Source organism: Acomys minous (assembly GCF_964271855.1).
Source record: "Acomys minous genome assembly, chromosome: 1".
Classification (NCBI taxonomy): domain Eukaryota; kingdom Metazoa; phylum Chordata; class Mammalia; order Rodentia; family Muridae; genus Acomys; species Acomys minous.
Window position 1 is genome coordinate 115,252,195 of NC_140483.1, and position 72,089 is coordinate 115,324,283.

A 72,089-nucleotide genomic window follows, 5' to 3' on the forward strand; every position below is an offset into this window, starting at 1 on the left:
TGAGGAAATTAGAGTTAGGGTATGGGAGGAGCAGCAGGGAGGAAAAAAAAGGAAAGGAGAGGTGATGTGATTATATGTTTATTAAAAATGTGTGTGTGTGTGTGTGTGTGTGTGTGTGTGTGTGTGTGTGTGTGTGTATTAAAGAGCTCAGAGCTCTTTGTAGGATGGGACCTGCACAGAAAAGGAGGCAATTGAATAGTTTTCCAAATTAAAACAGTATCAGATCCTGCAGGTGTTTATGGCCCCTCCCTTAGAGATTCCAGCATTTTACAATAATATTGCTACACTATCCCTAAGTCTGACCTCCCATCTTAATTGCTCAGAAACAGAAATGAAAAGTCTGTGGAATAAACTCCATTTATGGTTTATTTACTTTTCAAGCATGTTTGTTGTTACCCAAGCTTTCTACTTTCTTGTCCCTGTAGGAAAGGAGGTTTCTTTCCTTGAACCAACCCACTTCCTCTTGCTCCTCTGGCCTCCTCCATCTTATTCCACCATTGTTTCTTATTTTCTGTGCACATTCTCTTTTTCTCACTTTGTTGTTTTAGCTCAGCAGATATTTACAGACTCTTCTGTGCCAGACACCAGTGGTCACTGGGAGCACACAGGAGAGCCACAAGCAGTCCTGTTCTTGGTGACCAGGTGGCCATGTCAAGAAAGGGTGGAAAGATTTCAAACATGCAGAAAAGATAAGTTTTCACTGTGGCTCCTGCACACTCTTGTCCTCAGAGCACTCAGTCATATCCAGATTGGCCAAGCAATGGCTACACATTCAGAAAAAAATCCCTTCCTTCTCATAGCACTCTCTCTCTCTGACACCCATTCCCTAAATTACCTGTACTCCCAAAGGCCTTTGTGCTTTGATCCTGTAGGTTGGTCCCCCAGCTTCCCTACCCATTGCTTCCTCAGTGTCTTCTCCTCCATGGGATTCTGGATGAAGCACTATGTTAATAGAACTTGATTATTTGGGAGCTAGAATAGGTAACAGAGAAGGCCTCAACTACTTACTACTTACTAATTTACACAAAACAGATTTTTTTCCATACCATGATGTATCACTGAGGTAGAGCCTCAAAGAGTGATAATCCAAGAGAATAAAACGAGCTAAGCAGAAAGCTTACCAGCACCCATTATGAACATATAAGACTTTTTTGGTGAATAACAGATTTCAAACGGATGTCAAATATTAAACTACTCCATTCCAGCAATGGTTCATTGCTCTTTCTTGTCCCTGACCTGTTTCCAATGCTGGGGATTGAACCTAGAGCCTCAAGTATGCTAAAGCTTGCTAGATAAGCAGTCTACCATTATCCTATGTATCCCCACAGTATTCACGTATGTGTACTATGTATCTTCTCTCTTTAAAACATCAGAAGCACTGTCTCTTCACACTGCTCAGCAGTCCTTGAATTTGAGATCTTTTAAAAAATGTTTGTTAAAGTAATTTATTCAGATTACATCTCAATTGTTATCCCCTCACTTGTATCTTCTCATTCCCCCTCCCTCCCTCTTTCATCCTATTCCCCTCCTCTAGGTCTGTAACAGAAGGTGACCTCATCCTCCACTATAAGATCACAGCCTAAGAAATTAAACCCCACCAAACCAAATAACCCAATTAAGAAATGGGGCTCAGAACTAAACAGAGAATTCTCAACAGAGGAATATCAAATGGATGAGAAATACTTAAAGAACTGCTCAACTTTCTTAGCCATCAGAGAAATGCAAATCAAATGACCATGGGATTCCATCTTACACCCATCAGAATGGCCAAGAATAAAAACTCAAGTGACAGCACATGCTGGTGAGGATATGGAGAAATGGGAACACTCCTTCACTGCTGGTGGGAGTATAAACTTGTACAACCACTTTGGAAATCAATCTGGTGCTTTCTCAGAATACTGGGAATAGGGCTACCTCAAGACCCAGTTATTCCACTCCTTAGAATATACCCAAAAGATGCTCCATCGCACAAAAAGACATATGCTCAACCATGTTCATAGCCGCCTTATTCATAATAGCCATAACCTGGAAACAACCTAAATGTCCCTCAGTAGAAGAATGGATAAAGAACCTGTGGTACATTTACACTATGGAATACTACTCAGCTATTAAAAACAAGGAAATCCTGAAATTTGTGGGCAAATGGATGGAACTAGAAATGACCATACTGAGTGAGTTAGCCCAGACTCAGAAAGAATCATATGGTATATACTCACTTATAATTGGACACTGGCCAACAGGGATGTTCCCTGAAAGTCTTCACTTACCAGGAGATTGGGATAGATGCAGGGACCTCCTATTGGGACTCTAGGTGAGAGAAGTATGGGAGAATACAGAAATAGAAGGATCCAGAGAGTCCTAGAAACCTACAAGAAGAACATCATGATGGTTGGATCTGGACCCAGGGGGTTCTACTCAAGCCACTGCACCAACCAAAGACAATACATACAGTAGATATTGAACTCCTCCTCAGATCTAGTCAAGGGACAGGACATACTCCACAGTCATGTTGAGAGTAGGGACTGACTCTGACATGAACTCTGGTGCCCCACAGTTGACCATTTGCCCTTGGTGCGGAGGCCTGGTAGCACTCAAAGAATAGGAAGGCTACCAACTTGGGATTTGATAGGCTGTGACCATATGGTGCGGGAGGGGGTCCTCTTCTGTTACAGACCTAAGGCATTGGAACAGGGTGACAGGGAGGGAGGAAGGAATGGGAAGAGACAGCAAGGGGATAAAAATTGAGATGTAATCTGAATAAATCAATAAAAAAGAAAATAAGATCACAGCCTATCAGGTCTCTTCCTGGTAGTCTGCTTACTCTTCCTCTGAGTGTCACCAGGTCTCCCCACCAAGGGGGAGTGGTCAAATAGGGGGCCCCAGAGTTCATGTCTGAGTCAGTCCCTGGTCTCCACACAATTGTGGAGAATGTGCTGTCCATTGGCTACATCTGGATAGGGGTTCTAGGTTTACTGCATGCATTGTCCTTGGTTGGTACAGTAATTTGAGCTCACCTGCCTAGGTCCAGATCTGCCAGTCTTAATGCTTTTCTTGTAGGTTTCTAGGACCCTCTGAATCCTTCTATTTCCCCATTCTTCCTCTCTCACTTCTCTCATCTAGATTCCCAATAGGAAGTCCCAGTATCTATACTAATATCTGGCTAAGTAAAGACTTTCAGGGGACATCTATGTTGGGCTAGTGTCCAATGATAAGTGAATATATATATCATGTGCATCTTTTTGGATCTGGGTTAACTCATGCAGGATGATCATTTCTAGTTTGCCTGCAAATTTCAGGATTTCCTTGTTTTTAATAGCTGAGTAGTATTCCATAGTGGAAATGTACCACAGGTTCTTTATCCAATCTTCGACTGAGGGACATTTAGGTTGTTTCCAGGTTGTGGCTATTATGAATAAAGCTGCTATGAACACGGTTGAACATATGTGCGGTAGAGCATCTTTTGGGTATATTCTAAGGAATGGAATAACTGGGTATTGAGGTAGCCCTATTCCTAGTATTCTGAGAAAGCACCAGATTGATTTCCAAAGTGGTTGTACAAGTTTATACTCCCACCAGCAATGATGGAATGTTCCCCTTTCTCCACATCCTCACAAGCATGTGCTGTCACTTGAGTTTTTGATTTAGCCATTCTGATGGGTGTAAGATGGAATCTCAGAGTCGTTTTGATTTGCATTTCTCTGGTGACTAAGGATGTTGAGCATTTCTTTAGTGTTTCTCAGCCATTCAATATTCCTGTTTAGTTCTGAGGCCCATTTCTTAATTGGGTTATTTGGTTTGGTCGTGTTTCATTTCTTGAGGTCTTTATACATTTTGATTATTAGTCCTTTGTTAGATGTAGGGTTGGAGAAGATCTTTTCCAAGTATGTAGGTTATTGCTTTGTTCTGTTGACAAAGTTGGCAAGTGTCTCCTACCTTAAAGAAGTTTCTCAGCCTCATTAGGTCGCATTTGTTAATTGTTGACCTTAGAGCCTAGGCTGTTGGTGTTTTGTTCAGGAAGTTGTGTCCTGTGCCAAAGAGTTCCATGCTTTCTCACTTTTTCTTCTAACTAATCTCTGGTTTTATGTTGAGGTCTTTAATCCACTTGGACTTGAATTTTGTGCATGGTGATAAAATTTTGCCTCACATGTTTTAAGCAGCTAGGATTACAGGCCTGTTCCACTGGATCAGACTCCGTTACATACTACTTGCCGTGTTTGGAGGTATTCGTCTCTCAAATGTTCATGTAATAAGAACTTCATTTTCAATGTGGTTTTGTGCCACGTGACACATGCAAGAGGTGGAGCCTAATAAATCATTGATTGTGTTGCTCTTGTCCTCAGGATTAAGAAAGTTCTATAACCTTGTCAGGGCTCTAGAGAATGAGTCATAAAAACCTTCCTATTTTACAGTATGACTTCTTGGCTCTAACACACTCCCACAAATATCATCCACCATAAAGTCTTCACCACAGCCAAACAAAATCAGTGATATGCCCTTGGACCTGCAGAATGCTAACATAAATAAATAAATCAAGTTCCAAACTCAAACATTTCATTAAAGTAACAACAGCAACAACAAGAAACAAAAACTATCAAGTGCAATGTATTTCTGTAAGTTTTTTGTCTCTTTGAGGTGGTGGTGGTGGTGAGGGATGTGCTTATCTGTGGGGAAGCAGACTGACTCAACTTTCTCAGATGCCCCAATGAAAGGACAAAGAGCACTTTGGTTGTGTCCTTGCACAGAGAACAGACTGGGCATGGCCAGCCTAATCTTGGAGCTAGTGCTTTGGAGGAGTCAGGGTTGTGGCTTCTGGGGACCAGACATTTGCCTCTGGGCTGTGCTTTTCAGTCCTAAGGCAGCTGGGTCTGAGCTATCCTGTGTTATTTGTGAACCAACACTGTCTGACTTAGCTCTCTGACCTTGGCCATTTTGCTCTTGCCAAAAGTATATATGATGCTGTACTTAATGAACTTGTTTGGCATAAGTCCCAGGCTTATGAAAGACCTCCTGGACCCAGCTATAGCCTCTGTCTTCTTTCTCATGGTCGGTTCTCCTGCTCAGCACCTCAGCATTTGGAACCCTTACTCCTGCCTTTTATGTTTCAAAATCTGGCAAAATTCATCTAAAAGTTTTTTGTTGTTGTTCTTTTCTTTGCTACCCTTTCTCAAACTTTGCTTTTTGTGTATATAATAACAGCAGAGAATCCCAGTTTCCAAGCAGATATTGTCAGAGACAAGTTGTCAGCAAGTGTCTGGGCAAAGGTAGGATGGAAGCCTCTATTTAGGTCTTGGAAATGGATGCCAAAGAGTGAACAATACTGTAGATTCTTCTAATGCCACAGAACTATACATTTTTAAAAAGTAGAGGTAAAATGATAGCAGAGAAACACACAACATACTAAGTTTTTCAGACATGACCAATTTATTTGAAGAATCCAAATTTAACTTGTCAAAGTATATTCAAGGGCAGGGTTTGGGATAATTATGTCACTGGAAGCAATCACATTTTATACAGTTAATTGACCATGGGGTAGTATCTAGAGGAAAGGCAAAACTTAAAAAACAAAACAAAAAACAACTTAGTGTGTGTAGGGTGATACAAATATCAGCAAAGGAAACAACTAGTTTATACTACTGAGACATGAAGCATGCTAATACTAGTAGTGACCCTTTATTCCAATTCAACACCTAATTTGTGCAAGACACTAGGTATTGGGGATATGGCAAAAACACAAACACACAAATCAGACACACTCCATCTCCTTATCAAGAGCACTAACAGTATTTATAAAAGTGGTGTGGTGAGGTATAAAGCACTCTTCTAAGGCCATGGATGGAGACATTTCTTCTGGATGATGCTCAGTGGACACTGGGCTCCACTGCAACTGGTGGAGTGGGTTGGCAGGTCAGAGCCTGCTAAAAAAATGTGGCATCTCTATAAAAGGAAATGGCTACTTCCTCCATGGCCATATATATACATGAAAAGAAAGAATTATTCAAAGGTAAAAATATCTTAATTTCTCTCACTGTTGACCCATTTTAAGTAATGGATTAACAGGAAGATCAAAATAACATTTAAAAGATCAGGAAAAGGACACAGTTCTGGTGACACAGGGATAAGCTGCTCAAGTCAGTACTGTCAATATGAACAAGTCCTAGCAATGGACAGTCCATCACTACAGACACCCTGTTAGACTACGAAGGCTAGTTCTTGCCACTGCCAGTACAGGCCAGGAAGAGTCCCTCTCCAAATCGCTACACGTAATGAAGGCTGAAGGCCATATTTGGGAACATGAGATTTTTTTCAGGATAAGTATCTCTTTCCTAGCTTGAAAAAAAAAATATGGAGAACAAGTTTCTCCAGAATGACAAATGTACCTTAAAATAATTTTAATTAAGTATATTGACAAGATATCACACCCCTGCTTTTGCACTTTATGAACAAACATCACATAATACTTTAGGGAATGACCACAAACATAATATATAATCAGTTGTTTTAGTATTATTCGTCATCCTTAACTTCAGAATTTGTCTCCTATTATCTCAAAGGCAAACATCTCATTTCTTTCATTAAATTAATTTACCGCCCAACTCAAAAAATAATAAACACTGTCAACATTGTCAGAATACATATATATACCTGCCAGGTTTTGTTAAGATAAAAAAGAGCAATTTACACATATGAGCACCTCACAGGACCATGCCATTGCTGAATTTCACTACTGTGAAGCAGCTGTCAAAACTGTGGCTGATCAAGATTGGGATCCTTTCCTTATCAGGAACGGTTATGTCACAACAATAGACCACCGAAATGTTACCACCCACAGCTATTTTTCAGCCAGAATTACTCCAGAAGACTAAAGAAATATCAAGTTGTCTGAAATAATTTATTTAAAAGTAAAATTTGTAAAACGCAATCTATTCTGGTCTTACATTTAATTAAAAACCAAATGATGAAACATCATTTCAGACTTATATACACCATGATCCAGTTCTTAGAAAAATGTACTTCAACTATAAATGCTACATTATGCAAAAATAACTCATCAGTTTTATTTAATGTTAATGACTTTCACCCAACTCTGATATAAAAAACATTAAAAGAACTTAAAATTTAATAGGAAAGAGCTATTTTCCCCACTTACTTAAAAAAATTGTTTTGTCTTATTAACATACAATGCCCTATTTAAGGCACAACTTTTTTTTTCTTAAGGAAAAAAACCCAGAGATAGTTTTTAAATTTTTTTTTTTTTTGCACACAATTTAAAAGCAGTCACATCTTAATCCAGACCCCAAATGAAGAACTACTATCTCTACACAGCAATGATCTCCACAGCCACCATAGGTAATTGTTGCCAGAATAATCCTAACAGTTCCTGCTTTAACCTTCCAGTTATCCCAGGACAGCCACCTCCAACTATTACTGAGAAAGCTAAGATGCTTGGCAGGCCGCCGCACTTGCCCCTTCACAGCCAGGGTACCATCACATTTCTTGAACTCAGCATCTGAGAGCGGGGAAGGGCAGGAACTAGGATGCTAGGCTCTCATCCTCACTCATCTCTCTCCCGAGCTTCTGCATCTTCCATCTCTTCCTAAGCTTGGCCCTCGCTGTTTCCTCTGACACAGTCTGGGGGACAGTCCAAAGGAGCCCCAGGAAATGAAGAATCCCCACAACTGCCACAGAAACATAAATCTAGATGCTCTTGTCAGTTCTTTATATGTCACTAGTACCTCATTTGAGTGTTTCAGTTTAAAAAAAAAAACAACAAAAACATAAAATTGGAGAAAGGAGAAAAATCATGAAGGAAATGACTGTCTTGTAGTGGAGGTAGAATATGACTGAAGTGGAGGTGGGTGATGTAAGAACAAAAACCAACAGAAAAAGCAGGTTTCTTCAAATGGGCTTACATAACAGCATGAAAAGTTTTTGGTTTCCAAGGTAATCTTTGCTTTTCATGAAGCCTTAAAAATAATGGTTAACTAAGTCTCTTTCAGGATTGATCACTGTGAACACTGTGAACAACAGTCTCAACTCTACTTGTACAATGGCCAATATGAAGAGGATGAGTTAAGAGAAGAATTTGGCATTAAGCAGGGGCAAGGTGGCATCCTAGCTAAGAAAGAGCTGGAAAGGAGAAAAGAGGCAGGGACAGCTAAGGGACTGATGGGTGGCTGAGCAGCAAACAGCTGAGGTTACCAATGAGACTGTGGATGTCTCTGCTTCTACTAAGGGGAAAACAGGTGAGCTTCTAAATATAAACTTGCTAATTTTGTATGTTTTGGAAATAAAACAATTTAACGTTAATTCTGAGAGATATCACAATACTCCATAGGTAGTACGTTCTGGCCCAATAATACCTCATGTAAATAAATACCATTTTCTTTGTAATATACATTGGTTCTCAGACAAAACTTTAAAAAAAAAAAAAGAACTGTCTATAAATGTACATAAAATCATTAGTAACTAGACAACATGAACAAATTACAAAAATACTTTCATCTCTCAGCCATCATCTTAACTTTTGAGCACAATACACAGCATTCTTCATATCCTTAGTTATATGTATTAATGAACACAAAAAAAGCAATCATACTTGTTAGTATGAACTAATTTTGCTTCTACTGAATGATAAAGTTTGCACATTAAAACATCCAATTAAATCCCATTTCCTGCATTGAAATATTACAATGGCCACAAATGCCCCTATCACAGGACTCTGCTTCTGCGATCACTCCAGAGAAAGCAGGATTTCCTTTCTCATGTCATATTATCTAGTGGTTAAGATTAGGTGTCTGAAATTGTTTTAAAAACTCACAAGTCCTATTAAATAAACACCAAGTTTCTAACTACCAAAAACTTGGAATTTTCACTGCATGAAGGCCAATCTAGTGTACTTGTTACCAGCTGCTAAGTGTGGGGGAAAGAACGTGTGGTTCAGCCCACTGCTAAGGAGTGATGGGCTTTGGGCCCCTGCAGCCTATCAGGCTAGAATGCCCATTCTTTGTTCAGCTTTACCTCTCAAATAGGAAAATAAATAGAAATTTTCTTTAGGCTTACATTTTTAAGAAAAGGACATACGAGAAATTCTTCACTAAAGTTTTAAGGGCATCAAAGCCGTATGAAAAACCACGGTTGATTATTTATATCAGTCTTCTCGATCACACGAAGAAAAAAATCACTCCAACAAATACAGTCCAGAAAACAAACTTAGTTATAGCAATACAACTAATACAGCTCAGAAAGCACGTTCTTAAGTTATAGCAACATGACAAATGCCACTGTATCTTTTTCTAACCACACTCTTCCAACTAAGTGAAAAAAAAAATTATCAATGAGGAAACTATAAAATTGTGTCAAAGGTCATTCCTTTGAAAATTTAGTTATGTTAAGTAAGTCTATTAATAGCTAAAAAAGAACCGTGTCCATTCTTGATAATAAAAGAACATCTACAGATAAACCTGGCAAGGTTTAAAATTTTTACTAAAACAAAATTACTAAAACTAGTCAATCCATATGTCAAGTAATTTTAAATTATTACAGAATCATTTATTCTTATAGTGTCTTACATCGCAGTTTATCTCTAAAGAGGAAATATAGCAAATCATGGTGCTAATATTGAAACCTAAAACCACTTTACAAGTAAAAACTAAACCCTGGTCAGTAGAGAAAGGGTGAATAATGGCACCTTTTATGGCAAAAAGAAAATCAACAGCAACATCCCAGAAATGTTGAAACCATAGATACACTTTCCTTATCAAAACAAAACACACATTCACAGAACATTCTAATTCTAATGGAGTCTATCATTTGTCTATATTTTCTACCAGCTGGTGAATCTGTTAGTAAAATTTCAAAGACAATAATCTAAGCCTTTCCTACTAAATCCATAGAAATGGTGGATGAGCAGAGCTTGTTCTGTTCATATGGACTTGTATATTAATGAATGAGACTTCTTGTGCTTTCCATCTGAGGAGTAAAAATTACTAATGACTTTATTGTAAATAAGACACAATCTCAAATTTACACAAACCAAAGCCTTCCTCAAACCCAATCTGTATGTATCAACAGTGCAGAATCATCATTTGTTGAGTGAAAATGGTGACTCGTAACAGTGTAGACTCAGCTCTAGATTTTAATTCACAAATATATATATACACACACACATATATATATGCGCCTTGTGTATGACAACTGTATGAAAATAGTCTCAAAAATAAAGACAATACTTGAGAAATGAAGCAACCTAATTTCCCTGATTTTGCATCCTATTACAGGGAAAGTAAGTCTCTGGTGCTTCATAAGTACTTCCAAAGGTCCAGGATGGCCTTAACCATGCACCTTCTCCACCAGTCCGCCAAAGCTTCCAACAGTTCAGGCCGAACAACTCACATCCGGAATAGCTGCACCCTGTGCTCAGGAATGCTAATGTCCTGACTTTTCTATATCTGGAAGTTTTCTTACAAGAGCTTGGTGGTTCATTTTGATGCTAGCAAGGAGTCCCCCTTCAATGCCATCAGACCCAGTATAACTGATCTCTTCACCACTCAGAGTGGTCATATGCCCCCCAAGGGCTTTTAAGATGGCATTGCCAGCACATATATCCCACTTTTTGATGTACGTCACATGAATATATAGATCTGCTTTTTCTTGACTCATATCAGGAACATCCAAGAGTGCTAAAACTTTATAACCTAAAAGACAAAGAGAATTTAGGTCATTACTCAAATGACTTAATACAAAGTGTGTAAACTTCTCAAGTACACAGTTAAAGGTAACAGGATGAGGTCTTCATGAGTGTTCCACACTGCTTTTGCCGAAATCTAAAATTATCTCCCAACATAATCATGTTTACAAGTAACAAACGCAATATTAGGCTGGATATAACAAGAGTACAGTCAAAATAAATTTAGCAATGAAGCTAGTCTCACCTATTTTAAAAGAGTACTACCCTACTTAATTAATGAGGCAGCACCTGCATATGAGGAGGAGAAGCAGGAAGAAGAGGAAGAATAAAAGGAAGACAAGGACTATGGTGATGATGCGGAAAGGACTATACCACATCCAGAATCTAGTTCTTCTGATCCCTCCCGCCTGTTCTGCAACTACTTCTACCTTAGCATTGCTGAAGAGATTACAACACAAATGTTTCACGTTTTGATTTATGTATCTGAATTTAAAATTTTTTTCTGACATGATAATCACTCATCAAATGGCCCCTTCAAGCCAAATCTAGATTATGTTCTGCTCTTGTAGACATCTCACAGTAATTATTAAATACTTCAGTAGGTGGTTTAATCAAATAATATGCCAAAAACTACATGAGGCTCCCAATATCGGAATATGTACTACTCTCCCTGTTTAGAACTCCGGTAGGTTCTGATTTATATCAAGTAGTAAAAGAGCAGAGGATACATGGTAAACTGGTGACTACAACAAGACTTCCTTCATCATCCCAGATATACAAGTTGAAGAGGTCAGCGGTCCAGGGATTCACCATTCTAGCAATCCTTAGGATGATACCTGGCAGCTTTTTGCCACAGCTCAATTCTTCCTCACAGGTTCACCATAAACACACAGGACAGTTATTCTGAAATCAAGTCATATAAAAAGCAACCCTGCTGGTGTACACTAGTGGCAAAATGCTTTTGTGTTAATTTAGGGGGAGGCATCATAAGACTTGATTTCTGACATAGGTAACGGTAATCCAATTCCACTCATTGGAGTCTGAGAGCCTGTCTTAAAGTACATTGCCTCCTTATTTTGTGCCCATGCATGGGACAGTTTGGTCTCCTGAGAAATCTTGTCCATGCTGGGAACAAACTATGGAACCACAAGATGGGGAGAAGCAGAAGGAACATACCAGCACCACCAGCTGGGATGATTGAAGTCTGGTTTCCAAATGTCTGAAGAGCAACCTGTTTGACCATCCCTGCATGCGAGCGAGATACCATGATCTTCGGGGTCTTCTCATTGTAGGAAGAACGGGCTTTCACATTTGAACCACCGTCTACCATTGCCCAAGCTGAAAAGCAAATAAGATGGCCATTAACAGCATTGAAGCTTTACAGCTCGACAACAGATTACAATCTTCTGAACTACGCAACTGAAAAAGTAATTTTCTACAGATTTAACCATTTTCATCAAAGCATTTCCTTTTTGTGTGTACAAAAGTAACTTTTTTTTTTTATAACAGGCATGCATTGCAACAAAGCTTCTAAGTGTTCTGTGTCCTTCACAATTAGAATGGCTATCAAATATTTGGTATAAGAATTCTGGTACTCTCCCCATTACCAGATGAGCCTCTACTGTTGAGTTAAATCTTGTAACTCAATTTCTAGGTATACCTAACCCATTTTCCTCCCTCCCTTCAAAAATTTCACACCTGCACAACACTTAAGAAATATCTTACACACTGAGGTCAACATCAAAGTTAGATTTATGGAGGATAATCTGTTACGAGAACACACTGTTCAGATAATTCAAGTTTCAAAATTGTTCGTCTTCTATTCCTACTTCGAATACATTCACAGTTTCATTTACTTGTAATAATACTCATTCCAAGTGGCTTTGAAGACACAAAAGAGTTAGAGAAGGGAGTTAGGTTTATAGTCTATCTTATCATGGAGCATGTCTTGACATACTTGTGAAATCGGAAAGTTGGCTGAAGAACTGCTTCTATGAACCTGGCTCATGGGCACATCTATAGGGCATTTTCTTGTCTGCTGCTGAATGTAGGAGGGTCCAGCCGATGGGCAGTACCAGCACTAGGCTCACAGGCCTGGGCTGTGTAAGAAAGGTAGCCGAGTGGCTGGCGAGATAGACGGCTCAGCATTTCAGAGGACTTGCTGCTCTCCCAGGACCTAAGTTCTGTTCACAGCATCCATGTCAGGTATCCCACAACCGCCTGTAACTCCACCCTAAGGATCTGATCCTCTTTTCTAGCCTTGTGTGAACCCTTACTCCTACACTCGTATGTCTGTGAGTGGCACAAAGACACATTTAGATACATAAATAAAAGTTTAAGAAAGGAAGCGAATGTGGGAGCCTGAGAGCAAGCCAGGAAACAGAATTCCTCTGTGGATTATACTTCAAGCTCCTTCCTTGGTTGTCCTTGATAATGGACTATAATTTCCAATATGAAATCAACCTTTTCCTTTCTACAGTAGTTCTGGTCATAGTGTTTATCACAACAGAAAGCAAAGTAGAACAGAACATAAAAATAAAGAGCCAAGTGTATGGTGGGTCACACCTATAATCCCAGCATTTGAGAGGCTGAAGCAGGAGAGTTACTAAGAGTTCAAGGCCACTGTGGGATACATAGTGAATTCCAAAGCCACTCTGGCATATAGTATGAGATCCTATCTCAAAAAGAATGAATCAAAGAAAGACAGACAAAAAGAAAGTATGGAGGAAGGTAGGGGTGGTGGTGAAAGCAGCTTAAAAGGGGGGGGCGGCGTCTAGAGATAACTTGAAATATATATTTGGGTTTAATTCTTCCTCGCTATGGTGCAAACGATGCAGGAAAGCAAACTTAATCAGAAGTAAACCAGCTGGACTGCTATTCTAACATCCATTCACTATGGAGTGCCATGGTTATCAATGAATGTAGTTTATTCCTGACAACAGGGGAAAATAGGAAAGTCTGGATCTCTGAATCACCACAGATGATGGCTGCCTCCTTCTAAAGCTATACAACCACAAGAAAAGTAAATATAAAGCCCTTTCATCTGCACTACAGATTAAGTAGGAAACAGAGGACAGGAACAAATTGAAATAAACGAGAAGGCAGGAAATAGTAGAAACTGCCTGATACAGTTTCAACATGTTTATGAAAGTGCTAAGAGATTGGAGCACTCTCTTTGATGGGAAAACCCAGCTAATAGGAGCCAAGGTTCTTTCTTGACCTGAAATTAGTCAATAAAACACTTCAAGGAAAAGGCTTAGAAAAGAAATGGACCCCAAGGAGGTAACAGGAAGAAGCCATCTCTGTCATTTGGAAAGCCAACTAGAGCCATAACCTTCTAGGAACAAGGCCAAACAGGACAAAAAGGGAAAAAAAAAAACAAAAACAAAAAAAAAAACAAAACTAAAGCAAGTGCCTAATATGAAGCCCCGCAACCCCATAGGAGATAAAGCCCCCTAAGGAGGAGCAGCCAGTGGCTGTCACCTCTCTGAGAAGACTGGTGTCCTATGGGAGAAGTGGCCTGGCCTCCAAAGCCAGGAAGGACAAGGGGCTAAGAAGTGCTAGGAGCTGTTCCCCCACAAGAACAGAGTGCCACAACGTAACAGATGGAAGAAGTTGTTACCTATCATAGGAACACAGGGCAGCAATGTAGCAGCTGGAAGAAACCCACCCTAAAAAATCCACTTGATAGGAGCTTGTTTTAAGTAAGTAGCTATGAGTCCACTTCAGGAATGGGGATGATAGAATACTTGTAACTTTTAAAGTACACTGGAGAAAAAAAGCTCATGAGTACTTATCATAATTTTGAGTTTGTAATATTTTAAAAAAAAGTTTCAAAAGGTGGAGAAGAAAGTCTTCAAATTCTCTAAATTCTTTTCTAATTAAGGTTTGCTACCTGTTCAGTTTTACTAAGAAATGAACTTCCAATACTCTAGCTCTAGGGGTCAGTATTGTATAGCAGATTAGCAGCTACTAATTCAGAATTTAAAAAGGCACTTGATGGTAAATATGCAATACATTAATTTGTAGCACTTACTTGTACATTTTTAAAGTTTTAAATTATGAGCATATCTGTACACATGAGCACAGGTGCTAGGAGGCCAGACCGGAGTACAGGTTCTCTGGAGCAGGAGTTTCAGGTGTCACCTAATAAGGGCACTGGGAACTGACTGGGCCTCTGCAAGAAGAGCAAGCAAGCGCTCCTAACCAGAAAGCCATCTCTCCAGCTAGAATACACATATTTAAATTAGATTTAGATGAAAGGGAAGGAACAGCTACAAAGTGTGTTTATGTTATGATAGATAAAGAAAAGCCTAGTTGGGACCAGGCAGCATCCCCTACCTGCAATCTCCTAATACCTGGTACATGGGACCTAAGGCAAAAGGACAATGGCTCCTTCTCCTCAGTCTGCAGTAGTCAGGGCTGCATTTAGCTACACAGAATGTAAATCTGGCTATTGTGGCTCAGCAAGTAAGGCCAAAAACTAGGTATGTTTTAGTGATGCCAAAACCTAATGCCTGTTTTTGTTTTTTTGAGTTTTTTCTACTTTATAAAGTATATTGATATATACTTATATAGCCCCACAATAACTCTGAAAGGAACATACAATGGGAATTATAGTGACTCATTTTTAAAACTAAACAAGCATATGAAGGCTAAGGAAAGAACTTGAAATCTTCCTGTTCTTTAAAAATGGTTTGTTTGAAAGCTCAAGATAGGCTCTCTCCTTTACAGTAATTCTGTCTATATAAGAAGATGCGCAAAGAAGATAAATGAATGGTGTGTCCCAGCTAGTCTCTGTACTAGGCAAAAACAACTTGCAGTCCTAGTCATTAAATCTTGGTTTCATCTTATTACATGAGGCACAGGTTCCCAGAGCTTCTTATTCCAACAAACAAACAAAGAACAAAACAAGAAAACCGTAGAGCCACAGTAAGTTAATAGGTGAAATGGGAATTGATGCTGGATTCCCATTCCCTGGGCCTTGCTTTTTACATATGATAAAGAAAGAGTTAGGAGCCTGAATTCAGAATCAGCCCCAACTACACAGTAACATCCTGTTAAACAAACAGAAAATCCAAAACAGATCCAAAACACAATTAAAGTAGAAAATAAGAGACCAATAGTTTGCTACATATAATTCTGACATATTTTTAATAGCTACAAGTTTCTACTAGGTATATTTACACATTCTTTCATTAAAATACAATGAAAAAAATATGTTTCTACGAACTTCAAGATCAATAAATTAATTACAAACAAGTGGTAAGAATTCTGATTAACTCTATTCCAGTGGCCACCCACAGTAATTCCCACCAGGAGTTCTACTGTAGTCAAGTACAGCTAACCTCTGAGAACCATGCTTTACCCTGGTGCTCGTCAATACTAAACACTAATACTGAAAATACTGCTACTGAAAAGTGCTGAGCAACCAAACCTTCCACCTAGGAATGGATGGCAACACATATATAATTTTGTAAGTTTTGATTCTTCACACTGTTTTCTGACTGGCATGCACTTTTGCGTCTGTATAATGGGTAAGTGGTACAATACGGTTTTATCCTCTGGGCATAACATGTGCACTCATTCCCCTGGGGGAGCAGACGTACCTTTAACCTAAAGTTATGGTAACAAAATGCGAATTATAAGACAGTGAGGGCTAGGCATACTGTACTCGAAGAATCCCTGCTAGAAGGGGAAGGCCACAGGACTTCCATCTGGGAGTCCCGCCAGCCCTTACTTCCCATCAGTCCCCCAGGAGCACTTGCTCTTGGGTGGTAATAGAATATGTAGAGGCTAGGTTAACCAATAGGATTCCATGACAGTCTCTGTGAGGTTGTCACCTAACAGCTGGTTTTTGAGTCACCACAACTTCTAAGTAACTTTACAATAAAGCACCCCAGATCTAGGGTTCGTCAAGCTAGGCGTAGCTGAAATCCTTGTTTGGTCTGTCAACTGCTCTCTTAACCTGGAGAACAATGTTTGTACTTCTTCCTCCAAGAGAAGTTAACAGCAGATATGTCAGCTGCTCACAAAACAAAAGGATTCTTTGCTGCTGATGTACAATCACCTTTTGGGAAGCAAGTTGTTCCTAAAATAAGACTTCTGCCATCATACTGGTTACTGTTTGTTGTTGTTGTTTTTCTTTCTTGTCAATTTAACACAAGCTAGGGTCATCCTGGAAGAGGGAATCTCATAAAGAAAATAACTCCCAGATTTGCAAGTCAGCCAGGCATAATCTGTTCGATGTGGGAGAGCCCAAAACTGTGGGCAGTGGCACCCCTGAGCAAGTGGTTCCAGGAGGTATAAGAAGGCAGGCTGCCCAAGGCATGGAGGGCAACCAGTAAGCAGCACTCCTCCTCTGCTGCAGTTCCAGGCTCTATTTGCTGCCATCTTCCCTTGATGAAAAAGAACTATACTTAGAGAGAGTGAAATAAACCCTTTCCTCTCCAAGTTGCTTTTAGTCATGTCTTTTTAATCATGGCAATAGAAACCTAATACAGCTTCTTTATTCTAGGTAAGTGCAAACCAGGTCCTACAATAAAAGACCACCACTTTTCCACAGTTCTGAATGCAACCGTCTAAAACTACAGCTCTGGCATCAACAGGCTGCTAGGGGCCCTGAGGAAGAGCCAGTGTCCTGCCTTTTGCAGACTGCTGGCCAAGTCTGAACTGAGTCCAGGCTCTATTGCAATCTCTGCCCTCTCCATACTGCCTTAGGCCACTTGTGTGCTCCTGGTCTTCAGTAACAGCTACTCTATAATCTCCTCTGGACACTTAGTTTCCTGGATTAGAAAAGAATATAGAACAAATTGTGTCGCACCCCTCAAAAGGCACAAGGAAGGAAACTAACTACTCCTTCACAACAGCAATAACTTGTGGTGTCATGGTGAGCATGAGACTGTTACTCATACCTTAGAAGACCGGAAGACCCCAAGGCAGCCTTGCTGAGTAAGCGTAGTATAATACCTTCCCTGCATCTACTGACATTAGCAGGGCTACCAGCAAAGTCCATAGGCTAACTAAATAAGAGTCACCCATTGATAGAGTCAGCCATGCCTTCTCACAACATAGCCAGCACTGACCTGATCTACTGTATTTTGTAGGAAACTAACACACATGAATGTATGAAGAATGGAGGAGCAAGGGCACTAAGGCGACTCTCCATCCTTGATGTGTGTCACTCTTCTTTACCACACACTGAGCTCTGTATAATACCACAGACTTGGCTAGACCAACTGTACAGCTTTACTTCAGAATCCAGTATAAGAGTCCTAGGCCTCAACTCCACAACAACAACCTGAAAGAACCACAAGACAGCTCGCTGGTGAATGTCTCTACCTAATAGTATTCCAACAGATTTTTTAGGAAGCTGTATTTTGTCACATACTATCAGCATCAACCATAAAATCCTCATGGTAGTCAGTGAAGTAGTGTAAAAGGATGGGAGCGGGGCCCACTTCACTTTGTAAAACCCTAGAACAATGGCTGAGTACTGCAGACAAACAGCTCAGTACTGCTGCCTCTCAAAGGTGCTCACATATGTCATACCTGTATATTCAGAAAACGGCTTATGAATAACTCCGAGCACAGGTTTGCCATTCACAGCTACACACACCATGGTGGTGACATACTTTCGAAGATCCTCTAGGAGACAACACAAAGGCACGGCTGTTAAAGTGTTTAATTTTAGGACACAATAGGATGTTTCCCTCCTTAGAATTCCGATGTGTGAAACCCCTGTCAAAAGCTAAGCCACCCCAGGAGAAGGACAGGAGCTGCTCAGTAGTCATAAGACTTAGCTGTGTGGGTTATTCACCCAGCCCATCATTTCAGTGCATCCATCTCTCTGGGCAAATTCATGTCAACTAAGCTTAGTTTCCCAGTCTGTACAGTGCAGGTAACAATTATCCATCTTTTGATATAAATTAATTTTTAATTTTATAATCAAATTTAAAAATCAAATGAGAAGTTTAAATCGTCCTGTACAAAGAGAGATATGCACATAAGTTATTATGTATTCAGGCCAGTTACTTACAGAATTATTTTTGCAAATAAGCTCAATATTCTGTGTTTCTACTTTTACTCAAATAGTTTTGTTAAGTATATATCTGTGTCTTCTCTTTCTTCTCAATAGTAACAGTCTATTGAGCATGTATTACAGTTCAAGTTCAGTATACTGGATGCCAAGATGAAAAAGTAGAAACTATCATATTATGGGGTCTTGCCATATAGTGGGACAAATTAACTAACTTTAACATATACCAGGGAAAGGGAAAGCAGGAATTAAATACTTCTTGGAAGTATGAGGTAGGACCACAGAGATGAGGCCTGAGCTGGGCAAGAATAGCATGACTGTGTGTTTTTGGGGGTTGGTGGCAATAATCTTGTTTTGCTACTTTTCTCTTTCTGGTTCTATAAAATCTACAACTTTAAATTCCTAAGTCAAACCAAATGTGTACATAATAAAACTTGGAATTCCCAATATCCAAAGTAAATATTGTATTCTGGCTAGTACTGTTTCTTAGCCCTGGGTGTCTGACAGCATGCTGGAGCCACTGTCATATCCAGTGAGCTTCCGATGCTGAATATGCTAATGTTAGTAGAGAAATAAGCTATGGTATGTGAAACAAGAGTGAGAATCACCCATATGATACTTTAATAACCTAGCCTGCTTGTCTGGAAATCTAACTGGGTTTGTAAAAATCTAACTGGAAAAGGTCCTAGGTGTAACCATATACACAAACCTTGTTGTACACGCTGTCTGCCTTGGTCTACATTCTCTAATATAAAGTGACAATCTCACATTTGAGCCTCACCTGTGTATTCCTGTGTAGCATCAAGTGGATCAATCCAGACAGTCACACTTTCTGCTGGAACCTCCCTAGGAGCAGTTATTTCCTTTAGGATGTCCTCAGGGATCTTATGATTCCATACAATGACTTCCTTGTCAGACGCATCCACATGTTCCTCAGTATTTATCTGCAGTGGAAATAGTTGGTAGTTACAAAGAAGAAAATGACTATTATTTACTAAAATCCCAAAAATGCATCTCAGAGAACTCACATAATTTTTATTAATGAAAGCCTTAAAATATAAGAAGTTAAATAATTTTTTAAAGATTTATTTATTTATTATTTATTGTATATGAGCGTTTTTATCTGTAGAAGGGGGCATCAGATCACACTACAGATGGTCGTGAACCACCATGTGGTTGCTGGGAATTGAACTCGGGACCTCCGGAAGAGCAGGCGGTGCTCTAAACCACTGAGCCATCTCTCTAGCCCCAAGTTAAATAAATTATATAAAAAAAGCATTTTTAAAAACATTTCAGTGACATCTTATCTTCAAATACTTTCTAATCTAAATTCAAGTTTATTGTTTTGGTAATGAAGACACAAGGAAAGACAAGGTTCCAATATATTTATCAAAGTGAGTTACTCAAGGCTAAATGAAGAGTCAAAGTCCTGAGGGTCTGAAGCTGGGGCCCAAGTCTACAGCCCCATGCTGGAGAAGCTGATGCGGTGTGGGCTGTGTCTCAGGCCACCTTAGGCTAACTCATTAAAAAATGAGACTCATTTTTTAAAAACAAAGCTAAAAAAAAAATCAAAAGTATGAAAATAGATATATTCTAGAATATCAGACACAGCAACTACACTTAGAAGCAAATAGAACATCAGCAATGTAGTTATACACAGGATGTACCTTAAAAGCAGAGAATTTGAGTGATAAGGCATAAAATGGCTGAGGAAATTGGTGGTATAAAATATACCTTTAAGCAAAGAGAGAAAGAAATCCTGAAGATTCTTAAATGGATAATCTAGTACATTACAACATCTAAATAAAGTTGAAATAAGAAATCAAAAGCACCTAATTACCTTTTAACTATATATCAAAGATGCATCAGAGGGTAAGAAAGTGACTTGCCCCAACTAGATAAGACTCCTAGAAGAGGGAGGGAATACCAACTCAAAGTTTACCCTGCCTACAAGATGTGCAGGGAGAAAGGCGGAGCAGGTAGAACAGAGATTGAGAAAATGTCCAACCATTGCCAGACCCAGTCCATGGGAGGGAGGCAACCCCTGTCACTATTAATGATACTCTGCTATGCTTGTAGACAAGAGCCTAGCAGAGCTGTCCTCTGAGAGCCTCCACCCAGCAGTGCTTTGAAACAGATGCTGAGACTCATGGCCAAAAACAGGGATACAGAGGGATTCCTGTAGAAAAGTGTGTGTGTGTGGGGGGGGGGGGAGAGAAGAACCTGGAGGTGACAGGAGCTCCACTAGAATACCAACAGTGGAAACTAACCGGGACCCAGAGGGCTTGCTGAGACTGAAGCACCAGTCTTGATCCATGCATGGACTGGACATAGGCCTCCAACACAGATGTAGCTGATACGTAGCACAGACTTCATGTGAGTCCTCTAATAATGAGAGCAGGGGCTGTCTCTGACATGGGACTCTGTTGCCAGCTTTTGGATAACTTCCCCCTGGCAGGACTGACCCACCAGGCCACAGGGGAAGAGGACACCCTCAGTCCTGGTGTGACTTGATGAGTTGGGGCAGATGGGAAGGGGGAGCTCCCCTATTCTGAGAAATAGGGGAGGGGGAAAGGGGGAGAAGGAGGGAGGGTGGGATTGGGAGGAGAGGAGGAATGGGGCTACAACTAGGATGTAAAGTAAGTAAACAAGACAAAGAAAAAAATTAAAAATAAATCTGATTTACAATAAATACATAAAATTGTGGAGTGAGGAAAGAATACAGACAAATGTATTTTTAATTCATGTATTTTTGCCTGTCTGTGCTACCACATGTGCCTGGTGCCCCAGAGGCCAGAAGATAGTATAGAACCTCCTTGCCGTGGATGTATAGATGGTTTGTGAGTTACCTAGTGGATGCTGGGAACCAAACCTGGGTCCTCTCTAAGAACAGCAAGTACTCCTAACTGCTGAGCCACCTCTACAGCCTTCAACAAACGTACTTTTAGAACTAGCACTTCCCATAAACTATCATATATTTGGATACATGCAGTGCTCTGTATAATAAGAGTTCTGTTAAGATGTGTTTACATAGACATTTTCCACCTTGGCACCCCTGATTACTCTGAGTGAATAAATGTGTTGTGAAGCTATGTACCCTGCACACTGCAGGCTGTTTTCCAGCAGCCCTGGCTAGATGGCTATAAAACCTTAAGTGTATCCCTCAAGTTTTGAAAACCAAAAATGTCTCCAGCTGTAACAAATAATAGACCTCTATCTTGTTCTATGGAGAATGACTGCTTTAAATCGTGAGCTTACTGCTATGATCACGGTCAAAGCCTACTGATAGGGAGCCCGTAGGCCAACAAGAGCGCTCACTGGTGGCTTTGAAACTGGTGTTATCAAATTATCTTTTAAATATTTATGTTTTTGTGGGTATCTTCATGTATTATCTGTACCACATGTGGGCCCATTGAGGCTAGAAGAGGGAATTCAACTTCCTGGAACTTGAGTTAGAGAGTTATAAGCAGGCATGTGGATGCTGGGACCTGAGTCTGGGTCCTTTGCCATAGGATCGATTGTTCTTAACCACTGAAACATCTCACTAAACCCTAAACATTTTTATTTATATAGATTTATGATGCTCTAACCTTGGTCAGAGAGGCTTTTGTTTGTTTGTTTTTCTTTTTGTTTTTTAAGGCAGGGTTTCTCTGTGTAGCCTTGGCTGTCCTGGAGAGGCTTTTTACTGAGTGCAGCAGATAGTGGGTAATTCAGGGACACATTGTTGTTCAAAGCACAGAGAAAAAATGACAGTGAGTGCTCAGCTATAGATGAGAGTGTCACGTAGCAGCCCTGTCCCCACCAAGGCTCCAGGAACATCTAGACAGAGGGGGTATAAAGAATGCAAGACCTGGAGGCAGACAGGACACAGTGAAACACTGTCCTCTACATGTGACTTGCTGTTGCAGCACTGGCTACTGACACAAGAGCAAGCCAGTTAAAAATCCAGCATGGAGAAGACAGGGGCACCCAGAAGCCCCACTCCTAGCTGAGAAGCTAATTGCAGTTGGTGGCTCCTGGGGTAATGGGTAAGGACAACTATCTTCTCTACAGTAGAGTGGCCAATGTCTATGCCCCAGTAGATGAGCCCAGGCATTCCATGTGCATATGGACAGTACTGTTTTTGTTTTAACTTAGTAGGTTAAAATAAATAATTATAAAAGAACACAAAGTTAGAAGAGCAATGTGATGGAAGGAGTTGGACTGGGGTAGTGAGGAGAGGATATAATTGAGATACAATGTATACATATATGAAATATTCAGAGAATAAAAATTATAAAAATAGTGAGCCTGTTAATGCCTATTTTATATACTCTGTCATTTGTACTAGTCAAAGAATGTTTTAGAATTTTGTTTATTTAAAGAAATTAGGATCTGCACTTTAAAGGTTAGGCTAATGGGGCTGAAGAGATGGCCCAGTTGGTAAAGTGCTTGATGCAATGTGGATCCCCAGCACCCATGCTGGGTAGGAGACAGGGTATCCCTGGGGCTTTGTGAAAGAAGGAAGGCTTTAGGAACCACAGTAGCCTAAGAGTTTATTGAGTTTTGGTCCACAAAGATAAAGAGAGATAGGCTGGTAGTTGCCTGGGGCAGGGAGAAAAATAAAAGGACTATTATAAGGACAAAGAAAACATTATGAAACTGAGTAATGGTGACAGTTCCACAAATTAGCAAACCTGCCAAAATGACTGAATTATATACCTGAATTGGACGAATTTTATGATATACAGACTATGCTGCAGTAAAGTTAGCTATAAATAAACAAAAACCAGGTGAGCCAGCGAAACCTGAAAGGTGGCGTTTGACTTAAGACCTAAAAGGGAGCAGAGCAGGCGCTTGGGAAGCAAGCATGGCTGGGGTGAAAGGCACTAGAATAACGGAAGCCATAATGGGTGCAACACCAAGTCACTGCATTCCCTTATAAGAGGAACAGTGCAGGGAAGATACACCAAGTCACTGCATTCCCTTATAAGAGGAACAGTGCAGGGAAGATACACCAAGTCACTGCATTCCCTTATAAGAGGAACAGTGCAGGGAAGATACACCAAGTCACTGCATTCCCTTATAAGAGGAACAGTGCAGGGAAGATACACCAAGTCACTGCATTCCCTTATAAGAGGAACAGTGCAGGGAAGACACAACAGCTAGAATGGAAGAACAAACCAAGATACGTAGCTGACTAACAAGCAATGAGACAACTCAAAAAACCTGAAGAAAAATCATCAATTGCATTTTGGTATATTAGCAACAAATATTTAATTTCCTTTGCTTCATACTCACTCCTTCTAAAGATCTTTGCTGAAGGATCCCAGCTCTACCTGAGTAGAGGTCTCTGAAGAAAACCCTTAGGCTACCTAAGGCTGTTTCCTTCCACTGACACTGACACAGTTGTCCTTGAGTCTTGAAGATTCTACCTCCCAAGTTTAAGTCACCATGTCTCTCACGAAAATACTTGGTTAAGTTACTATGACTATTCCCTCACTTGATTCCTGTAATAGCCTTTAGATTTTCTCATGTTCTATATTATATTCACTCACTTATTCAAACAATTTGTTGTACTCTAAGTTATTCTGGCTACTGAAATAGAATAATGAATAAAACACACAAAAATCACTACCGCTACACAGCTTCCCTTCTTCTTTTTATTTTTTTAAAATTTATTCTTCTCTCATGCATTACGTCCCAACCGAAAACAGTTTCCATTTTCTCTACTTCTTCCAGTCCCCTCCTCCCCATCCCAGATCCACTGCTCCTCCAGTTCCCTTCACAAAAGAGCAGGCCTTCCAGGAAAATCAACCAAACATGGCATAACAAGATGCAGTAAGACTAGGAAAAGCAATACGGTATGAGGTGAAGGGTCACAAGAGCAGACCAGTCAGAGACTGTCCCTGTTAGGAGTCCTACAAGAACAGCAAGCTACACAACCCTAACATATACGCAGAGATTTAGCTCAGAGACATATAGGCTCCCTGACTGTTGCTTCTGTATCTGTGAGCCCCTATGAACCCTGGTTAGTTGATTCTGTGGGCTGTGTTCTTGTGGTGCCCTTCACCCCTCCAACTCCTACAATCCTTTCCTCTCCTCTTCTGTCGGGTGTTTGGCTGTGGGTCTGGGTTTGCTCTCATGAACTGTTGGATAAAGCCTCCCTGATTGATGACGCATGTCCTTGGATTTAAACCAGGAACTAAGTATAGCAAAATCACAAAAAGCCTCTGACTTCCTAGAGACATCAGTTCTCACCAATTACTACCACTCCTTCTTACCCCAGTCTGGCTACTCTCAAAGAAGTCATTTATGATAGGAATGGAAAACCTATGATTTGAGAGGGTGATATAAAAAGTTTTTAGAAACCAGAAAATTGCAAACTGACCACAGGCTACGCCTAGTCTTACAGTTTCCACCCATTCTTGGTAACTACTTACCTGACATAGTTGTTTACTAGCCTTAAGTTAGTAAGCAGAGATTTCTTTTGACTAGCTCGTCTTCTATGTAAGTCTGTCTAGTGCTCACAAAAAACAGTTGTCATTTCCTTCCTGGGCATATGAAAGCTCACAGTTCCCATCTCCCTTGCAGTAAGAAAAACATTAGCTATTCTAGCCAATGAAATGTAGACAAAAATGTGACACATCTTACTTCTTGGCTGACAAAAAGAAGATTAGTTTTCCTTTTTCTCTGCCATGTTGATACGGCAGAACCACACATTAACAACACATACCGGGTCAGAGTCACACTATGAGGAAGTTACCCTGGACTGTATTACCATAGAACCGCCTACCCAGTCCCAATGAATGCATTTACTCTTTCATATCTTATATTCTAAGCAGTTTAAGAGGCAGAATAAATTCTTACATGTATGATTCTATTTAGTTTAATTCTCTTCCTCTAGACCTCAACATGGAAGAGCAATCTGGAAAAAACTGTCAGTGGCTTGGGAGATAGGAGTAATATAGGAGGCATGGGAAATAACACAGTGAAGTGGAAGACGGAAACCTGAAGATACAAAAATCTTAACAAAGAATTAATACAGTTTTACATACCTGTCACACACTATAATGGGTAACAGGGTGCCCAGATTTTTGTGATATATATGAGGCAGCTATAGATAGTAGAGATGATAGTTTGTGCAAATAATGAGGGATCAGCAATCATATATATTGAATACAAAGGTTGTTAAGTTTAGAACATTGTACACACATATATGTATATATAACACATATATACATATATACAGGTATTCAGGCTAGTCTTGTAACTTGGACTCCAGAAAGGGGAAACAAACTATTCTTTATCAGTAGTATGAAAGCTCAGGGCCCCAAACACAATTGATGCTATTAGTTATGATAGTTCAGTTAATTTGGGGTTGAAGGAGATTTTAGCCCTTAGAAGACTCAACCACCTAGCATATTTATCCATAAACCATTATGTAATTAATATGGTTTTAGACATAACATCATACAGAATTTTGTGTATGCACTATAATGGATGATAGGGTAACCAGATTTTTGACTAAACATTATTTCTGTGTAACTTCAGTGTTTTGTGATACATTTAGCCTTTGAAAGAGGAGAGGCAGTAAAGTAGTTCTTCAGCCTTACGTTAATGGATCTTACTCAACCCTGTGAAAACCTGAATGAACAAAAGGGAAAGGAAAAAGGAAATGTGTCCCTTCAGCACTATTGCTGGAGCTGAGACAGGACTATTCCTTCTCTGACTAAGCCTTACACCATGAGGTCTGTAGTTCTTATGCGTTTGAGTTTTAGCTGAACCACACCAGCAGCTTCCACGGGCCTCCACTGTGCAGACTGGAGACAGTGTGACTTCTCAGCCTCCCAAAGAGCCATCAGGTGTTTCTCTGGAGAATGGCTACTTTCAAAATGTATAAATAAAAATGGCCCCCATACCTGTCCTATTTTCATTTGTAAAGGACCCTTTCTTACCATCTGCCTCCTCAACACAACTTTGTAACAATTAGACACCCACTACTGTCTCAGATCTTAAAAACAAATACAACAAAACAAACGAACAAAAAGCCCAACAACAAAACTAGACTCTTAGTGCCATATAACACCTAAGCCAATTACTCAGAGGCCCAACTTAAGGTTTGCCATTGTGCACCACCTCTATTTCCTCATCTACTTATCAACTTTGCTTCTACACCATGCTACAAAGACACTTTCACACTAAGTTAACTAATCAAGTGCGCAAAGGGCTGCCATTAAGTCTTTGTTCAGGCTTCAGGCTTGGGAATATAGCTGAGTGCTTTAGCAATTGCCAAGCACGTGTAAAGTACTCAGTTCAATTCCCAGAACTGCAAGAATAAATAATAAATTAAAACTTTAAGATGTCAGATCCTAGTACCGAAATCCAACAGCTCACAAATGCCTTTAACTCCAGCTCCAGGGCGATGCAACACCTCTGGTCTCTGAGGGCACTTGTGCTTATGTATACAAACCAACACCCGCACACAATCAAAACAAATCTTTTTAAAAGTGCTTCCTTTAAAAGAGGTGTTTCTTTCCATTCATTTCTCCTGCAGAACTGGGAATTGAATCTAGAGTTTTCCACAGCTGTAGAAGCTCTACCTTAAGCTGCAGGTCCAGTTGAGTCATTTTTATGCATCCCTAAAGACCCATTGTCCTTATCTGTCTCACCTACAACCACAACTCACTTAAAAAACCTCCTGACTTCCTACTAACACTTTGCTCCCTAACTCTCGGATTATCTACTCTGTGTGGTCTTCCATTTGTCCAAAGCATTATAGTTAAGATGTTAAGAGTGGAGTTTGTTATATCACCTATATTGCTTTTACCCAGGTCCAGGCAGGCAGGTATAAGACGGCTTTCAATTATTACTGTTTGAAGGAGTGAAATTAAGTACTGCCCAACTGTTTGGAGGCAGAGCAGCTTCCTCTAAGACTGTAGAAGCATGGCCTGAGAAAAACTGATGACAAAAGGAAGCCCAACAATCAAAGGTTACACTTTTGGTTGGCTGGGCAGCATGCACCTCTAGGGAGCTGTCTATCTGAGCATTCTCTCACAAACTACACTAGATACTCATAGCCGTGGAGGGCTGTTTGGGGACATGGTAGGACAACGTTTATCCTATCCACTTGATAACAGCATTCTACCCCTGGGTGTCGCAACATCAAGTGTCACTGGGCTCTCTTGGGGAACACCTCCCTGCTCTAGAGTGACTCTCATTATATTCTAGTAAGGCAAGACCATCAAAGAGGCAAACTCAAGCTTCAAACTCCAGACAGGAAAGTATGAAAGGAAAAGAAAGCATACCCCTCTCATTTTGAAAGGCAGTAAGACTTAAAGGGAAGGAGAGGTAGCTGCTGTGCCTTCCTTCTAAATGGCTAACTCTGCATTAGGAAAGGAACTAACGGGAGAGGCTTCAAAAGCAAGCAGCATCGAGGACAGTTCTTAGTGGAAGAGAGGGAAACGGAAAATCCAAACAACCAAACCTAAGGCGGGGTGGGATCGCTAGTGGTTCCAGACAGGGTCTCTCTGTGTAACCACCCTGGCTGACCTGGAACTCTCTTTGTAGACAACGTTGGCTTTAAACTCACAGAGACCCTCTTGCCTCTGCCTTCTGACTGCTAAGATTAAAGATATGTGGCACTATGCCCTCTAATTCTTAAATGGCTCCATTTGGCTTCTAGTGTAATAAATTGGAGTAAAGGGAGGTAGCTCAATATTACAAGTCCCAAATAAACAGAACATTCTGATACATCAGTCAACACCTCACCTGAACACTGAGGCAGACAGATTCAGCCACAAGAAGTTAGTTTCTATTAAGGCACTGAGTCAACATCTGAAATCCAAAAGCTTAGTGTTGTTTCAATAAGACGTCAAGTGTTAACTTTGGCAGCTATCGTTTTTTGTTGGGTAATATGTGAAAAGTTGAGCACTTACATGTACGTACACACACACACACACACACACACACACACACACACTTCAAAACTTACGATGCAGCTAACTTAACTTTAGATAAAGCAGCTGTGCTTGCTCCATTCATTGTCACTACATTAATAATTGTTTTGTTTTTTCTTTAAGAGGGGCTCACATAAGCTCTGGAATGTCATGCACCCGGTCACTGATTTGCAAAATGGGCACAAATAAAGTATACTTTAAAAACTTGCTATGGAAATCAAATAAAGTCCTGTGTGACCCCTATCTGAGCTGGTAGTTATAATACGTTATATGTATTCATTACAGACTACATAAATATCATATTATCAACCTCCTTCAAACTCCCATTTCTTCCACTAACTTTTAGGGAAGTACATGTACTTTGAGAAGGCAAAGGTATTTCACAAGTATACCTCATATCTAGATGCAAACGACAAACAACGGTATGTGTTATTTGCCTTGGTAAGACATAAAAGGGTAAGGGTACAAGAAAAACATGGAACTATTCCGTGTTATGTCTGGGAACACATTTGAAAAAAATGCAGTAATGTCAATTATATCTGGTATTAAGCAAGTTAATAGTTGAAATCCAATGTTTATCTAAACAATGAAACTGCTGGAAGCAACTTTTCTTTCTAGAAGGCAAAAACCTACCTACTGTTCGGTGATACATTTTAGATTCTGTTACACTATGCTGAGCCCTTCCCCCAGAAATATAGTCAGGTGGGAAAGGGCCATTTTAAAGTCAGAGGTTGTTGCAGAGACCTGTAATCCCAGCACTCAGTCCTCAAGAACCTAGTTCCAGGTCGGCCTGGCCTATTTTAAGAGACTGCAAGAAGTGCCCGCGCAAACACACACACACACACACACACACACACACACACACACACACACACACACACACACACGCAGCCATACTGATGCGATTAATTCCACGAGAAAATAAAGTCAAGATTAAGAAAATGTCAACTCCTATCCAAGAAACCTATCACAGAGAAGGTAATGTTAATTTCTCTGACATAAATATGATTCTCCAGTGCGAGGATACACAGAAATGAAATTGCAAGAAAGCATATCTCCAAATGTGTCCTTGAAAGGCAGCCCAAACTACACAGTACTTATAACCTGGGTCTTCCTACAACTACTGCTTCGGCAGTTCACGAGCACATCACATCCCCTCCCTCCCGATGCTCTCTCTGCACACTAAAGATTTCCACAGGCCTTGGCCTTCCAGTTGGCCGGATTGTCTGTTAGAAAACATGGATTTAACAGCCATGACCACCTCAAGGCATAAAAAAGCAGAACACAAAGGCCCTTTGGTTTTTAGCCCCTTCACTTAGAAAGTAGCCTCTTACCTCGTCAGCAGGCATCAAAGCTCACCCAGCTCTCCCCAGCGCGGACACACACACGCCCTCCACAAACAGGGAGAGGAGGAGGAGCGTGGCCCCGAGTGGGAAAGCTGTAAGGCCCCCCAGGTCCTGTGTGCACGACTCTGGGACATGTTACCTCGGCGTCGCCAAGCCCTGCTCAGCAGGTCCGAGCGCGCCCCCCAGCCCGCACCTACCTGCACATTGGGGAAGGCCGTCTTCAGCAGGTAAAACATCTTGCGGTTGGACAGCACGTCGCCGCTGGTCATCTTATCCTCGGCGCCCTCGCGCGTCTTCCCCTTGGACTTCTCGTGGAGGACATTGCTCTCGCGGACCCGCCTCACCTCGTCGCCGCCGCGCTTGGCCGCCAGCACCGCCACAGCCAGCATCTCGCGCAGGTCCACCGAGCCGCCATCCACCGCCGACTCAGCTTCCCCGCCCGCAGGCTCGCCGCCCAGGCCGAAGAGGCTGAAGCGGCCGGCCAGGAAGCCCGAATAGAGGTGGTAGAGCACCCCGAGCCCCAGCAGGAAGAACACGGCCACCCCCAGGGGGGACAGGCGGATGCCCATGGGGGCCATGGCGCGAGTCCGGAGCTAGGGCCGTCTCAGGCCCGCCGCTGAGTCTGCTACAACGGCGCCCGCTTCCCCGCGCCCACGCGCGCCATCACCGCCCCGGGAAAGCCGCCGCCGCCGCCGCCTAGCACCCTGCGCCCCACGCGCCTTCCGTGCAGCCAGCAGCCAGCTGCTCGGCCTTCCGCATAGGCCAATGGCCGCGAGGTGAAAGGGTAGCAAGAGTGTATATCCGGGTTACGGGGGGGGGGGGCGGGGGGGCGGGCGGGGCGGGCGGGGATGGGGATAGGAGGCGGGGAATATCCAAACAGGCCCCTCCCTGGGGCGGTCCCATAATTGGGGGCCGGGGCCGGGAGGAGGCGGCCAAGGGGAGTTCCGGAAATTAGCGAAGATCAGACAGCAGTTTGAAGCACATCTGTCTCTCTTGTGTTTGAAATAGAGTCACAGTGACTGTGGATTCCTATCACTCTGATTGTTCAAAGGAAGAAGAAAAGGCATTTTAAAACGAACCTACTTGAGCCTCCCCCATGACAGGAGTACTGTGTGCTTGATGCTTTAATACACCATTTCACAGGCTTCCAAGGTGGGCGGGGCTGATGTTGAGGGAGGACTGTCACTTAGTTCTTCCTCTTACTGACCCTCTTAAGGCCCAGAGTTTCTCAACCTGTGGGTCGGGACCCTTTTGGGATTGGTCCAATTTTTTTCACAGGGGTCGCATAACAGATATTTACATTACGATTCATAATAGTAGTGAGATTACAGCTATGAAGTAGCAATAGACATCATTTTATGGTTGGGGTCACCCCATGAGGAACTGTATTAAAGGGTCGCAACATTAGAAAGGCTGAGAATCACTGGTCTAAATGGTTATGCGTTGACATGCAGATTGTTCGTTGTCGAAACTTACCATGCTCTTAAGAAGCTGAGAAGCAGCCTTAACCGAGCCTGAGTTTTACTAGGGGAAACACACAAGGATTTTCTCCTTTCCACGGAGGTTTTAGCCCCACATTCAGTGCAGAGGTTAAACAGGGAGGTTTTGGGGACCCGGACCGCTTGATTTAAAGTACTTCTAGGTAAAATCATTGTGCGGCAATAAATGTCCACCCAATGTGGTATAATACTGATGGCGTTGAAGAGAAAATAACTGCGGCCTACAATACCACTGATCACTGATAATAGCTAATTCTATATTTTAGTAAGTGCTAAGTATTCCTAAGCTTCTCGTTTTTAAAAGCGCATCTGATGATATACTAACTAGCTCACGCCTGTAAACCTTCTGCTGAGACAGAAGGCCTGCTGCAAGTTTGAGGCTAGCCTGAGCCACAGAAAGGTTCTAGGCTAGCCCAGGTTAGAGAATGAGAAACAATTTCAAAAACAAACAAACACATAAATAAAAAGTACAATTCCCAAATGTTGAAATACTTACATAAAATCAATAAAACCCAACCCATTTTGCTACTCAGCTAATATGCATTGGTTTAAAGTAGATTTTAATATTAGTCACCTTAAAAACTACAAGTATCCAAACTTGTGGAATTCCCTTGCTTGTTAAGTCCTATGGAGCCTGACCTTTAATTCTCTGTACTGACTAGGCACCTCTAGAATTTACCTATAGTTAGACTGCCTAGTTTTCCCTGCCTGCTGATGATAAGTGAGCTTTAAGGTGAGGTCATCTGAAAATCAACTGTCCTGATGACTCAATAAAAGGAAGATCCTTCCGTGGTTGACAGCAGGGGAGCCCAAGGAAACAGCATGGTGCTTCTTGCTTTCAAAACAGATCTGGAAGTAAGGTCCTGGTGTGGCTGTTGATACCCACCCCAGCAGGAAGATAAAGCCTGGGCTAGGCTCCCTAGGCTGCCTCAAGCTGAGATTTAAAAACCAAAACAAGCAAAATAAATACAAAACCTGAGCTGGGTGGTAGACAGGGAACACTCAAAAGTGGGAAGCCTGGTGTTGTTTGTAAGAATAAACTGAAGAGTCTTTGCAGGGATTTAGGGGTGTATTCAGTGGAACCCTATACAGTGTATGGGGGGGGGGGACACTGGGAGCGACAATAGGTGCTTGTGCTTGAGCACTTCTGCCACAGGAAAGGTGTTAATTATGAGACAAGAAAATAGACCAAGGCACAGAATAGGAGTTTAAAAACATTGCTCCGAGTGGTAGTTATGTTGGCCACTCCTGCTGAGTTCCCTGTGGTAGATTTTATATACCTCGTGAACTTCATATACTTTGTTAGTCCTCAAGTCAGGAAAGTAGTCAGGCCCTTTTGCCTAAGGAGCTCCAGCAGCCATGCCCCTCCCCCAGACCTCTCTAACTGTCACTTCAGCATTTCCAGCCTCTGTAACTGTCACAAAGGTCATCCCTTGCCCCTCAATAGGACCCTTCCCAGATTATGCTAATAGTGGGTGAAAAGTTGGAACAAAAAGCCTCCAATCCCCTAGCAGGAAAACTCACTAACCTCTGAGCCCCTCAAACTCAGGACTTGAAATCCCACCAGTCCTCACCCTGGAAATCTCTGCCCTAGAAAGCTCCACCCCCTAAGAAATCCTATATAAAGTCTGTGTCTGCTCAGTTCCCTGCTGTCCTCTTTTGAGAGCAGAGGCTGCCAATCCAGGATTCATCCCTCCATGCCGAGGACTTTCCCAAATGCTGGTGTGATTCCTTCACTGGAAGAAGCCAAGAAACAAGGAAGAAAGAAAAAAAAAGAAAGGAAGAAACAAAGAAGTAGAGCAGGATTGTGGCTCCTGACCTGCTCAGCTCAGGTAGTGTTACCTTCCCCTGGGAGCTGCAACACCTCTGCTAAGGAGGTTTCCTCTCAGAGTTGTGTGGTCCCTGAGCTGCCAAGTCCCAGGACACCCTTCCACCCAAGCAAGAAGGCCAACACCTTCTGTGTGTGGAAATAACTAATAATAGAAAGGTACACTAGTAAGAGAAAGTATGAGCCGAATAAAACATTTAAATACACATGAATTGGTGGAGGCAGGGTGCTAAGGATCGACTTTCTGCTATCCAAGGCAAGCGGTTCCTCCTGGAGCTACATCCCTTGCACAGGTATTTTAAAAAACCTTTATAAAAATAGGATTAAGAGCCGGGCGTGGTGGCGCACGCCTTTAATCCCAGCACTCGGGAGGCAGAGGCAGGCGGATCGCTGTGAGTTCGAGGCCAGCCTGGTCTTCAAAGTGAGTCCAGGACAGCCAAGGCTACACAGAGAAACCCTGTCTCGAAAAACCAAAAAAAAAAAAAAAAAAAAAAAAAAAAGGGTTAAATGAAACATTCATTTTTACTAACAGGTTATCAGAAGTTTCAAACATGATGTGAAAGTGAACATTGATTTACTCAGCATATGACCCGGTGCAAAAATGTCTTTACCCTAAGTGTTGAGGATGATGATCACCGGAAAATTGTGTGGGTACTGAGAGCAATGAGACACAGCTTGCAGTAGTAGGAGCTGCCCTTTCCTACTTCCACTTACTGGCAAAGTCCGAGCTCCTGGGGAACCTGCTAGTTGAACTTGATATGCCTCACAGTAGGCAGTGCCGCTCATTTCCAACCCCCTTTTACTATTATGTAAAACAAAAACTGTCGGTACAAGTTCAAAGCTAGAGGATTTAGGTGATTTAATAAGTGTGTTAGAACACAGTCTAGCTGAGCAGAATGAAACTTCCATTTCAAGTGTTGAAGTGTCTGCCTTCCCCCCATAGTTCTCCACTTTGAGGTTTCTTGATTTATTGAAATTTTGTTAATCAGACAAAGGCCTTCTGCCTAGGTAGTTTTTTCCACATAACTATCATAACCTCTGTTATCTGTGCAATACATAATACCATTTGTGAAATACTAGGTATATCTTAAGTGACAAGGGAATTTTTGGCTTACTTGAATAAGTCCTAACTCCCAAATGAACCCTGGAAAGATCTTATCTATCTATCTATCTATCCATCTATCTATCTATCTATCTATCTATCTACCTATCTATCTATCTATCTATCTATCTATCTATCTATCTACCTATCTATCTATCTATCGGCAGGGTCTCAGGTATAGCAGGCTAGCCAAGGACTCTATATAGCCAAGGATGACCTGCAACTTCTGATTCCTTCTTTACCTCCCGAGGTTTGGGATTCCAGACCTATCCTACCACGCCCACCTCTAGCCTTTGAAAACTTACTTCCAACTGTTAGTTTCCCATATTTTAATTTTCCTTTAATCCTGCAATACAATTTACGAAAAGCAATTTGAACCCTCATTACAAGTATGTGTTTTAGGTTGGGCTCAGCATTTTTGACGTCTTAAGTTTTTGCTTGAATGTTTATGAAACATTCTACTTGATCTTTAAACGTTCTCTATATCTACTTATGAGTCACTTGTAAATAACTCCAAAGAACAACTTTAAGTTTTATACTCCTCATATTGTGTGTGTTTTATGAACGTATATGCATATGGAAGTCAGACGTGGATGCCAGGTGTGTTACTGTGCTGTGATGAAACCCCATGACCAAAGCAACTTGGGGAAGAAAGGGTTTATTTATTTGGCTTCCACATTACTGTTCAGCATTGAAGGAAGTCTGGACAGGAACTCAAAAAGGGCAGGAACCTAGAGGCAGGAGTAAATACAGAAGCCATGGAGGGGTACTGTTTACTGGTCTGTTCATCATGGCTTGCTCAGTTTGCTTTCTTATAGAACCCAGGACCAACAGCCCAAGATGGGGCACAGTAGGATGGACCCTTCTCCACTGATCACTAATTTTTAAAATGCCCTATACCTGGATCATATGGAGACATTTTCTCAACTAGGGTTCCTTCCTTTCAGATAATTATAGCTCATATAAAGTTGACATAAAACCAGCCAGCACAATCTACCCTTGTCAACTTGACACACAAACACATCACCGTTAAGCCATAATATTTCCTCTTTGTTCTTCCAAGATCACACAGTAATATCAACATCAAAATATTAACATTTCAATTTTTGAAAGTTCCATAGTCTTTAAAAGTTCAATCACCTAAAAGTTCAGTCTCTTTAAAATAGTCTCTTTTAAAATCCAGTGTCTTTTAAAATACAAAGTCTCTTATTGTCAACTCCTATAAAACAAAAATAGATTTTTTACTTCAAGAGAGAAAAAACAGACACAGTCAAGTAAAATCAAAATCAAACTCCAAACCATATAAATAACTCAATGTCTAATGTCTGGGATTCACTCAGTCTTCTGGGCTTCTCTAAAGGGCTTGGGTCAATTTTCTGGATCCCTGCTGTGCCACACATACTGAGTGTCTTCTAGGCTCAAGCTAGCTCCGTTCCACACCTGCTGATTTTTATGGTGGCCATTCCCATGGTACCGACATCTCCAAATCCTGGGTCTCCCATTGTGTTTGGGCTGTGCTTTCACCAATAGCCTCTCTTGCGCTTGTTTTAGGGACTCCAGTCCTGCCACATAATGCCAAGCCTCAGCTGATCCCCATCACCCCTTCATGCCTTCAAAACCAGCACTTCCTGGGAGACTGTTACACTATCCAGTTAGGCTGCCAACACTTTGGTACAACTTTGACTGTTTCTCAAACACAGCTCCTATGTGCAGCCCCTGAGGAAACACCTTAATAATGTTGGTCTTTTCTTAATCACAGCCTATTCTTCAAATCCAGCTGACCACTGGATTTGTAGTGTAATCCATTACACTAGCAAAGCAAAGCTTTTACGTTAGTGGTTCTGTATCTTGTTAATCACAGTCAACTCTTGACTCCCAGCTAACCAGAACCACAGATCCTTAGTTCAAACGGCTCAGTAAAGTCTTTTCTTCCCCCTGAAACCTTACAATCCAGACCTCCATCATCTGCATTGCTCTCAGCATTATTTCTCCCAAGCTCGTACAGAACAGCACCGAGTCCTTAACACCTAGTGGCTTTTCTAGTCCAAGTTTACAAAGTTCTCCCTCAGTCCTCTCAAGAACATGTTCTATTCTATCACAGGAATATTCCACTCCTGGTACCAATTTGTCTTTGTTAGTGTTACAATTGCTATGATGAAACAGCATGACCAAAAAGCAACTTGAGGAGAAAAGGTTTATTCAACTTACACTTCCCGTGTAACCTGTTCATCACTGAAGGAAGTTAGGCCAAGAATTCAAGCAGGACACGGACCTGGAGACTGGATCAGATGCTTAGGACATTTAGGGCTGCTTCTTACTGGCTTGCTTCCCAGCCTGCTTTTTTATAGAACCCAGGACCAACAGCCAAAGGATGCTACCACCCATATGATGGCCTGCGGCTTCCTCAATCGATAACTAATCTATAAAATGTCCCACATCTAGATCTTATGGGGATACTTTCTCAATTGAAGTTCCCTCCTTTCAGATAACTCTAGCTTGTGTCAAATTGACATAAAATTAATGGGTGGGCGTGGCCCATGCCTTTAATCCCAGCACTCGGGAGGTAGAGATGGGAAATCTCTGTGAGTTTAAGGACAGCCTGATATACAGAGCTAGTTTTAGGAGAGCCAAGTCTACACAGATAAACCCTATCTCAAACAAAACAAAACAAGTAAAAACAAAACAAAACATAAAACCTAGCCAGTACACCAGGTGTCTTCTTCCACTGCTTGCCCCACTATTATTTTGGAACAGGGTCTTTCATGGAATATGAGGCACTCCATTTCAGCTAGCCTGGGGTTCTCCATTTCAGCAAGCTTCCTAGATCCGCATGTCCCTCTCTCCCTCACTGCTCACAGTGCTCAGTTTACAGGCACAAGCACCATTTTGCTGTTTTCCCCCGCCTGTGGATTCAAACTTAGGTTTTCATACTTACATAACAAACATTTTTACCAGCTAAGCCATCCCTCCAACCCGTCCTTTCATATCTTTCACCTGTAGTTTTAAATTTCCCATTTTCTATGCAGCTTCCCTGGCCTTAGGATACAATTTTCTTTTTTGTTCTTGGCTTATTCTCTCACAGCACGCTTTTATATGGTCATCAGGTTTTCTCGTACACTGCACGGTGAGCTGTGGAAAAGATCTACATGTTACTGTAGTTTAGTGTTGCAGAGCCCAGATTTGTGCTTGGCACGTGCTCAGCCAGGCCTTCAGGGCCTTTCCTTCATCTCAGCATACTTATGTTTCCATCTTCAGCCCTCTAGATGTGTTCCTGGAGTCTCGTTCAGTGCCTCCTACTTCTTCCTGCTTCCTCCAGTTAGAGGAAGAATGGCAACCATGTCCCGGACACAAAATGTTGTTAAAATCCAGTCAGATTTCCAGAGGGAAGAACAGAGCAAAGAGATAGCATTTATTATACTTAATTATTCTTTTTCTCTCTGGGTCTGTCTATCTGTCTCCCTCTCCCTCCCCACTCCCTCTTTCTCACCCTATCCCACTACCTCCCCCTTCCCCTCTCCCTCTCTCTCTCTCCTTCTGTCTCTCTCCCTCTCCTGGTTTAGATGTTCTTTGAGGAGAGGTAAATTAGCAATACTTGTCTTTGGAAACATGGCACAAACACATCTTTGATTAAACAGTTATAAAAATGGAAAGTCAACAAAGAAGATGACTCTGGGAAGAGACTCCTGATAATTGGGCAAATGATAGACCAGTTTCAATGATTTGTGATTCATCAGCATGCCAGTTGGTCAAAGTTCAATTAATGTTAGCTTAAGAGCAAGAAGACTTAGACAATATTGATGTGAGCATTTTTTTAGATGCTAACATCCCTCTACATATTTAAGATTGGGATAGATGTGCCTGCTAGGTTTATGTCATCTTGACACAAGCTAGAGAGTCATTTGGGAAGAAGGAATTTCAGTTGAGAAGTGCTGCCCCCAAATTGGCATGTGGGCAAGTCTGTGGGACATTTTCTTAATTGATTATGTATTTGGAAGGCTCAGCTCACTGGGGGGTGGTACCATCCCTGGGCAAAGGTCCTGAGTTGTACAAGAAATGTGGCAGAGCACATCCTGGGCTGCAAGCTGGTAAGCAGCATTTATCCATGCTCTCTGCATCAGTTTCTGTCTCCAGGTTCCTGCCTTTAAAGAACTTGACGCAAGTCATAGTCATTTGGGAAGAAGGAACTTTGACTGAGAAAATGTTCCCTGGATTGGCCTGTGGGCAACCCTGTGTTGTGTTATCTTGATTGATAGTGGACAGCCTAACCCACTGTGGGAAGTGCCATCCCTGGGCACAGGTCCTGGGTGCTATAAGAATGCAGGCTGAGCAAGCCATGAAGAGCAAGACAGTAAGCATCGTTCCTCCATTACCTCTGGGTTAGTTTTTGCCTCCAGCTTCCTACCCTATTTGTGTTCCTTCCCTGACTTCTGACTTTTTTCAGTAATGTACTGTGACGTGGAACCATAAGATGAAACAAACCGTTTCCTCCCCAAGTTGCTTTGGTCATGGCATGCAGTCATAGCACTACAATCCCTAAAGAGACATTAGGATAAACAGGTGCACTGCAAGGAGTCTGGAGACATTTGGAGTTATGGGACTATGTTACTTTATGATATTTGGGTGGTTATTTGACTTCATACATTTATCAAAATGTGTCAAATGGGGCACTTAAAAATAAAAAACTGTGGTTATATCAGTTATACCATCCAAACTTTAAAAAAAAAGATTTATTTTTTAATTCTATGTGGATGTGTCTGAGTGTTTGTATGTGCACCACCTACATGCAGGTGATCATGCACCAAAAGATGGTGACCGATCTTTTACAGCTGGAGTTACTTGCATTTGTGAGTGGCCTTGTGGATGATGGCCATGTGGGTGCTGGGAACTGAACCTGGGTCCCCTATAAGAGCAGCCAAATGCTCTAAACACTGACTGAGAAATTTCCAGACATTTAAACAAAGTTATTTATTTTGTGTATGTGAATGTTGCGTGCATGTCTGTGTACCACAGGGCTATCTCAGGGAGATGTTTTAAGACAGTATGAAGCATCCCTATCATTATGGCATGATCTGCAGCCCCAGGCTTCCCATTGACTTCTGAAGATAGGAAGAACTATTAAGCAAAATAGAATATAGAAGTCTAGGAAGTGAGTGACTAGGACATGGTGAGCCCTTAGCCTCTTCTAGGGCACACAGCACGTGAATACAAATTCTGAAGATGAATAAAGTCCCAGCTGATCTGTGATCTTTTGTCCTTCCATTTTGACCTGGATAGGAAAACATAGAAGAATGGGTGAGTGGAATCAGTATGTCTGCATTGGTTGCAGCGATGGTAGAGACAAAACAGTGAACAGATGCTCACTAAGGGGTTACAGAAGGCATGCTGCTGGATTCTGGACTGGAGCCCTTCCTGTCACCTGTACCGAAACTGCCATGTTCAAGTAAGTGTTCCTTTGGATGAGCCTGAAGAGAGAACAAAGATGGAAAAGTGAAATTTTATTCATCATAACTTGTCAGGTTTCTAACAATGAATGTTTCTGGTAGCTGCTGGCACAATTTTCTTCCCACTAAATTCTCCCCCTGCTCTTCTTTCCAAATCTAAACATTCTTCAAATCCCGTTAATCTGGCTTCTTTCCCTCTCCAGCCTCCCTTTATCAGGCAATTCTCTTTGTTTCTATTGTGCTCATAATCTTTGCTGCTCTAGTTAGCACTTTATTATCTTTCTAGTTATTTATGCCTGACATCCATAACTCTAAAGACAATTCAATCTCATACATCCAAAGCAACAAAGTCCATCATCCAAAAAGATTGCTGCAAACCCGTCCTGTCAATCGTTTACTTTTCTCTTATGCTCCTAAAACTGTGCTTTTCTCTTTCATCTATATTCCTTGATTGTAAGCACCAGCTTCCTCTAGTTGTCATTGATTAAGGAATTCACTTGTCTGAAAAATGTGGACATGGAGTAGGCTGCCCTGACCCAGCGACCACTGGACTGGCTGAGAGACAGCTGGCCGGGTCTGCTGGGCAGGCTGCCCCTACTTCCCTTCTTCATGCCCTCTCATTTCCCAAGGCTCTTGCCACTGACCTCTGGGACATGTAGTGCAATATGCTGAGGCTACTCTGTGATATTATCCTCCTGCCCATTTAAAAACATTGGCCTTGGGGGGACAGTGCCCACCTTTCTGCTTCCCTATGCTTGGCCTTCCCTATCCTTAGGCTGTGCCAGCTGTCACGTATGCCGTGGACTCAATGTACTCAAATAAAAGCCAGTTATTTATTTTATCACAATGCATAGCTCTCAAGGGCTATAATCTAATCTTCATTTGCAACTCCCTTGCTATCTGGCACACACTTCATAGATAATCACTGAGCACATGATGCCATGCTGCACTATGATTGGAAAAGAACATGAGAGAAGCCACGTGGATTCTCATGCAGCAAGGGCCTATATATAGTTTTTCCCTGCTGTCTTAAAACTTCAGCTACTATTCGCATGTTGAAGAGTGTCTACATTATCGAGAAAACATAGAGCTGCCACGTATCACCATGCAAGAACACCTGACTGACCACTCTCTTCTGGGTTTGGAGATGAGGCAGGTCATCAAAGAAGATGGATGAGTATAGATTTCTTTAAACGGATTTGCTGGATGTGTGTCTACTGCTACCAAAGCCATTTTCTCGCAACCATCTTTACCTTTACCTGAACGAGAGGAGTTTGAATAGACCTGCAGTAAGAAAGAAAAATCTTAGGCACAGGGAAGGAGAAAAGTGAGGTAGTAGCTGGGAATGGTGGTATACGCCTGTAATCCCAGCACATAGGAGGCGGAGGCAGGGGAACATAGTGAGTTTGCAGCTAGCCTTTGCTACATAGTAACTTCAGCCAGGAATACAATGCAAAGTCCTGTCAGAAGAGGAAGAAAAGGAGGAGAAAAAGAAGAAAAAGAAAGAAGGAAGGAACAAAGGAAGTAGACCTGGGGTGGGATTGAAAAGGGAAAGACAAGGAAAGTGAAGTCAGTTGGCTCTTGACAAAGCCAAGCCAAGGAATAAGCCATCCAGGAGCAGCATCAGTTCTTAGAGTCAGGGATGGAGGGTAAATCAATTGATGAGATCTCTGTAGTGTCCACCTAAGTTCACAATGAGCCTAAATAGCACAGAATAAAGCCATATTGTCATAGTTGCTCCCATTGTCACACAAGCCAAGAGTCCCCTCCAATGGGGAGCCTTACATTAGGTATCACCTCCGTCAGTTGACCTGTGGGCATGCCTAAGAAGCATTTATTTTTTACATTAGTGGTTGATATAGGAGAGTACATACCACTCTGCATAGTGCTGTCCCCAGATAGGTGGGGCTTGGCAGGGTAAGAAAGCTATCTAAGCAAGCCATCAGGAAACAAGCTTAGAAGCAATGTTTCTGTGTGGTATCCCTTCAATTCACAACTCCAATCCCTTGTCTTTGAGTTACTTTACTGGACTCCATTGATGATGAATGGTAACCTAATTCAACCTGTATGGCTTGAGTCTTGGAGCCCTGACTAGGGGCAGCAAAAGAATGAGGAAAGGACAGAAATACAGACACACCCACAGAAAGGCTTGGGCCAGGTAGTGTGGTGTTGCAATATTCTGAAAATATTTATTACATTCTAAGAAACTGGAACTCTTGCTAGGCCCAAAAGCCAGAGTTAATAATATACTGTGATATCACTTAAGACTCGAAACTGCCATCCTCCTGTGTACTTAGTCTGTGTGTTTAACCTGCCTCTGAGAGAACAACCTAACAATCAACCTTGCTTACCTTGGACCTCCCATGGAATCAACTTTCACAACCTAAGTCAGTGCATCGCTGCACTCAAGTTATGTACTTATGGTTGTTTAAATGAGAATGGCCCCCGTAGGCCCATATGTTTGAATATTTGATCCCTAGTTAGTGGAACTGTGTGTTATTGGAAGTGGGCTTTGAGGTGTCAAAAGCCTGTACCAGGCCCAGTCTCTATCTCTCTGCCTCCTGCCTGTGTATCAGGATGTAAACCCTTAGCTACTGGTCCAGCACCATGCCTGGCTGCCACCAACCTTCCCACCATAGTGATAAGGGACTTACCATCTGAAACTCTAATCAGGTCCCCAATTAAATGCTTTCTTTTATAAGCTGCCTTGGTCATGGTGTTTCATCACAGCAATAGAGCAGTAACTAATACAGCCCTTTTGTGTATCATTTGCCAAAAGCAGTAGATACTGAAGTTTCCATTATAAAGGTTGAAAGCAACCACTGATAGTTATTGGTTATTCATGGGGCCAGCTGGGATCAGTTGGAGTCAGTGACTTTATCCCTTGCAAAGCTCTATTAAAGATTTCTGTAAATTATCCATTCCTACCCCGATGTGATGCTTTTGTTAGGGACCCACGCAGAAAGCCACAGCATTTGCAGATAGACAGACACCACTTTTATGTACAGCTCATAGGACAGACAGACACACATAGGGATAGACATATGTAGACACAGGAACAAACAGATTCCTGAGACAGTTTATAGACAGGCACAGATTCACACCCATGCAACCGAAAGCATGGAAGACAAAGAGCATGAAGTAGAAAGTTCATGTCTGACTTACTCTTTGTTAAATGACTCTAAGGGGAAGTGAATTTATTTCTTTCCTTAATGTGACACAGAGACATTGTTGGTAACTTGGACTGAGCCACACATGTGTTATACTCTGCATAAGTTGCTACCTCTGATGAAAGGCACTACCACTGGCAACCTAGAACGTCAGCAACTTTGTTGGGTATAGCACAGGGGGAGTGGCTTTGGTAGTTAACTTTGGTAGAAAGTCTCTGTAGACAAATCATCTCAGGCTATAAACATCGAAGAAGAGGAAAATGTAATTGTTAGCTTTTATACACATTAGTTGATCATCCATAAACTCCTGTCCTTGAACCAGAGGAAAATATGTGAGGCATTGCCTTTCCCAGCCAGATCAGTATGTAGAGCCAGCTTTGCAAATTTCCTATGGGTCTACAGCTTTAGGACCCTCAACATGGCTTCCCTAAGTTGAAAAACACACATTGACACTAGATTTCAATCACTAGGGGCTTCCTCTGCTCCCTACAATAACTCATACAATGAAACAAACGCTTTTTCTCCCCAGGTTATTTTTTTTTATCATGCTTTGTGTTTATTATAGCACAAAGCAACCTAGAACAGAAATTGTTACTTTAAGTGTGGCATTGCTGTGACAGACCAGATTGTGTTGTTTTGAGGATCTGGGAAAACTGATGAATGCTCAGAACTTAGTGGGTTGTTGTGTGGGAGCTTGGAAGATAAGAATGCTGAGAGAAGTGCAGACACCCTGGGTCCAGCTTGTGAGGTGTCAGAGAAAAACGGAGACAATATTTGTGTGATAATTTCAAATTTGTGGAAGTGAAGCTTTTTGTGCTGTACTAGGATAATGGATGTTGAGTTGCTGGGGCTAAGATATCAGTTATGAGTAAGAGACCAGAATCCCTGAGGTAAAATCTGCAGGGAAGTACTTGCTCAGGGGTCAGCCCACGTCAGCTATGGTCCATCAGAGGCCAAGGCTTCCACTCAGTTTGGCAGCTGAACTTGGCAGTGTGTAAGAGTGTCCCACACGATACTGGTATTGTTGGTATTAAAGCTTGCAGGACCGAAGGAATCATAGAGTCCTTGAAAAGAGACCAGGAGGAGCCATTGGTGAAGATGAAGCCTCCAGTGCAGTCAGTGGAGATGCCAGGAATGTGGGAAAACCACAAGTCCAGGTGTGAAATGGAGCCAGCTGGAGCCCACAAGGCAACCAGTACTTATTGTGGACTGCAGAGGAAGAGAGGAGGACTGTCTAAGCTATCTGGAACCCAGAAGATCATAAAGGAGTTCCAGACACTGGACACTGAGCTACAGGAATTGATTTACACTCTCTAACTTGCTGTTAGTTAAATGGCATTTTACATCATCACCTTTGCTTGAAAATATTCTAAGTAAATGTTCTGTAAGTTCATCATTTGCTCCATGAACCACATACCCTCTTCTAAACTTATATGATTAGATGTAGAATTTATTAGTGATCCAAGGTGATCCATCTGTAGAGTTGAAAGTGCTAACCCACAAAAGGCACAGCCCAGGGAGAACAGAATGAATCAATGCATGAAGACGATGCTTGTATTTCCCACATCACACAGAGTTTTTGACAGTCTGCGCCTGGTCTGACTACGGTGGCAATTCAAATGAGTTTCAAATTAGTCTAACAGGGAAAATGAGAATGCTGGACGGAGTACACAATCAACACTGAGGAGTGTAGGAACGGCAGCTTCAGGCTTGTGCTGAGTCTGAGTGGAAACCATTAACAAGAACACTGTAATCAGTCTTGATGACTAAAACTTCTTGACAAAGAAGAAAGGGGGTTAAGAAAACCAAACAATTGCGTCATTTGTACCAGAGACTTAAAGGAATGTAACTGAGTTTGGAAAGCTCATGGAAAAGTTCTAGAAATTGGCACATGAACAGTTCTTCCTTTTCTCCCTAATCCTTGGAGAGTCTGGTGTAGCCACAGAACACAAGTGATACACATCTAAATCCACTAACTAACTATGACTCTCCTGTGGGACAACCTTTCTTTCAGCTCCTCCTTCATACAAAAGACACATTTAATGCTCATCACACACTCATTTCTCAGATCTTCTTTGCAGCTAGGTTGGTATAATGTGAGTAATGCTGCCCAAAGGAATGTGGGACGAGCGGGCTATGCCACCACCAGCGTGCTAGGCCCCATTTGACCTCTAGCTCCCACTTTCCTTTGCATGCAGGGTTAGTGAATGACCAACTCTGTGCACACTGCCCTGGAGGCTTTGAAATTTTCAAACCTCCCTTATTTGTTTTTTTTTTTTTAAATGCCTATACCTCCCTGCCAACCCACCTACCCTAGAGAACAGAGAAAAGATGTTTATGGGAACAGGAGGAGAAGTAGACCTTTTTAGATTCAATTCCCTGGAATGATTCCATAACATTTTTAGGCAGAATTCTGTCTGTGGAAGAAGTGAGGACATTTTGCCCAGGTGCTGGTTTGCCATGTTTGAAGCCATCTCCACCAGGAGGGTCATTGATGCTCATCATCTTCTTTGAGGTAGGCTGGGAACTGCCAGAAGTTAACATGTTTTATTGTCAAAGAATCTTTAAAATAATAAAAACATCTTTAAATGCCATATTCTATTCAGGTTATTAATTTTACTCCTTCTCAAGTCTCTGATGGGATTGAAGGCCAGTTAGTTTAGTTTTACAATTAAGCTTAGTTGTTTAGGTATTGTCGTTAATTTATCAGTATAGTCTAATAATGTTTATTATTAAGCCTATAATTATTATTACAGCAGTATTTTCTAACCTGCTAGCAATCAATCAGGACACAGGTATTTGTTATATTTTAGAATAGCCTTAGTTAACCTGGGGCAGGGCAGGTATCAATCCCCTAAACTTCCCATAGTGGGGCAGGTATCCCATACATGCCCCAATCCCATGCCACCTGCTTCTAATAATTTCTATCAAGCTGCCTCCCATCCGTAATCCCAAATACTTGCTAATTATCATTATCTGGGCCAAATCTCTATCCATGCCAGCCATGTGCTTCTCCTCCACCTAACCCATAGCCCAGTCTTTGTTTCTCACGCTCTCCTATGGTCTCTGATCCTCCCCAGATTATCTTGGTCTCCCAAAAGCCAGGAGCCTTAGCCACGCCCATCCCATTTGCCCTGCCCAGTTGTGATGGCCTTTTATTGGTCAAACAGGTTGGGCTCTTTAGGCAAGGTACAGGGGTCACAGAGCAAGCAGAATTAATATAAAAATGCATCAGACCAACCTCCAACATTTAGTGGTTATGATGTTTTTATGTCTAGATAGATGTTTTAAGTTGATAACAATGAGATATGATAGATATTGATTTATATTGACTTATTGTCAGAATTTTAGTCTCACCAAGATAGGAAGGATGTTTTCTTCAAGGTTGCCAAATACTAATAGCTAAAACACTATGAATGTAACACATATAATTCCTTATTGTTTCATGGTTCTTCTTTCTGTAGGTAGTTTATCATATATATATATACACATATACATAAATGTATATATACATAAATGTATCTATATAAATAAATGTATATATAAAAGGAAAAATTTAAAAAATTAAAAATTAAAAAATAGAAACATCTTACAAAAAACTGCTTTATCTCTTAAAGGCTTAACAATTGTGTACTGCTGCAGGAGTGAAAATATGGACATGTAACTAGAGGTTCATCTAAGGTAATTCAGGAAACACTTTTGCTAGGAAATCTCTCATGATCCTCAGGTGGCTTTGAGTGGCATGTCTTCCTCTGGCAGGTTGTGGAACTAAACATAAGTGGTACAGGAAAGACCAATTGAAGAGACTGTTTCCTTTACATTTCCTGGGAGACATACCTTAAACATGACATTTAGTTTTTAATCCCTAAGAATACCCCAAGAACACTGTTCCCTGTAGGAGGAATACTGTATATTCCTATATCATTGCTCTGGGGTGTGGAATATGAGAGGACCTGTAGTTTTAATATTGCAGTTAGTATATGTGCCACATTTTCATTATCCATCCATCCCCTGATGAAATATCTCAGCAACTTCCCTTCCCAGCATTATGAATAATTCAGTCCTGGATATGGATGAGCACGTTTCTCCTATAGTAGGATCTAGAGACCCATTGGGTTTGTGAGCCCAAGAGTCATATAGCTGGATCATATGGTAGAATTGTTTATAGATTCTAGAGAGTTTGCCACACTGATACTCAGAGTGGCTGGACCAGCTTCACCAAGAGTGAATACTGTTTCCCTCTCCCTGAATTCATGCCAGTATTTGCTGTGAGTTTTTGTTTGTTTCTTAACCATAGTCATCCTGACTGAAGTAAAAAGAAATCTCAAAGAAGTTTTAATTTTCATTCCTCATATGCAAAGAAGCTGAACATTTAAGAATATTTCTTAGCCACTTGTATTTTTTCTTTCAAGAACTTTTTTTTTTAGGTCCATGCCCCATTTTTAATTAGATAATTTGTTATCATGGTGTTTAGGTTTTTAATAATTTGTATATTCTAGAAACTAGCCCTCTGTGCTGGCTAATGTTTATAAACTTGACAGAATTTTTATTCCTCAGAATTGTTTTGGATCTCATGAATCTTTTGTATTTCTGTATGAATTATAAAATCATGTTTACAATTTCTGTGAATAGTTCCAATTGCATTGGAATTTTTATGGGGCTTTGATTGATTCTGTGGATTATGTTTGGTAAAGTGGCCACTTATATGATATTAATCCTACCAATCCATGGGTATGGAGGTGTCTTTCCATCTTCTGGTGTCCTCTTCAATTTCTTTCTTTAGTGTTTTAAAATTTTTATTGGACATATCTTTCACTTCTTTGGTTAAGTTTATTCCATATTTTTACAGCTATTGTAAGTGAGACCTTTTCTGTTTCTTTTCTGTATGTATACTGCTGGCATACTGGGCATATATCAATATTTTTGTGTCAGTTTTGTGTTAATCTTGCTGAATGTGATCAGATTTAGGAGTTTTCTAGTAGAGTCTTTAAGATCATTTAGGTATAAAATCATATCACCTGCAAATAAGATTTTTTGACAGGTTTTATTCCTATTTTCCCTTTTATCTCCTTGTTATGTACATATATTGAACAGAAGTGAAGAAAGTAGAGAACCTGGTGTTTTTTATGACTTTAGCAGTAATGCTTCCAAGTTTTCTCCATTTACCATGATGTTGGCTGTAGGCTTTTTCTCCAGGACTTTTATCATGAGAGAATATTACATTTCATCAAAGGCCCCTTTTTATGTAATGAGGTGCTTATATGGTTTCTGTTCTTCAGTCAGATTCAAGGAGGATTGTGGAGGAGTCAAGCTTTAGTTAAGTGAATGGAGCTAGAAACAATTACTCTAAACAAGGTAACCCAGAGGCAGAACAACAAACCCTGGCGTTCTCTTTCATATGGTGCTCCTAGCTTCAAAATATTAGAAATGTGTTTAAATTGATGTACCTATACAAGTCAGGAGACCAGAAACGGACCATGGAAGGATTTCAAGGAGTGGGGAATAAAACACAGGTTATATGAAGGAAAACAGGGGATAATGGGCTAGAGAGGGTTAAGTGTAGTGGGTGGTTGGAGGGCAGAGTAGCTGAAGAGTTGTGGAGAGCAGTAACGGACACTGAAGACCTATGAAAAGCCCATATGGAAAGGATTACTTTAGAAAGCTTCCATATGTGTGTGTGTGTGTGTGTGTGTGTGTGTGTGTGTGTAACATTACAAACTATTGAGGTCGCTATTGATTACCCTTCCTGTTTAGCCATACCCACCTAAACACAGTAGGATACCATTTTTACCTATGAATAATGGTTTGCTGTCTAAATTCAGTCTCTTGAAGGCAGACAGAGCTTGTATCTTAGTTCATTTTCATCTGCTATGATAAGACATCATGACCAATGTAGTTTATAAGAGAAAGCACTTACTTGGGGCCTACGATTTCAGAGGGTTAGAGTCCACCGCAGCATGGCAGGGAGCATGGCAGCAAGTAAGCAGGCATGTTGATAGAGCAGTAGCTGAGAGCTCACATCCTGAGATACAACCATGAGGGGAGATATGGGCTGGGAGTGGGGGAAGACTGGGAATGGCATAGTCTTTTATAACCCCAAAGCCCCCCCCCCAGTGACACACCTTCTTTAACAAAGCTGCACCTCTTAATCTTTTCCAAATAATTTTACAACTGGGGACCAAGCATTGAAGCATATGAGCCCATGGAACAATTCTCATTCAATCCACTACAGCTGGGATTTATCATATTTCCATGTCCTACCATCTTGGCCTGTGTCAAGTCCTGATGCATTCAGGAACTAGACCACAGTCTTTGAAAAAATGGTTAATAACAACCACCGGAATGACAGTTTTGGAATTAGATTATGGAATTAAGCACTGACACAGCTCACTGTGGGTCTCCTCTTTACCTCCTCTCTTCTGCTTTCTCAAGTCAAGTGTCACCTTTTCTAGTTTGGGGTCCAATGTTCAACACTTCTGATACACATTTGCTTCTAGAACAGGTTTTCAGCCAGCCAGAGTCCATTTGCATTGCTGTGAGCAAGAATAACATATCACACATTGGTGGCCCTATCATTTTTCTTTATTAAGTTGATAAAAAGCACTGTTAGAGATCAACAAAAGCAACATCATCAGCAAAAGATGATGGGGTCCCCTATCATCTGACTCCAGGCTATCCAGTCTCATCTGGACTGCCTGCATCCACTTCCATTGTGGCCTATAAAGGCCTCCCTGCCAAGGGGAAATGATCAATGAGTGGGCACCAGAGTGCATGTCAAAGGTATCTCCTACTCTTGATACTATGGGACCACAAAGAGATTGTTCTGCCTATCAACTCCATCTGAGCAGAGAGTCTTCAACACGCATGGTCCTTGGTTGTCGATCATGAATTTAGACAACTCTAGAGAGTCCCTGGGTCAAGCAGCAGATGCCCAACACTCCACTGAAGGGCATCCAAGAGTCTTTGTACTTGTTTATGCCTTTTAGTCATTCACTGAATGCACTCATTCTTACTCTAGAGACAAGAAAACCAAATGGTAAAATGTTGAGGACCATGCCTATAATGGTTAATGTTCACTGCAACATGACTGGATTTAGAATCACCATAGAAACATGCCACCTCTGAGTGTGTCTGTAAAGGTGTTTCCAGAAGGACTTAATGAGAAGAGGAAACCTTGGGTGGCATCCTGTGAGCTGGCATCATGGACTGAACAGGAAGAAGTAAGCTGAGCACTGGACTTCAAATCTCTTGTTTCTGGGCTGCCAACACACTGTGGCTGGCCATCTTGTGCTGGGTCCCTGTGAGTTCCTTCCCGTGATGGACTGTATCCCTTCAAACCGTGGGCTCAGATTGATTCTTCTTCCCTTAAGCTGCTTCTTGCTGGTTGTTGGGTTATATAAAGAAGAAAAGCAATGAATGCAATGTCCAAAGTCTTCATGTGGCAGAGCCGTGCGACCCTGTCTTCCTGGCTTTTCAGCAAGAATATCTAAGGTTTCCTCACCACTGGGACATATTCTGCACTCTTCATGACGAGTTTTATTTTCTTTTCTGTGCATGCATGTGCATAGACACACATTGCTATGCAAATCAGTTTTTCTTTTTCTCTTTTTTTCTAATTTGTTCATTCACTTTACATCCCAATTGTAGTCCCCTCCCTTGTTGCCTATCTTTTTCACCCTCCCTCTCTCATAGCCCTGCCCCCTCCTCTAGTCTTCAGAAAGGGGGAGCCATCCTCTCCTGTCATCTGACTCCAGGCCATCCAGTCTCATCTGGACTGCCTGCATCCTCTTCCACTGTGGCCTATAAAGGCCTCCCTGCCAAGGGGAAATGATCAATGAGCGGGCACCAGAGTGTATGTCCAAGGCAGCTCCTACTCCCCATATTATGGGACCCACAAGGAGATTGTTCTATCAACTATATCTGAGCAGAGCATCTTCAACATGCATGGTCCTTGGTTGTGCATCAGTCTCTGCAGCATACCTCCCCACCCCCGCCCCTTTTGTTTGTTTGTTTGATTGATTTTTGTTTTTTGTTTTGGCTCCATTGGTCTCCTTGTGGAGCTCCTGTCCCCTCCAGGTCCTTCTATGCCCCAACTCTTCCATAAGACTCCCTGTGCTCTATCCTGAAGTTTCATTGTGAGTCTCAGCATCTGATTTGATTATCTGCTGAGTAGAGTCTTTCAGAAGACCTCCATGGCAGGCTCCGACCCTGTTCCTTGTCTTACTCAGTTCTGGTGTCTAATCTATTTTCCCTTCTGAGTGAGAATTAAGCATCCTCTCTAGGGTCCTTCTTGTTATTTAACTTCTTTAGGTCTGTGTATTATAGTGTGGTTTTCCTGTATTAGGTAGCTTGGATCTGCTTATAAGTGAGATATATACCATGCATCTCTTTCTGGGTCTGGATTACCTCACTCACTCAACTCAGCTTGATCATTTCTAGTTCTATCCATTTGTCTGAAAATTTCAAGATTTCCTTGTTTTTAGTAGCTGAGTAGTATTCTACTGTGTAAATGTACCACTGTTTCTTTATCCATCTTTCATTTGAGGGACATTTTCCAGATGCTGCCTATTATGAATAAAGCTTCTATGAGCACAGTTGAGCAAATGTCCTTGTTGTATGGTGGAGCATCTTTTGAGTATACACCCAAGAGTAGAATAGCTGGGTCTTGAGGTAGAGCTATTCCCAATTTTCTTTTTTCTTTTTCTTTTTTCTTTCTTTCTTTTCCTTTTCTTCTTTCTTCCTTCTTTCTTTCTTTCTTTCTTTTTTTTGTTTTGTTTTGTTTTATCAAGACAGGGTTTCTCTGTGTAGCCTTGGCTGTCCTGGACTCACTCTGTAGACCAGGCTGGCCTTGAACTCACAACCATCCACCTGTCTCTGCCTCCCAAGTACTGGGATTAAAGGCGTGCACCACCATGCCTGGTTATATATTTTTCTTTGTTTGTTTGTTTGTTTTTTGTTGTTTTTTGAAGAAAAGGTTTCTCTGTGCAGCCTTGGCTGTCCTAGACTCACTTTGTAGACCAGGCTGGCCTCGAACTCACAGTGATCTGCCTGCCTCTGCCTCCCAAGTGCTGGGACTAAAGGCGTGCACCACAACTGCCTGGCTCCAATTTTCTAAAAAAGCACCAGATTGATTTCCAAGATGGTTGTACAAGTTTGCACTCCCACTAGCAATATGAGTGTCTTCCCCTTTCTCCACATCCTTGACAGCATGTGCTGTCACCTGAGTTTTTTATCTTAACCATTCTGACAGGTGTAAGATGGAATCTCAGAGTTGCTTTGATTTGCATTTGCCTTATGACTAAGGAATTTGACCATTTCTTTACGTGCTTCTTGGCCACTTGATATTCATCTGTTGAAAATCCTGTTTGGTCTGTACCCTCATTTCTTAATTGGGTTATTGGGCTTGGATTTCCTCAGTGGTTTTTGTTATGTCTTCCTTTTTATTTCTGACTTTGTTTATTTGAATACTCTCTCTGTGCCTTTTAGTTAGTTTGGATAAGGGGTTATCTATGTTGTCTATTTTCTCAATGAAACAGCTCTTGGTTTTGTTGATTCTTTGATCTTTTTCTTTTTTCTTTTTTTTTCTAATTCATTAATTTCAGCTATGAATTTGGTGATTTCCTGTCATCTACTCCTCTTCGGTGTGTTTGCTTCTTTCTTTTTTCCTGGGGCCTTCAAGTGTGCTATTAAATTGCTAATATAGGATCTTTCCAATTTCTTTATGAATATGCTTAGTGCTATGAACTTTCCTCTTAGCACTGCTTTCATTGTGTCTCATAAGTTTGGGTATCTTGTGCCTTGATTTTAATTGAATTCTAGAAAGTCTTTAATTTCCTTTTTTATTTCACCCATCACCCAGAGGTCACTGAGTAGGGAGTTGTTCGGTTTCAATAAGTTTGTAGGCTTTCTGTTCTTTCTCTTGTTTCTGTAGTTACTGAATTCCAGCATTAATTCATGGTGGTCTGATAAGATGCAAGGGGTTACTTTGACCTTGCATCTGTTGAAGTTTGCTTTGTGATCAAGTATATGGTCAATTTTGGAGAAAGTTCCATGAGGTGCTAAGAAGTAGGTATATTCTTTTGTATTTGGGTGAAATATTCTAAGGCTATCTGTTAGGTCATTTGATTCATGATGTCTATTAGTTTCATTATTTTTCCATTTAGTTTCTGTCTCTATGATCTGTCTATTGGTGAGAGTGGAGTGTTGAAGTCTCCCACTATTTATGTGTGGTGTTCGATGTGTGAGTTAAGCTTAGGTAATGTTTCTTTTATGAATGTGGTTACTATTGCATTTTGGGCATAGATGTTCAGGATTGAGATATCATCTTGGTGTATTTTTCCTTTGATGAGTATGATGTGTCCTTCCCCATCTCTTTTGATTAATTATGGTTGAAAGTCTATTTCATTAGACACTAGAATGGCTTCTTCTGCTTGCTTCCTGGGTCTGTTTGCTGGGAACACCTTTTCCCAGGCCTTTACCCTGAGATAATGTTTATCTTTATTGCTGAGGTGTGTTTCTCGTATGCAGTAGAATGATGGGTCCTGTTTTCATACTCATTATTTTAGCCCGTGTCATTTTATTGGAATGTCGAGCTCATTGATGCTTCCTTCCCCCTTGCCCCACTGTCACCCTTTCCATCTCTTCCTTGTGCAATAGGAAGGGATGAAGGGCTGGACATAGCAATCGGTATGTGTCATAGCTATGGACTCTTTTTGTTCCAGCCCCTTCTCCTCACTCTGACTCAGTGTGTTCCTACCTCTCCCATTCTGAAGGGTGCCTTTTTCCTCTAGAGCCACTTCCTGCCTCTTGCAGAGAACGTTAACTTTCTCCTTCATTTCCCTGCCTCTTGTTAGTCCTAGAAGTGCAGACAGGCTCTAGAGTCCAGTTCTTACACTGTGCTTCTGGCTTCCATACTATAATTTATTCTTCTGAGTCACAAGGGACTGAAGGATGCCAGGCAGCCAGTATTTTCCATGTGTCTGTCTTATACCAAGTACAGCACAGTGGCTTAAGGCTCATGTTGCATAGTAAGAGCTTGTCCCTGAAGGCTTGGGTTCCTCATAAAGATATTCCCTTCACTTAAAAAACCTTTAAATAGGGGAAGGGTATAGCAGTGCCAGAGTGCCTTGTGTAATGTGTTTTATGCCAGTCACTAACTGACAAACTGTAACCTGGTTGTATGTTTGTAGACAGTACATCAGTTCAGTAGAGATACTTACATGGAAACCTTGGACCAAAAACAAGAGCATGTGGTCAGTTCTTTCAGAGAATAGGAAGGTGAATGGCTGTTTTTATTTTATTTTTTCAGAGGAGAAAAGGGGGAAGACAGAGCATGAGGGCTTTTCCTATCACCTGTACAACTCCTGGGAAGACAGCTAGCCTGTACCACTCCTGGACAATGGTGGCTTTCTGAATAGTCCCCCAGTGGCTGTCTTGTCTTCTGCCAAAGAGGGACACACCCAGCCATGTTAATTCACACTTCAATCCCTGAAAGTTTTCTGTGGTTTGTAACTGTATTTCTGAAAAGTTTGTTGTGGTAACATTATATTCTTCAAGCTTCCAGAGGCTTCTTTACCAGTGCATAACACCTACTTGGAAGTTGTTTCCACTTTTAGGAACACTCTGCTTTCAATCAGGGTTCTCCAGTGCATGTTGGCAGAAGAACATCCTAGAAACGTCCAAAGTTAAATTACTTGAGCTTGTCTGCCAAGGTTTGTTGTTTGTTTTCTGAAAAGACTTTCAGTTCTTAGGAGAGGTGACTTCTCATGAAGTCTGTTTAACCATTCATCTCAAGCCTGCCACTTCGCAGGGAGAGTCTTAGATTTGTTAATTTTAGATGCTACTGTGAGTCTGCCCTCCTCCATTTTTTTCCCCTTCTATAACAAATAGTTGAGACTGGACAGTTTCTAAAACAAGGAAATTGTTTTGGGTCTGGAGTGCTAGAGCAAAGTGCTCGAGGCTTCAATTTTACTTTTTATGGTCTGTGGTGCTGCATGCTTTGTGGAAAAGCAGATTAGCAAACAGCCTGTGCAAAGAAACACATCAGGAAAGTGATCTTTATACCCCTTATAACAAGCCACTCCGTGCTCACTGTCCCAGGCCCATGAGAGTGCTCAGTTGGCGAGATGGCATGAAGGCATCCGTGAGATCTCCATTCCTGATTCAAAGCTGCCTCAATAGCTTAAACTTCCCAACACTGCCACACAGAGGAAACATCACGCACCATAGATTAACTCAAATCACAGTACTGACCGGGCTAGCTCTGAAATGCCAACACCTGTCTGGTGTCTTTCCACCAACGCCAGCACGCGCTACTCCAATGAGGAGGCAAGAGTGAGGATTCCCCGTAGCTCCTGCCACTGTAAGTCTACCTTCCTAGAGTAATTTCCAGGCTGACAGGCACAAGATAGCTTGATGCTTCACTTGGGTGAAGACCAGCCAGAACTCCCATAGCACAGTCAGAGGCTGGTTCTGCTTACCACTGAACTATGCCTCCCACAGTGCTTTGTCCATTGTGTGTGCATATATACATGGCTACACATGTGTGTGCAGATGTGTGCATGTGCATATGAAGATTAGGGAACAATTCAAATGAGTACACTTTTTCCCACTGCTTTTTATATATTTAGATTTTTTTCAATAGGGTCTCTCAGTGTCCTCGAACTCACGAATTAGGCTAAACTGGCTGCCTAGCACACTTTAGGAATCCACCTGTTTCTTTATCTCTGGCCCTGGTATGACAGATATGTAGTACTGTGCTGAGAATTTTAAATTTTTCATTGAAAAAATGTATGCAATATATTCTGATCATGGTTTCCCTTTCTCCACTTGCCTTAAGTGTAATCCCAGCACTCAGGGAGGTAGAGGCAGGCAGATCTTTGTGAGTTCGAAGCCAGCCTGATCTACAAAGGTCTCAAAGCAAGTCCAGGACAGCCAAGGCTACACATAGAAACTCTGTTTCAAGAAAAAAATCAAATCAAAACAAATCAAAATAATATTTCAGATTTTTATGTCTCCTCCTGGAGGTAGAAGCCAGTGGGTCTCTGTGAGTTTAAGGCCATCCTGGTCTACAAAGGTCTACAAAGCGAGTCCAGGCTAGCCAAGGTGACACAAAGAAACCCTGCTTGAAAAACCAAAACCAAACCAAAACAAAAACAATTGCAGATTTTTATGTCTCCACTTAAATATTCACATGCAAACACATTCTCCTGAATAAATTTTGGCAAAATGCAACAACTGTAGTTACTAAAAATTCAGTCCATCAAGACTTACAAGTTTTCTCATTTGTTAATTACACTGATCTTACTAAACACCTGGAGTTAAATGTGGCCGGACCAAAGGGATGCTCTCAGGAGCCCTCAGCGGGAAGCAAGCGCAGTCAGAGCCAGAGGTGAGGGAAGTTATCTACCACAGGGAGAGCATCATGCCTTAGCTCAGTCACGTGCAGGGGACAAATCCCAAAGTTAAATTCTGGCCTGTGGAGACAGGCTACTGTCTCCTTCCAGCCTATTTGGCGACTGCCTGGGGAATCTCATATTTAACTCTGACAAAGTTTTGAATTTTCCTAAAAGGAACAAAAAGGGAAAAAATAGAAAAATAAAAGTGTAATTTGTATGTTGCAAAGTCAGGTGTTTCACCCTTGAGCAAGAGAGAAGTTGCTGCCTAGGACTCTCCCCACCACTTCGAAAAAACAGGCCTGTAGCCCTTTCAAAGAAAACATTAGTAATGTTCATTTGGTTCCAACGATCCCAAGAAAGACCACTTACCTGGGAAGAAATCCTGCAGGTCTCATTGTCCAGAGCTGTGACACTTGACAAAAGAATGGCTGATGGGATGAGAAGGCTTTCCCTGCATCTGCAGAGAAGTCAGACACTGTGGAGGTAGGAGACTAAAAATGTGGATGAAATGGGATTTTAATCAAGCACAAAATATCCTTCTTTGAAGGAACAGCAGACTCTCTTAACACACAACTCAGTGAGACAAAAGAACAACCATCTTAATAGTCAAAACATCTGTCAAATTTTAAGCCATAGACAGCACCAAGGCCAACTTTACACTGCGTGAGATGCACAGGCCACAGAGAACACAATCACTTGGGCTCTGGCAACAACAGACTGTTCCCTCAGCTCAGAATTCTGAAGTGAACATTTATGTGATGGATGCCCCCCAGCAACAAAATCCATTCAGGCAAAAGAACAGTGAGAAAAAAAAAGCTCAAACAAAGCAATGTGGCACAAAAAGTCTACAAAAATAAAAATACAGCTGAGATTGTTTTATGTTGGCCACACACTGCTGAGTATGGAGTCTCCACTTAAGGGTGGTTAACATAACAATGGAACTCCATTGGAGAGAACTAATTTTTCCTTTGTAAGTGGTTGTCAAATGTTGATAATTAGGTGTGGGAGGCCTTGTTCACATCCCCATCTCACTCTGGATCCTGTCTGGCTTGTACAGGTCTTGTGGTGGCTACCATAGTCTATGTGAGTTCACATGTCGATCAGTACTGTTACATCTGGAAGATACCATTTCCTTGGAGTCATTTCATCCCCAGAAGACAACATTTACATATTTCATGAACACAGAGCAGTCAAGATGGTGGCTAACTAGAGCTTTCAGCCCTAATGGCTCGTGTTCATGGTACTGGAAGATGCTTTGCATGCTACCAGAGAGAAAGGTAACTACCAACCCAGTTACATCCTACAGTGGTAATCTGAATGCAAGGTGCAATAGTGCAATAGTGGCACAAACGTTATGGGATTAAGCAACCACTATCTAATTAGATTTAAGGCTCACTCCATGAGATGTAACCCATGCCTTATACTGCTTGCATGCCTATGAATCTTAGATTGGATAGGCTTTGGGCCTAGGGAAAAACTAATGATGTTCTACTATACACAAAGATGGCCATCTTCAGATACTCCTCCTCTTGCAGTAAATGGGAGCTATGAAGAGAGCCACAACTGGACAATGTGCAGAGAACAAGAGATACTGGGACACTCAGTCCTGGATGGGATGTCTGCATCAGACTCCCCATCTCCAAGGCCTCCAGTAGTTATGCAGAAGATTTGTGGGTTTTTATTTTTTAAATAGCATTGATTCTGGGGATTGAGTACAGGTCTTTCATAAGAGCAATGCATTTTAGGAATTGAACTACTTAAGCTACCTGCCCAGTACTTCTTATTACTTTTTTTTATTGACACAAAGTCTTATTAATTTGCCCAGGCTGCACTTGACATTTTGTTCCTCCAGCCTTAGTCCTCTAAGTAGTTGGGATTATAGACCTGTGCTACCACACCTGGCTCTGAGGGCTGTTCTGATGCCTGGTTGTGTTCTGTAATTGTCCCATTGATAATGAACCTGGGCTTTGTTTTCAATAATGTCTGTAGCTAGAAGAGTAGTAGAAAATTGAGATAGTGCTGCCCTCTGGAGCACAGCGCAAGCTTGTTTGTTCTCGTGATGGGTAAAGATAATGCTTCTTTTAGGGGCAGATTTAGGTCTGCTTGTGTGCAGGTCTGTGTAAAATACTGGTTCTTTTCAAGCTGAGGCTTCTCAGCTGTGGTGTAAACAAAGCTAGAGATACTTTGTCGCAGCCACAGAGGACAAGAAAGCCATGCTGCTCTCTTGCCTTAGACCATGTGCTCCTTTGCTTCCAACTCAGGAGTCTCCCATCCTTGCCAGAATGCACAAACCATGGAGACGTACTTCTTGGCTTGCATGTAGGGTAAAATCTCAGCCCATTCTCACTTCTTGGCACTGTGCAGGAAGGAAAACACATTGTATCACTGGCTGGAGTCTGCAGCACCCAGGCTGCCTAGAGACACGGAGAACTAAATAAACAAACGATGAGTTTTCAACTCCCTGGGCACCAGGCCCTGGAACTTCCAGTTGCTCTTGCTGCTGTCAGAAATGTTGTACAATTCCAGCCTACCGAGCTACACCCAGTGCAGGTGTCAAATGGTTGCTCCAAATTCTGCTTCTGAGGATATATCTGGACTCTTTTACCTGGCTGCTAAGCAAATTTATGTCAGCACAGATAACTAGAGAACAGAAGCTAGGGTAGGTACCATCCAAACCAAAACAAACCAAAGCAAAAAACCTAGCAACGTTGTCAAAATGATAGGGTATGTGGCCAAGATGATTGAAGGCCTGACCAAGAAGAGTCAACGGACATGGGGAAAGCTGATCAGATGTTTGGATCCCTGAGTGAGAACAGGATTAGAACTCATCCTAAAGCATAGAAGTTGGTCTGATGAATGTAGAGTGTCTCAGGTTGGAATGGACTGTCACAAAGGGACAGCGTTTCTGCACAAGAAGATAGGAGCAGGTTCACTTTATGAGGCAGGTAGTTGAAATAGATTGTTTTTGTTTGTTTGTTTGTTTGTTTGTTTGTTTTTGGTTTTTCCAGATAGTATCTCTCTGTGTAACCCTGGCTGTCCTGGACTCGCTTTGTAGACCAGGCTGGCCTTGAACTCACAGCAATCCACTTGTCTCTGCCTCTTGAGTGCTGGGATTAAAGGCATGCACCACCACACCTGGTGAAATAGATTGAATTTAAGGCCTCTGGGAGTTTAAAAGTTTCACACAGAAATAACTACGTTGGCTTCAGTTAAGGCTTGAAGTGTAACAAGATACCCATGTAGTTAGTAAAACATTTTACTCTGTACCTTTATAAATGGGAGGAGGGATTCTATTTGAATTTGCTTAATCCACTGACATTTTTAAAGAAGGGTCACTACCTGATTCTTAGTATAACACTTTCTTTTCTTATTTCCCCCTTTCCTTCCATCTTCTCTCCAGTTTTTTCTACTTCTTCATACTTTTTTTGAGACAGCATCTCACCATGTAGCCAGGTGTTGTGAGCCATGCAGGAGGAACATCAAAACAGCTCTAGAACTCGCCGAATGAGGCCCACTGGTTGACACAACTGGGGTGGGTGTCTCGGAGAGGCATAACCCGAGGACTACGTGTCCTGAGGACTTCATGCTGTTACAGAGCATAGCTCTGCTTATTGCCCTTGTGGTCACCACACCCCTCTTAATATATGAGCTGTATGAGACCCCTAAGGGGGCAGTGTCATTGGCATTCACAGTAACAGTGCTCCATGTCTTTCAGGCATTGCTGCTGGAGCAGATTAACGATTCAACTACCACCCTTGAAAAGACCCTGCAGATATAGATGGCTAGCAATGGCCACTTAGAAAGAATTTGGGAAAATAGAATGTTTAGCAAGGTTAGGTAAAGATGCTTTTGCTAGTGGCCCTGAACAGAAAATCTTAGGGAACACTTTGAAGGTAAGAAAAATTATACTCTTAATAGTAAAGCTAGGGACTCTTTGAGGTTAGTGAACAAAGACATTAGCCCAGAATAACAATGGCTGGTGTGACTCTCTCAAACTGGGCTGGTGACTGAGATGACAATTTCCTTATGCTTTTTTTTTAACCCTCAACTTCCTTATATGATTTAATAAAAATTATCAATGAGTGGATGTATACCTTAAAGTTTTAAAGTAGAAATGGCTGGTTGTGATTCTTTTAAAATTTTTATAAGATTACCTTTTAAGATACTTGATTTTTGTAACCACAAATTGTGGCCTGCCAGTAAAGAAAAAACTGGCTGACAAATCACCTTGCTTGCTCATACTCTGTTGATATATAACAGGTTGCTTAGTTACAAATGTATGTGGGTTCTTGTATATAACTTGTTTTTCATGTTTGTTTCGCACCCATAATATGTAAAACGCTTGATCATGTGAGGGCATTGGAGAACATGCTTTTCTTACATGTACTCATTATAATCATTCATTTAAATAAAAATAGAATATAAAACACACTGTGATTTTGTACTGTTTGAAAGATTTTGCAGAGATATATAAGCTATGGGAAAATATGAGTTAGAGCGTGCTCTTTGGAGTTTGTTCAGTCCATCAAATGTATGTATGTATATGTAGCTGGAAAGGTGAGAATCTGTTTCCACCCACCCAGTATGTATGTGTGTATATGAACATATGTATTATGTATGCATGCATGTGAATATGTAAAGTAAGGGAAACGTGAAAGGAGAAGCTTTTTGGAACCTACCTGCTGGAGTCTGTTTTACTTCATCATGAAGTAGAAGCATGTGTGTGTGTGTGTGTGTGTGTGTGTGTGTGTGTGTGTGTGTGTGTTTCTTTCCTCTTCTTCTTTCCCTTTCTTTTTTAGATGTTTTGCCACTATCAGTGGAAGTCCCCACTAGTCAGCCCTAGCCCTGCTTACATGGTAGTTGTAAGCTCCCTCCAGGAAGCTGTCAGCACTGGCCCACTGCCAGCAATTTAATTCTGTCCCCTCAGTTTGATCACTATCAGTGGAAGCCTCAGTAGGTAACAATCAGTTCCCGCCTGGAAAGTTGCCCTCAGAGAAAGTCTGCAGAGTCACCAGCCAGTCGCTGGGTCTATGCCCCTGATTCAGTTTACCCTGGTGATGTTGAAGCTGGTCTTTGAAAGCCTAGGATGGTCTAATCACAATCCTCCTGCCTCAGTCTCCAGTACTGAGATTGTAGGTGTGTGCCTTTACACAGCCTTTAAACAATTGCCACTTTTTTCAATGTTTGCAGCCCCATCAAAGCAATGTGATCTTTGGCCTATGCAGTGTCCTGTGAGACAGACCTAATCATTACCACAGGTAACGTCCCAACTAGGTTCTGTGTGCCAGCTACTAAAGACTTCCTGTGTAAAGCCTCAGGTGGTTCTCACAGTAATCTTCTGAGATCAACACTGTGTGGTCCTATTTGGCAGATGAGCAACGTGGGGCGCAGGGCATTGCTTAGTCCACGGAAAGGCATACATCTGAAGTGCCAAAGGGATCTGGAAAAAAATCTCCTTTTTTGTGGCCTTTACTATGACACATTTAAATTACTGGCTCAGAAGTGGAGAGCAAGAAGCTAGTATGTTAAGAAGGGTGGAAGGTAGTGATGTTCCTAAGACGCTAGATGGAATATTTCTGTGTTTCTCCTGGCATACCAAAATAATCCAGTTCTGTATGCTCATCTCTGTAAATTGTCCTGTTGCAGTTGCTTCTCCACAGGCTATTTTAAAAAGCTACTTTTCTCACTTATTCACTTTCTCGTTGGTGGGATATATTGACATGTTCCTCTATCTCAACAATCCTAAATTGTGGTTCAGATTATACTAGTAACAACAGAACATGTTTTCCTTCAAGGTGAGGTATACGGGGTCTCACGTGTCACTCAGGAAGGCCTCAAAGTCATGATTGTTTGTATGCAGCTCCCTGTCAGCTAGGATAGCAGGTATATGACTAATCCCATCCAGTTAGGACAGATTGCTAGAAAACATTGTGCATGTCAGCAATCACACACCTGAACATTGACTTATTTCAGAGAAATTAAAAAGCTTGTATCCAGAAAAACACCTGTATAAGGATGGTTATGAACAGCATTATGTGTAATAACCTCAAACATAAAACAATTAAAATGTCCTTATGTTTGAGGAGTGGTTAAACAGTGGTATTTTCACACTTCGGGGGGGGGGGCTCCTGAGAGATAGGAAATTGAATAGATCTCAGGATCACTGTGATGAGTGAATATAAACCCACCTCAGGTCACTTCTGTCTGTTTTATGTCAATTTGACACAAGATAGAGTCCTCAGAGGGGACGGAGTCTTAAATGAGAAAGTCCCTCCATAGGACTGAGATGTATGTGAATCTGTAGGGTGATCTCTTAACTGGAGATTGATGGGGGAGGGTCCAGCCCATTGTAGGTATGACCATCCTTGAACTGGTGGTCTATAAGAAAGCAGGCTATCCAAACCATGAGGAGCAAGCTGGTAAGCTGAACCCCTCCATGGCCTCTCCCCATCAGCTCCTGCCTCCAGGTTGCTGCCCTGTTTGAGTTCCTGTCTTGACTTCCTTCAGTGGTGAACAGTGATTCATAAGCATAAGCCAAATAAACCTGTTCCTCCCCATGTTGGTTTGGTCATGGTGTTTCATCACAGCAATAGTAAACCTAAGACAGTAACATACTACATATTCTGTTATACCAGCCTAATAGTATAATATAAGATTGTGGTGGTGAAGACTCTCTGCTGTAGTGATCAGGGGGGATAACAGCACATCAGAACAGGAGGAAGAGGGTAGAGGACTTACATAGAGATGGAGTGGCTCAGTTTGTAGGTTGTGGTGGTGATTATAGAAATCAGCTTCCGCCATACAAATGGCATTAAACTATGGAGATTGTACCCTATCATTTTCCAGTTTGGAAACTGTTCTACAGCCATTGAATGAAATGGTGAAGAGGAAATAGGATTGTGTCCATACCATTTTTCCAACTTCCTGTGAATCCATAGTTATTACAGACTCATACTATTCATTCATTACACTCTTCTCCTGGGTAAGGTCTAAACCCCTTACTTGCCTTATCTTATGGAATCCCCACAATGTCATAAAATGGGTATTTTTAACTCCTGATTTACAGTTAAGGAAAATAAAGGTTTGGAAGTCAAAATTCCATAAGACTTGAGTTCTAGCTCACTGGTAGAGTGCTTGCCTGAAATGCAAAAGGCCTTAGGTTCAGTCTCCAATACTGAAAAATAAATAAATAAAACAGCAAAGACCCTGTAACCAGTAACTGATAGAGCTAAGACTCAGGCAAAGTGTTCTGCTGCTTTGGATTCTGTTCCTCCACCTACCTCTGCCTCCGCATTTAATTACTTTAGAGAACAGTTTCTATTATCATTTGGTTAGTGGTCACTGCTGAGAAAGCAAAAGGAAAGAGCAGAGCCTGGAATACTCATATGTAGGTCAGCTCTCTAAATGGCTCTTGAGCATGTGCTAACTGGTCTCAAGCCCACAGTGTCCACAGCTAAAGCTTCCAAAGTGAAGATGAGTCACATGCTCAGGTACGGCCCTGCTTTTCTTGCCCGATTTCTAAATCCTAAACTTCTTTTTCTAGAGTTAGATGTTATTTTTGCTTTCCTTTGATACTTTCATATGATATTCTGGAGCATATAAATATATTTCCTACAGAATTCAAGGGAAAGGTCATGAGAATTCAGATACCTTCTTTCTTTCAAGTTGTTGTTAGAAGGGTAAGCAGCAGGCTCTGGGGGTCAAATGGAGGAGGCCTCCATTGGAAGCATGCTCCTCTCCCACTCACGGAACCACAGACTGGTCCAGACCTTGCAAGTGTGTCTTTCAGCTAACAGCAGACGCTTCATGCCGGGCATATACATTGACAACATGACCACATGGTATGGCTAAAGGGAAGAGTTTTATTGTAGGAGAGAGAGAGAGAGAGAGAGAGAGAGAGAGAGAGAGAGAGAGAGAGAGAGAGAGAGAGAGAGAGAGAGAGAAGGAGAGAGAGAAGAGCAGCTAGAGGCATGTAGAAGAGTCCCAAGTGGAAAGAGAAAGAAGTTTTGGTGGAGGAGAACTGGCTTCCCAAGTTCCTGAGGAATGGTGGCTTTAATCTAACCACCAGAGGCTGTCCTACAGTCCAGGTTGAGCCATTTGTGGATAGTTGGACAGCCTTTTGGGATTTGGGGACTTGGGATCTCCTTTGGACCTAACACTAGGTTCTGGAATGGCCATGTGGGATGCCTTGTGGGGTTTGTAGAGAGCAAAACAGACCCATTCCCAAGGGCCCCACTAGGAGAGTGACTTCATGTCAGTCATTTGCACAGTGTAGCTCTGCTGTAACTAACAGAAGGAGCCACTGTGAGCTGAGCGTGAAAATCTGCACTCTGTGGAGTGGAGGCTTTCAGCCTGGGAAGAAAGCAGGAGCGGGAGACAGTCCTTCCCAAGTCATGGCCAGCTTCACCTGAAAAGCAAAAGCCATTCCGGATGCCAGATCTATCAAATTCTCTAACTTTAGAAATGTTTTAAAAATATTTCCTGCTTGTATTTAATAATCCTTGTTAATTTTGGTCTAGTCTATTAATCCATTTTTTCTACTTTTCTTTGCTACAACATATAGCCAGTTATTATTTTATTATTGTCATGATTTTGAAGACAGTTTCACTATGTTGGGCAGGCTGTTTTCATACTCCTGAGCTCAGCCACTCTTCCTGGCTCAGTCTCTCCAGTGCTCAGAATATAGACCACCACCACACTGGCCAGATTTACCATTGCGGATCCTCCTCCGTGTCCTCCTTCTCTTCCTCCCCCTCCTATTCCTCATCGTATTCCCCTCCTCCCTGCTGGAGACTGAGCCCAGGGTCTCTCTCACACACGTACTCTGCCATTCCGCTCTACTCCCAGTCTCCAAATAATTCTTTGCTTTTAAATTTTTCGATTAGTTTTTCTTACTTCAAATTTTTGTAAGTGTATGGATGTTTGCCTGCATGAATGCCCATGCACCCCTTCCATGCCGGGTACCTGCAGATGCCAAGAGAGGTCCTACTGTTGCACTAGCAGACCTGTTTTGTCAAGGTAGTCATTGTTGTGGCAGTCAGGGTTCACAGCTGGGTAGGACTAAAGCTTACTTTTCCTCTCTGGCAGCATGGACAGCACCTTCCGGCACCGTGAACACTAGCTGGTACAGATGACACTTGCAGATGGGTATTAGTGTGAATTCTCTGTGTTCTGTGGTTAAATGATGGGTGCCTTTTGTAATACTTCCAAGTTCTACAGGGTAACTGAGAGCACTGGCAGTAGCCTGCAAAGCTTGGGTCTACGGGACCATGTAGACCATTGCTGGCCTGAGGTGCAGAGGCACTTCCCTCTGGAAGGCCAGTTTCCTGAACTCAGAAAAAGGAAAGCGCTTCCTCTTGGTGGCAACAAACTACAAAGACCGTCTGGCTAAAAGGTGTCATCAAGCTGGCTCCATTCAGAAACAGTTCAAAGCTGCTTCTGAACTAACAAGGGGATCCATTCAGGAGGCAGACCGTGGGAGATGTCCTGGGTACACCTCTTGCAGTTTACAATCCATGGTTTTAAAAACCCAGGATCCCTGAGTACGGGGTGCTCTGTCGTCTTTTTCTTTTGTTGTTGGCCCCTTGTCCTTGTCCCTTTTTCTATTTAGCTTAGCTTGGACTCTTGTTTTTAGACAGAACATATGGAACATAGTATGTGAATTAAAACCAAGTTCTTTGTTTCTCGGATACCTTATTTTGGGTAAACATGCTTGGCTACCTAGCACTCTTCCCCTGCTTGAAGAGACACAGGAGCAGAGTCTCATTCCTGAAGAGGAGGGAGGGAACCTGGGCTCCCTCTGCCTGAGAACAGTCAGATTCATCTGCTTCTTCACCAGGGGAGCAACCTGCTCATTGCCTTGTCACAGTGTGAAGGGGCATCCAGAGTCACCTCGGTCTGATTTCCTGTTCCTCCATGTAGAGAAGTCCATCCCTGGGAACAGAGAACCGGAGAGGAAGATTGGAAAATCCATTGGCCAACAACCCCAAACAAGTAACACATCTTGAGCACTAAGGGTTTTTATTTGCTGGAATGATCCAGTTTACCGCTCTTGGGCATATACCCAAAGGAGTCCATGTCTGATTATATGGAGAATGACTATGCTCTTGTGTTGGAACATGGGCCATGAATGAAGCTGCGTGAGGAGAATTCTGAGTGCTTGTGAGAAAACTCCAAGAAAACAGGGCAAGAGTCTGTTCTTGGAATGTGCTCTCATGCTCTTCCAGCTGTAGTAAATAAGAGCAAGACTGCTTCCGGGTACCAACAGCCATGGATTATTATTTAACCACCAACAACTTGTCTTTATGGTTGCGTATACTTTGAAATAATGTGAACCTTGCTCATAATAATCTTGACTAACCCCCAGAATATAAGTTGTCTTATCCTCTAAATAAAGTTGGCTATTGCGTGAGACTTTAGTTCACCTTACTTTTTGGCTCCATTCTTCCAGGTCCTATGACATCTGGAGCAGTGGCACTCCTGTATGAATGAGCATTCCTGACATGAGCACAATGATGTGAAGGATATTAGTGACTCAGACTCATAGGAACGGCAAGGCTTTCTCCTGGTCCAAGTGTGATGTTGATAGTGGGTGCAAAAGGCATCAGCCACAGCTTCAACCTCCCAGATGATGGCGGCCTGAGGCTGCTCCCTTACTGAGACACCACTCTATGTAGATTATCTAACTCACCTTTTTTAGCTGGACTTGACTTTTGTGTAGGATGATAAATATATAAGGCCACAGTACCCCTACTAGACAGTCTTTGGTTCTTATTTAGTTTTTTTTTTTTTTTAGCATTTTCCATATTTAGAATTATGCTGCAGTTATGTGTTGCTTGTGACAGGACTGATTTCTCATAAGCCAGCCTGACTTCATGACAAGCTTGTAGTTGGGCCCTGCCTGAACAGGCCTAAGTTTTAGTCTCTTGGAACATGAATTGCTGTTTCTGAAGGAAAAAAAACTCAAGCACCCCCCAAAAAAATCAAACCAGGAGTCCTGGGCAACCAGTCAGCTTCCCGCCTGACCTCTGGCCTGAGCCAGATATAGTTACTTAATAACGGCTTTGGAAAATTCCCAAGACCCTAACCAACCCTATTAACCCCATACCCCTCGACTAGCTGCCCAGCAAGCAAAGTAAAAATTACATCACCATTCCTGGAATTCTCCCTAACTGTCTAGAAGGGTCGTCTCCATTTTGTTAAGGTGGCGCCCCGCATTCTGGATATTTCTGCAGAACAAATGTTCTTCATGTTTGCATACTACCAGAGTCTGGGCTCCTTCCTTAGTGACTCTTGGACTCTAACACTTGTTTATTGTCTGGCACTCCCAATATACATTCATCTTATTAATTAATTAATTAATTAATTAACTGCTTAATTGAATCATTCATTTTGTTGTGCTGAGGATCAAACCTAGACTCTTGTGCCTATTAGGCAACCGTTCCCTCACTAAACATATTCTATCAAGTGTCTTTTGATAGTTTACAGGTGTGCCTGTGTCCCTGACAGAACCTACCGGGTGGTGCACTTTAGCTGTTAAAACTCTCTGAGGTCATGTCACTGACGTCCAGATCTGATCACCTGCCCATCCTTTAGCAGTTTCCACTCCAAGGCTTCCAGATTCATTGCTTAAAATCAAGAAAGCTTGAGATTGTCAGGCCCAACTTTTGTTGTCTGGAATTTTCCATGGAGATCTAGTCACCCAGCACTTAACCCAGGGCTTCCAGCTCAAGGGGTTCCCGGGAATATTAAATCTTTAGTGAAAACGGGAGACCTACCTGACTGCACCACTCTTGGGGTCTCTGTATGGGACAGGAATGCTTAGAGTCTTAGGACAACGCTGGGAGAGCATTTAGATGGCATGGACTGGACGCTTTTCATTACACAGGAACATGTGGGCACTTGGCCAGGACACAGTGGTTACCTCCCTGGAGCTCTTTCCAACAGCTTGCCAGGTCCTGCCAACTAACTTACACTTGGCGAGACTTAAATCTTGATAAAAAAAAAAAAAAAGTAGCTCTTTTAATTACAGGAACATTTTGCCAGTGATCTGCTTTGACCGTCTTGCAAAAAAAGTTAAAACAACTGCAGTGAAACAAGGGGCACAGAGGATAACAGTATGGGGTTGTTGCAAAGGGGTGTTTTATGATACGGGGTATAGAGGATGACTCTGTGGGGTTGTTGTCGTAAAGCAGCATTTTATGACATGGTGCACAGGGGGTGACTCTGTGGGGCTGCTGTGAAGGAGTGTTTTATGACAAGAGGAACCTTGGGTGACTCTGTGGGACTGTTGTTAAAGGGGTGGTTTATGATGTACCCCAGCTGGTTTGGTAGGGCCACAGGTGAAACTTGGAGATGACGGTAGCTTACCATGTTTGAGTCTACCATAATTAAACGCAACTCCACTTGCCTCCTATAGATTTAAGTCACTGATTCCTTGTGATATAATTTCTATAAGTTATTATGCAAGATCTTGTCTCTTTATTCAGCCCTATATAGTGTGAGAGCAAACTAGTAGTCATTTCCTACAAATTGGCTATTTTGGCCAATGGTTGAGCGTATACAGCAGCAGTCGCATGGGGTAATTGTCTCATATTGTGGTGTTTTCTTTGCTTGTGTAAAGTACTCTATGTTCTTTAAGGATGAAAATCACCTAACAAAGTCGCTCAGTATGCATCCCTGGAGTTAAGCAACATATGACTGTCTACTGAGTCCAGAGAAGAAAGACTCATCTCATTTGGCAACTTTTCTTCACATTTACTAAAGGATTCCATTTCTTCCTAGAATTGGTGGGAAACCAAAGACAAATCACAGCCTACTTCCATATTTATATTTTAAGGTGCTTTTCTCTTCATGGTGTAATACATTTTTGAGGGAATGTAATTGTCATATTGTTAAATGGTGATCATAAAGAAATAGGTTCATGAAAGTATATGTAATATACTCAAGTAATAACTCAAAGCTTACTTGCTAGAAATTGATGTTTATTACATAACTGCTAAAACAAAATACAAAGGTAATTTTTGTTTTCTTATTATGAGCATGTGTTTAATTATACAATCAGTACAATGCATTATAATAAAATAGAGAAAGTTTCAATATCCTCACTGCAATGACTAATGTTTTCTATCTACTCTTTAAAATCCTTATTTATTTATTTTACATCCTGGTCATGGCCTTATCCTTCTTCACCTCCTAACTCCACCCTCCCTCCCTTTCCCACATCATCCTCCCTGTTCCTCAGAATAGGGGAGCCTCCTTCCCATCCCTTCACCCCTGGCTCATCAAGTCGTATCTGGACTGAGTGTGTCCTCTTTTGCTGTGGCCTGCCAAGGCAGTCCTGCCAGTGGAAAGTGATTGAAAAGCTGACAAGAGAGTCCATGTCAGAGAGAGCCCCTACTGCCCTTACTAGGGGACTCACATGAATCCTGAGCTGGCTGTCAGCTACATCTTTGTAGGGGGAGGGGCTAGGTCCAGACCACTCAAGGTCCTTGGTTGGTGCCTTTTGTTTTTAAAGCTGAAAATGTGTTGAATGGTCAAGAGTTCAATGTGAAGAACAAGAGGAAGTCGACCTCCAGGAAAATGAGGTTATCCACTGTCTTCTATTCTTCTTGTAGTCACTGTGACGGGAGTAATATCATGGGAGCTGGAAGAACAAGAAACATGGCATCCTACTCCCACTCATGGCTTTAATACTGTATTGGGTAATCTGACTTTCCAACCCAGCCTATCTTACTGTTTCTAAATCTCTAATTTCTGCTCAGTGGTCTCTGCCTGAGTAGCTGGCACCCTTTTCATGCTAATCCACACTTTCTTAACAGGCTGAAACACTGTTTATTGAGTTGTGCAAACCTTACAGTTTCAGAAGTTCAGCCAAAGTAGGAACCCTTATCTCAGGTCTGTTCTCAGCTGGCAGCTTTCCCTCATTTCGCTTGCTTCACAGGAAGGAACTGGAAAATAGGACTCTTATCTGTGTCCTGGGCCATGCAATTTATAGCTTATAATAAATGTATGTGTGGACCACATCTGCCATTCCCACCTGCAGTGTTCCAGAGTCTCGCTTCGATGGCAGGATTTCAGTTTTTCCTTGAGGGGAAACATGTTCTTCCTGTCACTCAAGTGGCGTCAGATCTGCACACAACCCCACCGTGCCAAGTGACTGATACAAAATCAGATTGAGGAGAACCAGGCAGTCTTCCAGAAATTTGAGTTTGAACATGTGATATCATTATGGAAAGGCACAGGTGGAGAAGTCCCATCAGCTGAGTCATTCCAGCTGTGTCAACGTGAGAAACTAATTCTTTAATTCACAAGAAGGTCCTCACAGCTCCCTTGCATCCTGCTAATTTTTTCCTTTATTGATTGAGCCGTTCTGTTATTTGCTGCTTTACTCCCTGTAAAATGTGTGTGTGTGTATAGTATGCATGTCTTGGTGTGTATATAAGTGTGTGAGGGCGTGTATTTTGTATGGAGGGTAGGGAAAGACATTAGGTATTTTTCCTAATCACTGTCTTAGCTAATTTTCTATTGCTGTGAAGAGATCATGACCAAGGCATTTTATAAAAGAAAGCATTTAACTTGAGGGCTTCTGTACAGTGTCAGAGCGTAACTCCATTATCATCATGGTGGAGGGCATGACACCAGACAAGCGTGAATGGCACTGGAGTAGAGGCTGAAGGTTTTACATCCTGCTCAGCAGAGAGACTGTGCTTAAAGGCCACCACATGTCCAATCCTTCCCAAAACAGTTGCACCAGGGAGGGGCCAAGCATTCAGATGTGTGAGCCTCGTGGGGCCATTCTCATTTAACCCACCACAGTCCCTCTCCGCCTCACTGAATGGCTGGGCTTGTTGGCAAATGAGTTTCAGAGATAAAGGTTTGCTCAAACAGCTCTGACTCTGACGTGGGTGCTGGCAGTCAGATCTCAGGTACTTTTACTACCTGAGCCATTTCCCCATCTCATAACTCCCATTTTTTGTCTATATTAATAAAAGTATATTTCTGATCCTTAAATACCTTAAGTATACCAGATAATGCAATTTTCTTATTTTTCTATTATTGTAATAAAAGTTGCTAAGATACATTTAGAGCTTCCATTGTCAGCCTGTCCTAAGTTTTTTCCATAATTATTGATGTCCACAATGACCTCAGGAGATGACTAATAGTATTTTTGATAACTTACCTTTGAGCAACAGAGACTGAGGAAGAATAAGTGGTTTACTTGGGATTACAAAGCTACAAAGGCAGATGTGACTTTTCAAAATGTTTCTAATCACAAGCAGAAAAGCCAAACTGTGTATTGTTTTGATTCCACGGAGAGCTTTTCATAATAAACATAAAAGTTAGAATGAACGATGGTCCTTTCTGGTCTTTCTGTAGATACCACTCTGGTTACTTGATCTCTCAAACTTTTGAGACACACCATGAAAAAAAAATGCTTGCAAAATTATTTTTACTCTCTTATTAAAAATTCACCTTCTGCATATGCCATATGCAAGGCACCTTTCAGAATGCTGAAGTCCTTACACATTAGCCATCGAGCACAGGAGAAGGAAAGATGCCTGGCAGGCCCTGTTTAGTCACTAAGTGCTGCTGCACAATCTATTCTTTTCTGTGTTCTGGTACTAGGCCTTAGAAATCTAAA

At 41.7% G+C, this 72,089-nt stretch overlaps 1 protein-coding gene across 1 annotated transcript; it reads right to left on the bottom strand.

Annotated features, from left to right (window-relative positions):
• Positions 1–5,402: 5,402 nt before the first annotated feature.
• On the bottom strand, positions 5,403–30,711 carry BPNT2 (3'(2'), 5'-bisphosphate nucleotidase 2). The gene is made up of 5 exons (XM_084773958.1): positions 30,207–30,711; positions 19,507–19,669; positions 18,239–18,334; positions 11,864–12,025; positions 5,403–10,694 (listed from the first exon to the last, which is right to left on the bottom strand). Exons 1-5 carry the CDS (start codon positions 30,585–30,587, stop codon positions 10,426–10,428), a joined length of 1,071 nt encoding a protein of 356 aa, XP_084630084.1. The 5' UTR covers positions 30,588–30,711; the 3' UTR covers positions 5,403–10,425.
• Positions 30,712–72,089: the final 41,378 nt, after the last annotated feature.

Coding starts and splice junctions, on each gene's coding strand:
- BPNT2 (XM_084773958.1), bottom strand. CDS start 30,587: ATGGCCCCCATGGGCATCCGCCTGTCCCCCCTGGGGGTGGCCGTGTTC. Junction 18,335..19,506: donor TGCTACACAGGAATACACAG/GTGAGGCTCAAA, acceptor GTTGTCTCCTAG/AGGATCTTCGAAAGTATGTC. Junction 12,026..18,238: donor GCCGTTTTCTGAATATACAG/GTATGACATATG, acceptor TTTGCTTTTCAG/CTTGGGCAATGGTAGACGGT.